Genomic DNA, 72,089 nt, shown 5'->3' on the forward strand with positions numbered 1-72,089 from the left:
TACATCAGAGAGTGATATACATCAGAGAGTGATATACATCAGAGAGTGATATACATCAGGGAGTGATATACATCACAGAGTGACATACATCAGAGAGTGATATACATCAGGGAGTGATATACATCAGAGAGTGATATAGATAAGGGAGTGATATACATCAGAGAGTGATATACATCAGGGAGTGATACACATCAGAGAGTGATATACATCAGAGAGTGACATAGATCAGGGAGTGATATACATCAGGGAGTGATATACATCAGAGAGTGATATACATCAGATAGTGATATAGATCAGAGAGTGATATACATCAGGGAGTGATATACATCAGAGAGTGATATACATCAGGGAGTGATATACATCAGAGAGTGACATACATCAGGGAGTGATATACATCAGGGAGTGACATACATCAGAGATTGATATACATCAGGGAGTGACATACATCAGGGAGTGATATACATCAGAGAGTGATATACATCAGGGAGTGATATACATCAGGGAGTGATATACATCAGGGAGTGATATACATTAGGGAGTGACATACACCAGAGAGTGACATACATCAGGGAGTGATATACATCAGAGAGTGATATACATCAGGGAGTGATATACATCAGGGAGTGATATACATCAGGGAGTGATATACATCAGAGAGTGATATACATCAGGGAGTGATATACATCAGAGAGTGATATACATCAGGCAGTGATATACATCAGGGAGTGATATACATCAGAGAGTGATATACATCAGGGAGTGATATACATCAGGGAGTGATATACATCAGGGAGTGATATACATTAGGGAGTGACATACACCAGAGAGTGACATACATCAGGGAGTGATATACATCAGAGAGTGATATACATCAGGGAGTGATATACATCAGGGAGTGATATACATCAGGGAGTGATATACATCAGAGAGTGATATACATCAGGGAGTGATATACATCAGAGAGTGATATACATCAGGGAGTGATATACATCAGAGAGTGACATACATCAGAGAGTGACATACATCAGAGAGTGACATACATCAGGGAGTGATATACATCAGGAATTGATATACATCAGAGAGCGATATACATCAGGGAGTGATATACATCAGGGAGTGATATACATCAGAGAGTGATATACATCAGGGAGTGATATACATCAGGGAGTGACATACATCAGAGAGTGATATACATCAGAGAGTGATATACATCAGAGAGTGATATACATCAGGGAGTGATATACATCAAAGAGTGATATACATCAGGGAGTGATATACATCAGGGAGTGACATACATCAGGGACTGATATACATCAGAGAGTGATATACATCAGGGAGTGATATACATCAGGGAGTGATATACATCAAAGAGTGATATACATCAGGGAGTGATATACATCAGGGAGTGACATACATCAGGGAGTGACATACATCAGGGAGTGATATACATCAGAGAGTGATATACATCAGAGTGATATACATCAGGGAGTGATATACATCAGGGAGTGACATACATCAGAGAGTGATATACATCAGAGAGTGATATACATCAGAGAGTGATATACATCAGGGAGTGATATACATCACAGAGTGACATACATCAGAGAGTGATATACATCAGGGAGTGATATACATCAGAGAGTGATATAGATAAGGGAGTGATATACATCAGAGAGTGATATACATCAGGGAGTGATACACATCAGAGAGTGATATACATCAGAGAGTGACATAGATCAGGGAGTGATATACATCAGAGAGTGATATACATCAGATAGTGATATAGATCAGAGAGTGATATACATCAGGGAGTGATATACATCAGAGAGTGATATACATCAGGGAGTGATATACATCAGAGAGTGACATACATCAGGGAGTGATATACATCAGGGAGTGACATACATCAGAGATTGATATACATCAGGGAGTGACATACATCAGGGAGTGATATACATCAGAGAGTGATATACATCAGGGAGTGATACACATCAGAGAGTGATATACATCAGGGAGTGATACACATCAGAGAGTGATATACATCAGAGAGTGACATAGATCAGGGAGTGATATACATCAGGGAGTGATATACATCAGAGAGTGATATACATCAGAGAGTGATATAGATCAGAGAGTGATATACATCAGGGAGTGATATACATCAGAGAGTGATATACATCAGGGAGTGATATACATCAGGGAGTGATATACATCAGAGAGTGATATACATCAGGGAGTGATATACATCAAGGAGTGATATACATCAAAGAGTGATATACATCAGGGAGTGATATACATCAGGGAGTGATATACATCAGGGAGTGATATACATCAAAGAGTGATATACATCAGAGAGTGATATACATGAGAGAGTGACATACATCAGAGAGTGATATACATCAGGGAGTGATATACATCAGAGAGTAACATACATCAGAGAGTGATATACATCAGGGAGTGATATACATCAGGGAGTGATATACATCAGGGAGTGATATACATCAGAGAGTGACATACATCAGAGAGTGACATACATGAGAGAGTGATATACATCAGAGAGTGATATACATCAGAGAGTGATATACATCAGAGAGTGATATACATCAGAGAGTGATATACATCAGGGAGTGATATACATCAGGGAGTGATATACATCAGGGAGTGACATACATCAGGGAGTGATATACATCAGAGTGATATACATCAGAGAGTGATATACATCAGGGAGTGACATACATCAGGGAGTGACATACATGAGAGAGTGATATACATCAGAGAGTGATATACATCAGGGAGTGATATACATCAGAGAGTGACATACATCAGAGAGTGATATACATCAGAGAGTGATATACATCAGGGAGTGATATACATCAGAGTGACATACATCAGAGAGTGATATACATCAGGGAGTGATATACATCAGGGAGTGATATACATCAGAGAGTGATATACATCAGGGAGTGACATACATCAGGGAGTGACATACATCAGGGAGTGATATACATCAGGGAGTGACATACATCAGGGAGTGATATACATCAGAGAGTGATATACATCAGAGAGTGATATACATCAGAGAGTGACATACATCAGAGAGTGATATACATCAGAGAGTGATATACATCAGGGAGTGATATACATCAGGGAGTGATATACATCAGGGAGTGATATACATCAGGGAGTGATATAGATCAGAGAGTGATATAGATCAGAGAGTGATATACATCAGAGAGTGACATACATCAGAGAGTGATATACATCAGGGAGTGATATACATCAGGGAGTGATATAGATCAGAGAGTGATATACATCAGGGAGTGATATAGATCAGGGAGTGATATACATCAGAGAGTGACATACATCAGGGAGTGATATACATCAGGGAGTGACATACATCAGGGAGTGACATACATCAGGGAGTGACATACATCAGGGAGTGATATACATCAGGGAGTGACATACATCAGGGAGTGATATTCATCAGAGAGTGATATACATCAGATAGTGATATACATCAGGGAGTGATATACATCAGGGAGTGACATACATCAGAGAGTGATATACATCAAGGAGTGATATACATCAAAGAGTGATATACATCAGGGAGTGATATACATCAGAGAGTGACATACATCAGGGAGTGATATACATCAGAGAGTGATATACATCAGGGAGTGACATACAACAGGGAGTGATATACATCAGAGAGTGACATACATCAGGGAGTGATATACATCAGAGAGTGACATACATCAGGGAGTGATATACATCAAAGAGTGATATACATCAGGGAGTGATATACATCAGAGAGTGATATACATCAGGGAGTGACATACATCAGGGAGTGATATACATCAGGGAGTGACATACATCAGAGAGTGATATACATCAGAGAGTGACATACATCAGAGAGTGATATACATCAGAGAGTGATATACATCAGGGAGTGACATACATCAGGGAGTGATATACATCAGAGAGTGATATACATCAGGGAGTGATATACATCAGAGAGTGATATACATCAGAGAGTGACATACATCAGAGAGTGATATACATCAGAGAGTGATATACATCAGGGAGTGATATACATCATCATGTGACATACATCAGGGAGTGATATACATCAGAGAGTGATATACATCAGAGAGTGATATACATCAGAGAGTGACATACATCAGAGAGTGATATACATCAGAGAGTGATATACATCAGAGAGTGATATACATCAGAGAGTGATATACATCAGAGAGTGACATACATCAGAGAGTGATATACATCAGAGAGTGATATACATCAGGGAGTGACATACATCAGAGAGTGATATACATCAGAGAGTGATATACATCAGGGAGTGATATACATCAGAGAGTGATATACATCAGGGAGTGACATACATCAGGGAGTGATATACATCAGGGAGTGACATACATCAGAGAGTGACATACATCAGAGAGTGACATACATCAGGGAGTGATATACATCAGAGCGTGATATACATCAGAGAGTGATATACATCAGATTTACCTGTGGTCTCCATCAGCTTCGCAGCATGACAGCGGGCGGTGACCTCTGCGCCAGGGGGTCACACTCCTGGCGACAGAGGAGTGCATATATGTACGGAATAACCTTCGACTGCGGGGGAAAAACCTAGAAATATCCCTGTGATACAAGATTCTAAATCGGTTCGATGCTTGGCGTCTTCCTTTATCCGCTGGGTTGTTGTTAAAAAGGACAAGAGCGCCATTCCTTGGCGGTTTATCCATCCCGAGCTTTAATGAATTAAGTTTTACTGTCGTCGTGATCCTCGCTGTTCTGTTACTTTTCCCCGCGTCGGCCGTTATTTTTAGCCCGGGGAGCAGCTGCCCGAATAAGCTGCAAACAAACAGACGGACAGACAGACCCGTCGGCGGTGATGTCACCCCTCAGCATCAAGAGCCCCGTATCAATATCACAGTTCCTCCTATAGCCACCTCGTTAAAAAAAAACACATCACGACGCTTTGATAAGATTAGATTAGATTCAAATTGATTGTCATCGTAAAGCACAAGTACAGTGCAACGGAAAGATGTTTGGCATCCAACCAGAGTGCAGATGTAACAGCAAAGTGGAATAGTAATATACAATGTACAGGTGATTAAACTGGGTATAAAATATATTAATTAGTACTACTAAGTGTAGTGCTAATCAGATGTATGTACAGAGTTGTAGTATAAAATCATATTATGTACACTACAGTGATACAGGTGTAAAGACACTATGGTCGTAACTCGTAAGTCATACTGGCCAGCAGCGTAACTATTAAGAGTAGGATACGTACAGATATATTCAAATATATATTATACACACACAGATAGTATCTACATCTTTGCTCTCCGACAGAGTGACAAAACAAACACCCCTCCACTCGACACTGATTATTACACCGAGCGCCTCGGAAGCTGTTGAAAGCGAAGCTAAATGCAGGTTCCTCAGACCAGTGGTAATTAGAGTGATATTAAAGAGGAAGGAAGGATACTAAGCTGCAGTTTGTGTCTTTGCAGGGTTACTGGGAGAATCTGCGGTGCGGTGGGGTCTTTCCCTCTGGGTTTTCTTTGGCTGGAGTCTTTCCATACGGCCCTTTTCCCCCCTCAGCGCTAGAATGAGAACCATGTCCTCCCCTAACCAACACTGGTATTAACATCAGAGTGAGCATTCCAGAGTAAGGACAGACTCGGATTGAAAGAAAAACAGAAACGATACAGATACCCAGCCCAGTGGAAGAAAAGGAATGTTCTGTATTACGGCTCTTGTTAATGTGAACGAGTGCCTTTTTCTTGGTGTTGGGGGGAGTTTTGGGCCCTTTTCCTATCCCCCCTGGAAAGAGAAAGAAAGAAAGAACATAAGTAAGAAAGAAAGTACGAAAGAAAGAATGAAAGAAAGGTAAGAAAAACGCCAACCAAATAAGGAGACGGCCTGAATATTGCCAGAATGTCTGCACCAAGCCATTCCTCCGAGAGCCTTTGAGAGCTGAGGTTTATATTAGAGGGGGGGGGGGGGGGGGGGGGCACGGTAAGTTGTATGGGGTATGGCCAGGGTAGGGAGTGGGAAAGGGCTGTCACTAGGGACTGAGGCTGTCTCCAAACCTCCAGTCAAGTTTAAATCACTTGGAGCTCTACCGAGTCCCCGTCTGCATCCTCCTCTCCTTCTGCAACCACTCTTTAGCTCTCCTTCTCTCCTCCTCTCTGGATCTGGGAGTTGCTCTCTCTCTCTCTCTCTCTCTCTCTCTCTCTCTCTCTCTCTCTCTCTCTCTCATCTCTCTCTCTCTCTCTCTGTCGATCCTGCAAGGGAAGCCTAGGGTCTTTCTCTCCAGATATCCGCCAGAGCCTTTTTTTTTTGCTTCCAAAACTTCTCTTTTCTCCTCACGTCGAGTCCTTCCAGTCGAACGCCACCGTCACCATGGAGGCCATCAAGAAGAAGATGCAGATGCTGAAGCTGGACAAGGAGAACGCCATCGACAGGGCGGAGCAGGCCGAGGGCGACAAGAAGGCGGCGGAGGACAAGTGCAAACAGGTAACACGTGGCTGGTGGTGCAGTGATGGACGAGGTCTGATGTAGTGAGAGCCTTCGGGAGGGAATGGAGATGGATGGTGGATGTCCCAGCCTGTGTGCTTTAGTGAAGTGACTGGTGTTAGACTTCACTGAAGTTCACTTTACGACTTTACTTGTGTTGTTTCTTCAGGCGTAAAGGTGGAACACAACTCAAACTCAAATATTTTTTGTTTTTATTTGTTCTTTCTATGGCCCGAAACAAGTTCAATCAATGTTTGTGGACATGCTCTCTCTCCCAAAGCCAGACACCAGAGAGTAATCAAACTGATGATGTCATCAGGTATAAAGTCTGGAGTTGCTCCATAGACGATGAATGGGAGACTGACTCATCCAAATGAGCTTTATTCTATTGTAGTGATCTCAGGACATTCCCCTGGGTGCTTCTACTATCATTTATGAAATCGTTGCCAATTCATTGTCTATGGAGCAGCTTCAGACTGTATACTTGATGATATCACAATTTTGAGTTTTAGCACTCTAGTTTTTGGGATAAAGTTGCTAATTTTCATTCATATTTAATATTATGTATGAGTTCTGAAATTGGGCGTAATTCCCCTTTAATTTGTAGCTCTACAGAATGAAATGTCTTTATATTTTTTTATTATTTAATTCTTTATGACCAGTTGCTAGAATAAGTCCGCCTGTCTGTCCCAAAGTGTAAATAAAATAAGCTTTGTTTGCCATGACACGATATATGAAAAAGACATTTGCCACAGTGGTAAATATTGGAGAGCCAATGCAACACAATAAATATCACTACTAAAAGATCAAATTGTACATCTGTGAGAAGCCATAACTTATATATCATATGTCAGATTGGCACAAGACGTTGTACACATATCCAGATATACTTACTTACTTACTTACTTACTGCTACTAGGACCACCCATGTCCGGCATATTGGATTTTCTTGTTTAATTTTTAGAAAATTCCCTATTTCTCCAAAACTGTTGATCCGATTCTCATGTAACTTGCTGTGTGGCATCTAGGGACCAACGTCTTTACATGTGCAACACAGAAGGTTGATAGGCCAAACCGTATGGCTGCCAGACCCAATAAAATCTTGGAAAAACCATAAACAGGAAGAGACGCGTTGCTTGTGAACACTTGATTTTGCACCAAACTTTACAGACATGTTTGCTCCACGATGTGACTTAGATGTACCACGTTTTGTGTCATTCGCAACAATTGGAGGGTCAAGAAAAGAGGTAGGCTTGAGATAGGTCAATTAAAGAACACATGTTTGTTTGTTTGCTTGTGTGTAAAAGCAATTTGATTCATTTTCACTATGATACATTAAACTGTCACTTCAGTCAAAAACAATACATTTTGCACATAATCTCACAAATATCCAAAAACTCTGTGTCCTCCAGTGATGTCATCAGAAGACACTGAGTGTATCAATGATGTACATGAAATAATAGCAATAGGGATAGGTATTGCCAATTTTTTCATTGATCTGTAATTAACACAACACAAATATTCAGTGTCTGACATCACTGAAGGACATATTCAAACTCATTAACTCTCAATAACTGTCTAACTAAATTCATGTGTGCAAAACTTAGTTTTGGGATATGTGTGAGATTATGTGCAGAATAAATCTACATCGTTTTTTAGTGAAGTGCCCCTTTAATACATATTAAAAGGTGTGAAGTTTACTCATTTAGGTATTTATTTATTGTTGTAATATGTGAAAGAATATAACATTAAAGGAACACACCAACATTATGCGAAATACAATTACCATCTTCTCCAAAGTCAGACAAAAAGATAGATACCAATTGCCTCTCTGTACGTTCAGTAGAAAGCTACCTGGCTGCAAGCTAGCCTAGCTTAGCACAAATGAATGGAAGCGAATACAGACCACTAGCCTAACTTAAAACTCCAGGAGAGGTGTTGTTGGCCAACAGCTAGGCTAGTGGTCCGTATCCGCTTCCATCAATTTGTGCTAAGCTAGGCTAGCCTGCAGCCGGAGATTGGTATATCCACCTTCTTGTCTGACTCTGGAGAAGACGATAATCACATTTCCCATGATGTTGGCGTGTTCCTTTAAAGGTGAACGAACTGTTGGAGGAAGCCCCAATATTCTGTTAAGTAATTCCCAGAGCAACCAAAGCTGCGGCCAGAAATACGAACAGAAAGCAGCTGACACTGGACTCCAGGGCTGGTGGTTTGGGGGCGAAGGGGAGGTGTAGGATGCTGCCCACAGGGACATGCGAACAGAACCGCAGGCCGTTGACTGATGATTTAGGCTGTATTATCCCCTGTACACCCAGGACATTACTATGTCCAATCAGTAGTAGTACTGCAGAGGGGGGGGAAGCCAACTATAGCAGCTGTCGCTCTTGTCTCTGAATTTGGTATGAGTCCAGGGGCTAGGCTACCGCATTACCAGCCTCCTCTGAATCAGCTTCTGTGACACACCAGAGAGCGGCACCCTGACAGCCTGGCGTGAACCCCCGCATGCCAGTCTTTAGGTGTCAACCGCTTCATCCACTTCAACAGGCAGTTTGATATTCCAATACCTTTCGCTTTATGCCAAACACGGTTTCTACCGGGGCACTTAAGATGAGCCGGAGATGTAATCAAGACACAGGGAGGGGGGGTCCTAGACGCGGGTAGGGGGGTCCAAACAAAGGTCATTACCGCGCGGTGGGAGATGGTGTCAGCGGGGGGGGGGCGGCGGGGCCGGAATGCCGGAGAGCTGGGAGTTGATGAGCTGAAGACAAGCCAAGGATCTACATTAAAGCAAACGCCAGGATCACACTCCGGGATCACACTCTGGGAGGGCACGGGAGTGACAGTTGTCACTTGCGCACCCCAGTGAATCTTAGACATCGTGACTTAAGTCTGCATGAAATCCTAGATGATGATGCAGACCCCTCTAGTTAGTTGGGTTGGCAGGGAATCAAGCAATGCTACTGTAAGTGATGCTGGCTGTACTATTCCTGGGCGTGAGGCGCTCAACATCAGAGTTTGATGACTGACGAGGCGGACATAATACACTAAGAATACACAACGCTAACTATGATAGGCTCAATATCAATAAACACAACGAATAAACACGGGGTCCACATTCACATAGCTTCTCAAAGTGGGAGTACTGATCTAGAATCAGCCCCCCCCCCCTGTCTGTTCATTTGAATAAGGTCAAGAGGGCAAGTATTCCTGGCGGTCACTGACCTCGGATCAGCACTCCTACCTAGGTAGCTTTATTATGAATCCGACGGAATCCGACAGTGACAGATGATAAACATGGATGATAGATTGGTACTGGACTGGTACTCACCCAGCCTCTCGGAACATGAGAGCGTGTGAGTACTTCGCCAAGTGGTCCTGAGATAAGAAGGACGGGACAAAGTACCACCGCGCCCTCCTTCACTTGATAAACACCACAGGTCATCTCACAGATAATACAAGATAAACTGTAGAGACATTACAATATTCCACGCAGAACTGGGTCAAACTGTATTCACAAATATCTCCTTTGTTTTTGTTTTTTCTTTCTTTATATTTTTTACCCGCTTGAGGTTTGAGATGGGCGTGGGTTACTGTGTCAGGGCGATTCAAAGTGTCAGGTGAGTCATTAAATTGGACGCACTCAAATGGTACAAACTCCCTAGCGCTAGTTGGTGACATCTGATACTCCAAGCAGAATGAAACAAACACACACAAGTATTTGCAGTGATCACTGTTTGACCGTCATCCATGCTCTCTATTTCATACGATCAAAACATTGAGGAATTGTGTTTGCTGTTAATACCCTCACCGCTCTGTGTTAAGAGCATACCTAGCGAACAAGCAGCTGTACCCTGTTGACACATCTTGCCCTTCTCTTAGCTGGAGGATGAGCTGCTCGCCCTGCAGAAGAAGCTGAAAGGCACAGAGGACGAGCTGGACAAGTACTCCGAGGCCCTGAAGGACGCTCAGGAGAAGCTGGAACTGTCCGAGAAGAAGGCTGCCGATGTGAGTTGTGCCACAGAGCTCCTGGGTGGTGGTCTGATAGGGAAATCACACTTAACCTCAAGCACACGTCGTGAATAACCGCCAATCGAATTACAACCATAGTAACTCAAAAGGCCGTCGCTCACATTACAGAGTCACCTCACAATGTCAGCCTTATGCTTTGTGGATATGTTTGACCCCAGGGGCGTGCACAGACAATTTGGAAGGGCTCAAGCTACAAAAAGGGCACTTAACCCACCATTTTTTTTGGATGGGCAAAAGGGCAGGGGCTCAAGCCCCCCTTCGGCCCCATCTGTGCATGCCACTAACCCTTTCTGTTGGTCCATCGTCCCATAGTCCAGCCTACACAACCTGCTGGTGAACAAACTTAGCTATCAAAGAATGTTCACCTCGTCTTCAGTAGGGAGCACTAGTCCCCTAGGCTGATCTTAAAAGCCCAGATTCCAGCCGTAACCTTTCTTGTCCGTGAAGAAACCAGTTATTTTGGTGTGATTACAGAGATCGCAAAGTCATCCAAATCCCTGAGGTCTGTTCACCACACATTTACATATCTGTCACAGGAGGAGCCTTCTGTTTACATCACAGGTCTACACGACAGTGGGCCAACCCCCCCCCCCCCCCCAGGCTGCTATTGATGTCCTATTGACACCAAACACACTTTTGCTTTCTCTCAATGGGCTTGCTCTAGAACACACCAAGAAAAACAGATCCCTGACCCTGATCTTTGACTGCCTATGAATGACTCCGTTGTTGTCGGGGTCCATTCATGTATTGTCGAATATCACTGACTCCGGGTCCACGAGGGAGCTGTTCCTCAAGCAGCCGCAGACAAAACTTGGCCCGGCCTTTAGCCGCCCAGGAATCTTAGGAATGCAGCTTAAGCAAACAGGAGAACCCCACACTCCAGTGTCCTAATGAAATCAATGCTCTGGGCTTTTCCGGTGGGGATATTGCAGACTCTCCCCCCTGTTTGGCCTTACGGTGTACACCTAGTACCAAGGGCGTAGGTTTGGTTTCAACACCGGGGGGCGGGGGGGATCTAAGCGGGGGGTCTGGAGGTCCTCCCACAGGACATTTTGAGCGTCAAACACTTATTTCCTGCATTCTAGTGTACTTTTATGCTCCAATTTGTGGTGGGAATGTCTTTATTTATGCAAAGGAAAAGACAACATTCAGGTACCCGCTGACACAAATATAACGGAATATAATGCAGTAAGGCTCTGAAATTGTTGCTTAATATATAGTTACAGGTTAAGAAGGATAATATACATGTTTTGACCCACTTATTTTCTTTACCTCTTTTGGGGTGGGGGGGGGGGGGTTGTCTTTCATATATTAGCTTTATTTTTTGAGGGGGGGAAATGTACCTCTTCTCAATGTTGAGGGGGACATGTCCCCTGCAACCCCCCATAAATCTACGCCTAAGCCTAGTAGACCTACATGTAGGCTACTCCCTGTACAGTGGTGAACTAAGCTTGGGTCTCTACCTCTCTGGTCCTAAACTAAGCTTGGGTCTCTACCTCTCTGCTCCTAAACTAAGCTTGGTTCTCTACCTCTCTGCTCCTAAACTAAGCTTGGTTCTCTACCTCTCTGCTCCTAAACTAAGCTTGGGTCTCTACCTCTCTGCTCCTAAACTAAGCTTGGTTCTCTACCTCCCTGCTCCTAAACTAAGCTTGGGTCTCTACCTCCCTGCTCCTAAACTAAGCGTGGTTCTTCTACCTCTCTGCTCCTAAACTAAGCTTGGGTCTCTAGCTCCCTGCTCCTAAACTAAGCTTGGGTCTCTACCTCTCTGCTCCTAAACTAAGCTTGGGTCTCTACCTCTCTGCTCCTAAACTAAGCTTGGGTCTCTACCTCTCTGCTCCTAAACTAAGCTTGGGTCTCTACCTCTCTGCTCCTAAACTAAGCGTGGTTCTTCTACCTCTCTGGTCCTAAACTAAGCTTGGGTCTCTACCTCTCTGCTCCTAAACTAAGCTTGGGTCTCTACCTCTCTGCTCCTAAACTAAGCTTGGGTCTCTACCTCTCTGCTCCTAAACTAAGCTTGGGTCTCTACCTCTCTGCTCCTAAACTAAGCTTGGGTCTCTACCTCTCTGCTCCTAAACTAAGCGTGGTTCTTCTACCTCCCTGCTCCTAAACTAAGCGTGGTTCTTCTACCTCCCTGCTCCTAAACTAAGCGTGGTTCTTCTACCTCCCTGCTCCTAAACTAAGCGTGGTTCTTCTACCTCCCTGCTCCTAAACTAAGCTTGGGTCTCTACCTCTCTGCTCATAAACTAAGCTTGGGTCTCTACCTCTCTGCTCCTAAACTAAGCTTGGGTCTTCTACCTCTCTGGTCCTGGACTAAGCTCTGGTCTTCTAGAAGATGATGGAGGATTTAGAGCTTTTATCCTGTGTTTGTGACAGACAACAGATATCTTTGGGCTAATCCATCCGAGTATAAAGAAAAACAAATCCTAGCGAGAGCAGTTGAGATAAGGGCCCCATAATGTCAAAGGTCTGATTGATTGGTTTACAAACTTGCTGTTACAGTTTTCAAATGGGAGGAGAGACACTGCCCTGAGCTTTTCCCAGGAGTGATAAGTACTTGAAAACCATACTTGAGTAAAAGTAAAGATATCTTACTTGAAAGTGACTCAGGTAAAAGTTAAAGTCGCCCATAAGAAAATCACTTGACTTAAAGTAGCATTAAACATACTTAAGTATCAGAAGTATCTGGTGTTAGAGTACTTTAGTGTCAAAAGTGAAAGTAAAAGTATCAAAAGTAAAAGTACAACGTGCTTTTCATTGTACAAAGAAACAAAACAGATAGAATACATTTTTATTAACAACTGGTATTTGAATTCTAACATAGAAAGAAAATCCCAAAAGCTTACACCTGAAAGGTGTAACTATAATAGAAATGCAGTGATGTGCCCCATCACCATATTAGTGTTTTATCAGCAACCATGGCACGGACATACTGTATTTTGACAGCACAGCAAGTAAAGGGACCATGAAAGCCTCTTTTACAGACCGAAAAATATATATAAAGAAAGAAGACATCTTGAAAGTTGCAAGGGGATCAATAAAGGAATATGTTATCTTATCTTATGTAACCTCTGTTTGTCGTTTTCAAAATATTATGTTTTTCACCTGCAAGTGCCAAGCCCAGAGAAAAGTGTTCAGGTGTGACAGCCAGGCTGAACCGGTCCCGGCTAAAGCCTGGAGTGACGATGTGTTTATTTGAATGGATAATTGGTGTCATGATCATACAGTGTTGTGTTTTCAGAGACTGATGGATATGTTAATGTTTCAGCTGTGTGATCTCGTTGGAGACATGTCACCGTCGACCTGTCTTGACAAGAGAGCTGGTTGACTGTACACACGATATCATGTGATACGATATCATGATAATGAGAGACGATTATATTCAGATTTCGAGTAACTAGGTGTCCAATGTCCAGTGGTGGAAAGTAACTAAGTATGTTTTACTCAAGTACTGTACTTAAATACAATTTTGAGGTACTTTGTACTTTTACCCCACTACATTTCAAAGGAAATATTGTACTTTTACTCAGCCATCAGCCACTTACATTTATCTGAAGCCATCAGTTACTAGTTCCTTTGAAGAAAAGGATTTTGCATAGAGAACATGGCAAAGATTTATGAAGATGATGTTTTTTCAAATCTGAAGCCTGTCAACTTCAAGAGGACATGATCAGAGCAGCATAACTGGACCACACACCACTTTTACACAACCTTTAATCAGAGCAGCATAACTACTGGACCATGTACCACTTTAACACAACCTTTAATTAGAGCAGCATAACTGGACCATGTACCACTTTAACATAACCTTTAGAGGTAAGGGGTTCAAGGATGGCATGCTCACAGGCACTGGAATACACAAACATCACATATAATGCATACCCCTAGACTTTAGATATGTAAGTAGTACATTCAATATTGAATACTTTTCTACTTTTACTTACACGTATTGCTGTTATTCCAGAATGTTCCCTATATCAAAGAATGTTTTAGATGTTCTAGATTGTTCCAATATGTCGTTTTTACAGTGTTAGAATGTTCCAGTATGTTCTGGAATGTTGTTAGAATTCCATACTCTTAAAATAAGGATATAAGTCGAATTTTGAACAGAGGACTTTTACTTTTACCAGAGTACTATTTTATCTGGATATTTCTACCTTTAGTTATTTTTTTATCCACTTTTTCTCCCCATTTTCAATTTTTCATATAACCAATTCTTCCCTCCCCTGTCTTGAACGTTGCTAGACTATGCCTCCCACTGGTCGGCTGTAGTGAGGACAGAAGCCTTGCATCACGTGTCCCCTCCGGTACACGAGGAGGCAGCCTGTCGCATCTTTTCACCGCAGCAGCTCGAGCTCTCAGTGGCGAGGAGTAACGCGCGGGAGGCTCACGCTGCCCCCGTCACTTCCTGCTTCCGTCGCACCGGCGTCACCAAACCGACCTGTAGGAGTCGCTGTCCACAACATCAAATCCCCACCCACCGGCTTTCCCACCCTCTAACACTTGCCAATTGTGTTAGTATGAACGACCGGCCAGCCGCTGATAGCAACGCCGAGAGCTGGGCTCGAACCCAGCGTCTCCTGCGTTAGAGGCGAGCGCCTTGCCCACTGCGCCAATCAGCCGCACCAGAGTACTATTTTTATCTGGATATTTCTACCTTTAGTGAAGTACAAGTGGAAAAACTCCCTGTAAAAAGTACATACAAATGTATGTTGCCCTTAGGGGATTATTTGGCTGTTTGTGTGTCAAAAAAATACTCGTATACTTATATGATCACAATCTAAACATAGTATTATAGTATAGTGAGTATAGTGAAAATGCCTATTCAACCCATGTACAAACAGAGTACAAATCCTTCCCAGGAAAGCGAAGGGGGGGAGCAGCACGGCTGGAATGTGTCGCCGCCCAACGGCTGCAGGTCATGTATGCACCCAAATTGATTTACATTCCAGCCCGGTTGTAAGGGAGGGACCCTTGTACCCACCACTCCATCAGGGAGCCCTCTGCAAGCAAACCTTTGGACCTCAAATGTGTACAAATCACAAGTTCACAATTGTATCACATGTTTACTGCAGGCTTGTGATAGTGTAATTGCCTCACTCTGTCTCTCACTCTCACACACACATGAATGAATTGAAAATGGGGGACCCTGATGGAAACAAGACGAAAGTCTTTCTCAGGTCTGCATCCTCTTAACAATTGTATGTATTGAGCTGTACTGTACCCATTCTGCAATCTGTTAATAAACTTTTCAATCAATCAAACTTTTCACACAAACACATACTCAGTATATAAAAATGCAGACCAAGCAACACCTTAGCTTCCCTTATAAGTCCAGGATGTGAGTCAAATCTACACACCTCTTTTGTGGGGGAGGAAATCTTTAAGAGCCTTCCCCCTGTAATTATGATGTCATCCCAGACCAGCTTCTTTCCAGGATTGGAGGATCTGGCCATAAATTTCCTGAAAACTCCCCAACCCTCGTCCCACCCACCCCACCGCTGACTGCACTTCCTTGAATTCCTCTCTAAGTGGGGAAAAAAAACTTTTCTTCAGATAAAACTGCTGACTACAACTGCAGTGCTAGCTTCTTTAGATTGTAGAATTAGAACTAGTAAGTAACAGTACTTAGCTTATTTGGAACCGGCTGCTTCGTGGCCCTTTTTATTCTCTCCACACTAGTAAAACACAAGGGCGGATATTATTATGGACGCGGTGAAAAGGAAGATCCAGGCGCTGCAGCAACAGGCGGACGATGCGGAGGATCATGCGCTGGGGATACAAAGGGAGTTGGATGCGGAGAGAGAACTCCGCGACAAAGTGAGATATTGTTGTTAAATATGACATTGGTTAGATTTACGTGGGGATTGTTGTTGTGTGGGTGTTTTGAACTGCGTGTTAGGAGTAAAAATGTGCGCTCAATCTGTTCAAGTCTGGACAGGTATCCGCAGGCGCCTCTCAGGAGTGGCCTCACCCGAATTTTTAAGAAATAACTTACAATAGAACCTATAATGATTGATGGTCAGAACTATGGGCTGTGGACAACTGATGTTTACCGATTCTATCCAGACATTATAGTACTTTTTAAATACGAAGCTTATTTAAATTCGCATGTTGGAGTAACTGATTCATGTTTTGTTTTATTTGTCACATACAATGTACATTACACTGTAATTATGTGACAAATAAAACGAATGATTACAGTGAAATGCTTGGTTCCGTATTATAACCCCCTGAGATTGTGCAAATCCTAATTAAGTAATACATGGATACATAGATTCTATTTAATCTTATTTTTTTTGTATTATCAAAAATATGTTGCTCTTTTTGATTAGGGCAGCAGAGATAACGTTTTTACATAGCCAAAAATAAATGACGTTTAAAGGGGAAACTTGACGTTTTAAATTGTAGACGTCAGTTCTTTATCGGATCATAAGGTTTCCACAATTGTTGAATGTTGGCATTCCTCACCTCCACCACGGGACGCAGGTAGCCGGGAGCCCGGGAGCGAGCAGTGCCCCATGGCTCGGATGAGGAACGCTGACATAATGACATTCCATTTGTGCAAAACTGTGCAAGTAATGAATGTTGAAACTTAAACAAAAAAAATCTCTTCGAGAGAGAAGGAAGCGTCATCCTGCCTATAGTTTGGCCTACACAGGAAGTGAGAACAGTCATGGGCTTATCTCACACAGGAAACGGACTGATACGTAGTTTGTTAACCTCCAGACAGGGGAGTGTGTTTATATTACATAGGAGGATGGTCTTCGTAGAGCTCTTGGAATTTATCAGTAGTGTTGAAACTTCCCTCTTCTTGTGGGTCATTCATGACTCCGAATCAGCACAGCCTGTGTCATTCATTCCAAAAAAAGACATTCATTTAGAAAAAAAAAAAACACTGACTGAGCTCTCCTTGTCTGGCAAGATTGATCCTGTCTGGCCAAGTTACAAGGGTAGAACTTGTTGTAAATGTCACCTAAAAAGTTTAGCTAACCTTACCGGAGGCTTTACTCCTCCTAACCCAGACAAAACATTTTAATAAAGAAATGTGATCAATTTTGAATAGACGTTGCAGCCTGCCCAGTAAGTGAACACTGTCTGATGGCAGCAAACTCCCTGGCTGACCTCTGACCTCTTCTCTGCCCCATAGGCTGAGGGTGATGTGGCAGCTCTGAACCGCAGGATCCAGCTGGTGGAGGAAGAGTTGGACCGGGCCCAGGAGAGACTGGCCACCGCGCTGCAGAAGCTCGAGGAGGCTGAGAAGGCAGCGGATGAGAGTGAAAGGTTAGCATTGAGCCTGTATGCACTGTGTGTGTGTGTGACTTCCTGTTGTCATGCACTGTGTGTGCGTGTGACTTCCTGCTGTCGCACACTGTGTGAGACTTCCTGTTGTCATGGTTCCATGTCTCTGTCTGTCACACTGTGGAACTCTTATTCATTCACTCCACTGTTGCAAAGTCAAATTATCACGCATTCATTGGATTTGGTGAATAAAGTGTTTCTGGTGTGTGGGCCTCAGCTCTTCCCATAACAAGTAGCATAGAGGTTTCATGTACCATGTTACTAGGGGTGGGAATCACCAGTTTAATCACAATACGATATCGATTCTTTGGACAACGATACGATATTATCCGATATCACACAGTCTGCCACGATACGATACGATTCGAGTGCCTGCGATCGATATGAGACGATATTATGTGCCCATTTAATACAATCAGTAACATTTAAATCAACAAAAAAAAAGGCAATGGAAATATAATATTTTTATTTTTGAGCTCTTCCAGACATTTAAATGAAAAACAATCTATTGTTTTTAATACAAATAGACCTCCTGTTCACTGTTTTTGGTTCATTTCTTTTTTTTCTCGATATTAATATCCTATTCACTGTCACAGAGCTGTATTTTGGCTGGAAAAGCATTGGGAGTCCCAAGGTGCAGTACCGGCCAGATCCTGTTAGTGGGGCTATCCCCGAGAATGCACCCTCCCAGTCCCCACTTCTCTCTGCCTATGGCTCTGGGTTAGCTTGTTAGCTCACGCTAAAGTAACGTTATCTTCGATCTTTAACGCGACGTGGGCATAATGGAGTGACGAGGATTGTAAAGCAGGTTAGATGCATTGGACCCATTGTGGAATAAAACAGCAGGGACATGTTTTGGGTCACAGAATAGGCACACTAGTCTTGCTCTAGTGACGCTCTAGACGCTACTGCTGTTGATGTTAAACGGAGTTTGAGTTTCACAACACTGGGCGCGGGGCGGATTTTCAAAATAAGAGTATCGCAATATGAATCGATCTTTTTACGTGGCATCGATCCTATTTGATTATTGATAATAGATCGATATATCGATCTGGATCGATGTATCGTCCCACCCCTACATGTTACAACTTACCAGCCATTGTATAAATCATTTACCGTGGTACTGTCGTGGTAAAAGTCCTGTATCGCCATGGTACCACTTTTGTACTTATAAGGGCAATTCCACCGAAAAGCAACATTTAGATATTCCTTTATTGATTCCCTTGGAGAGATTTGGGGTGTCATAGCAGCATGGGGGGAGGGGAGGTACAGGTATGGGCAGGGTAATGGTAGAAAGACAATATAGGCAATAAGATTCGATCTGCATATAAAAATGCAAGAAACTCTCCTAACTCAAACTAACTTCTAGCTAGCTAACTTCACAGAAGTTGTTAACTTTCATTTAAAACAGTAACATGTAAAACAACATACAGACACTGAGTTAATCAAGAAGGTAGCGAAAGAAAACTCGATAATGGGAGTAAATATAGTGGAGTGTGAGGAGCTTCTAAGACCGGCTGCCACACACCTCAGTGCCAACGACTTCCCTCATCAACACCAAGCTCACTTACCAGATTGAGGCATAAGAGGATTAATGTGGTCTGATATCTCTGCCTAGAAACGTTGGCAGCAGAGGGTGCTAATTTGTTATAGATATATGTCATAGCTCTATATGTCACAGCTCTATGTGTCACAGGCACAGCTCTATATGTCTTAGCTCTATATGTCACAGCTCTATCCTCTCAATTTCAAAGAACTACAAGGGGCGGGTCATTTTAAATTCCTCGATTTGTCTCTTGATCGGTTTCTCACCAAGTAAACACTTTCTGTGTTTGGTAGGCACGGCAACCTTTGACTGGCGTTGTCTGAGGCCCGCCCTTTTTCGACTAGGCATTTTGTAATGCAGGAAGCTGGAGCATGCTCGGTAGAAGAGGGCTCTCGCCTGATTATGCACACAGAGCTGGCTGTGGGCACATTTTACTCTAGTAATGCAACTCTTCTATAAATACGAGAGACCCAGAGTGGAATTCCCCTCTTGAATAATTATCATATTTATTCTTACCATATATATATTTATCCACGTCTGTCTGTACATACCTGCATATAATCCTTTTTACATATCTGTAGATACTATATCTATACATATCCCTTACCTACTCTTACTAGTTACGCTGCTGACTAGTATGACTTACTACTACCATAGTGTCTTTATACCTGTATCACTGTACATATTAATATTACAACTCTGTACATGCATCTGATTAGCACTACACTCAGTAGTACTGATTTATATCGTTTATACCCAGTTGAATCACCTGTACATTGTATAATATCACTATTGCACTAGTTACATTTGCACTCTGGTTGGATGCCAAACTTCTTTTGTTGTGCTGTATGATGACAATACATTTTACTCTAATCAAATGTTTTACAGTTATTGTACAGGATGAGACCAGATGTTGACACTCGAAGATGTAAAACTGTAAGGAGTGGCAGCTAGTGCACCTGGTCCACGGTCCAGTGTGACGTAACACTGCTTTGTTTGTTTAAGCCAGGGTCTTAATTCTTGTTTGCTTTTTTCGTCATCAGAGGTATGAAGGTGATCGAGAACAGGGCTATGAAAGATGAGGAGAAGATGGAGATCCAGGAGATGCAGCTCAAAGAAGCCAAACACATCGCAGAGGAGGCCGACCGCAAATACGAGGAGGTACGGACGGGGAGGTGCTCATATGGGAAAATGTGTATATGATGTCTTAAAAGATTTTCATATGGTCTGAATCCACATGTAGGATTCTTACTAGGAATGTATTAGAAAATCTGCTATATATGGCTGAACAACCGGCAATCTAACATATAATGGTATAAAAAAAAACATGTCTTCAGAGTACGGTAATATCTGAAGGCAGGAATTATGTTTCTTATGACATCTTCTGAAGGCAGAACGTTTATTAAAAAAAAGTATATAGCTTTATTCTCCACCTTTCTAAAAGCTCTGGATGTATTCATTAAACTCATTTAGATTACATAATCTATAGCACCTTTTTTAAATCGATTGTTAATTTGCACAAAAGCAGGGGGGATTTATGTTGTGTTTCCTTCTACAATTTTCTCCTTTTGTGGTCTCCATTTCAGGTTGCTCGTAAACTGGTCATCTTGGAGGGAGAGCTGGAAAGGGCAGAGGAGAGGGCAGAAATTTCAGAACTGTAAGCACAAATGAAGACGTCCGACCCAGTGTTTTATGTATTTGTGCACAAACTCCCACGTGTGTTTCATAATTTAGTAGCTCTATTGTAGTCCTACCTTGGTAGTGCTCTATACATTTCTGACCTGATACAACCTGAGGAGTTAATGACTTGGAACAAAAGGACACGCAAGCTGTGTCTCAATTCAGGGCTTGTATCCTTGAAAGGGTGCATTTGAAGACCGAAGACAGACGTGTGGCCATGGCTTTCCCATTTCCAAGGCTCCTTCAAATGAGGCCAAGAAATGCAGCCTTCTTTTAACGAATTTGAAGGATCCAACGGATGGACCCTTCGGGACAGCCAAGTATCCCAGAATGCATTTCACACCAACCAGCAGCACGGGCAGAAGGCTGAGAGCTGTTGTAGTGTACGACCTAGGGCTGTTATTATCTAGGACCATTAATATGTCACTTCATTAAGTTTGAATATCTTTTCAGGCGAAAGTAACCATTTAGATTCCCAATATGTGGTCCGTTTATACAAATAATGCCTGTTGGGGAAATTTGCTCCAATGTTTTTGGAGACAGGACTGGGGTTGGCACATGCCCAGTTGTAACGGGGAATTCAACGTGAGTTTATTGACCGTAACCAATCGTCCACTCTTATTCCTTTTCCTTTTATCTGTAATTTATCAAGTCTCCCCAGGTAGTAGCTAGATTAATAAACTGGAAGTGGCAATAAGCTGTCCGCCATTTTGAGCCTCTTGATCCATATGGGTGTAAGTGCATGCCGTGACGCCAGGCCTTCCCCGATCTGTGCCAGTTTTGGCACCAAGAGGATTCCTCCTTTTTAAAACTGGCGTCAAGCCCAGTCCCCTCCATAAAAGCTCAGTTTGGTCTCCGCGGTCTAGAAAGGACACGCCTTTGTGGACGGCGTCCTTCCAAGGATGCGACCCCTGAATTGAGACGCGGCTAGATGCGAAGCTTAAACGGAGTGCATTACCTACGAGCCGCCTTTAGGGGCAGAGCGGCTAACCCTGAAGGCTCCCACATACTTCCTTCCGCAAGCCGCATTGGTGCGCGTGACATAATTTGTGTAATGGCCCCAATCAGAGCCGGATGCGCGGTCCGTGCACACATGCGGCTTGCGGAAGGAAGTATGTGGGAGCCGTGAGTGAGACGCGTGATTTTTTTTTCGTAGCTGCAGTTTGCGGAGACGCTCTCTGATTGGCCACTGACGTTTCTGGTCATGTGACATGTGCGCCCAATCGCGTGCCGCCTGTGTCTTTGCCCATTTCCGCCTCGAACAGCATGCAAACTACCTAACGCCTAGTTTATCACTGGTTAAGGTTAGAGTTTGGAATCAGGGCTAGTGTTCTATCGCCCTGCTCTAAGACAAACTCTAACCTTAACCAACTTCGAAAGAGTGCCTAAGCTTAACCGGTGAAAGAAACGGGCGTCACACGATTGGCCGCACATGTCACATGACCAGAAACGTCAGTGGCCAATCAGAGAGCGTCTCCGCAAAAAAATCACGCGAGTGAGACAGTGAGTGAGACAGTGTGAGTGAGGTGGTGACATCGCCGGTTATAGAGGTACTTCCTGTCTAAAAAGATGTTTCTCCTTTTCATACAGCAAGTGTGGTGACATGGAGGAGGAGCTGAAGAACGTTACCAACAACCTGAAATCCCTAGAAGCTCAGTCTGACAAGGCAAGTCTCCACCTTCTCCCTCCCGCTCTGAGAAGTTAAATCGCATGTTATTATAGCATATCTGTACATGCAGTATCCCTACCCACTCTTAGTAGTTACGCTGCTGGCCAGTATGACTTACTACTACGGATGCTCGATATTGGCTTTTTTACCGATACCGATATTGTCTAACTCTTAATTTCCGATACCGATATCAACCGATACCGATATATGAAGGGTCCCCCCCCCCCCCCCCCCCCAAAAAATTGAATAATTTCAGGTAATTAACATTACATATCTCTTGTTGTGGAATTAACACAACATTATGCATACTTTTGACAATAAATAAAATCTGAATTTGTTCTTACTTGCTTGCCTGGGTAAATAAATGTTATAGAAAAGTAAAATAATAATAAGGAAAACCGATACAGATATTTTCCGATATCACATTTTAATGCCGATATCGGCCGACAATATCGGTAGGCCGATAATATCGGACATCCCTACTTACTACCATAGTGTCTTTATACCTCTATCACTGTACATATTAATACTACAACTCTGTACATACATCTGATTAGCACATATCTTATACCCAGTTTAATCTACCTGTACATTGTATATTACTGTTGCACTTTACTGTTACATTTGCACTCTGGTTGGATGGCAAACTTCTTTTCGTTGTGCTGTATGACAATACATTTTAATCTAATCTATATTGTTGTAATGCATTGGTGTCCATCCTGGGGGTGGGCCGTTAAGGAATTTGAGACAAAGAAATATTATTGCAATAAGACCAAGAACTCGGGACAAAAATGTGCATCTTAATTGTTATCCATTCAATTTGAGACGTTATGTCCAGTAGAATAACTGAAACAAATGGCAATAAATGCAATAAGTTGCACTGAATAATTTTGAAACTTGAAAACCTTGACCGTAACATGTGATCATAAGGTCAAGTGACGGCATTAAATTTTTTTTTGAAAATGGGCCAAAATGAGGCCAGATATTTGAGCTTTGTTCGAAAGCCTTGTTCAATGCTTCAGATGGAAAGACGCAACATTCAGTACAGCCCTAAAATCCATTTTTTTTTTTTACTGATAAAAGGTAACAACTTAGACAGTGGTTCATGAAATGGTTAATAATTCCTCTCTCTCTCTATAGTGCTCCCAAAAAGAAGACAAGTATGAGGAGGAGATAAAGACGCTCACTGACAAACTTAAAGAGGTGAGTCCATCTCCTTTCTGTTCTCTAAAGCAGAAGTTGTTCACGTTGCAGGTCTGGTCTCTATGTTGTTCACCAACGACCACTAACTCATGGGCTGAATTGTCTTCTTCCAAAGGCGGAGACCCGTGCTGAGTTTGCAGAGAGGACAGTGGCTAAACTGGAAAAGACCATCGATGACCTAGAAGGTACGCTCACTTCCTCTGCTTCCCAGCGCTTCATCTTTTCATGTTCATGTCCGCGGCGACCTACTGTTTCTCCACTTAAAGAAGAGATAATTGTTTACATTTCCTGAGCCTGCTACTATAATGTAATTATTTTGGAATTGGTCTAATTTTATTGTAAATTCTAAGAAATGATTTTGAAGCACTGGAAATCAAATGGAAGCCTAGCAGATGCTTCTTTGAATAGGGAATAGGGATGCTCGATAGTGGCTTTTTTACCGATACCAATATACAGATATTGTCCAACTCTTAATTTTTCCGATACCGATATCAACCAATACCGATATATGCAGGGTTTACCCCCCCAAAAAACTGAATAATTTCAGGTAATTAACATTACATATCTCTTTTCGTGTAATTAACACAACATTATGCATACTTTGAATAATTTGTTCTTACTTGTTTACCTGGTTAAATAAATGTAAAAAAAAATTATATATATATATATATATATTTTTTTTTAAACCGATACCGATAATTTCCTATATCACATTTTAATGCCAATATCGGACATCCCTAATAGGGAATATATTTGTAAACAACTTCTGGCTCTCCAGTTGTAAACAACTGTAAAATGGTAACTTTTCAGTGTCCCATGACGCAGTTTTCTGTAATGTATATTTTAATATACCATAGACATTTCCCACAACTCTTGAATTAAAAACGCATCCCTCAACTACGTACTGCTCCTTTTCAACTCTGTACCATTTTCACACGTTCAGTGCTTTAAACTATCTTACTCTCTGTCCCCCTCTCCTTCTCTCTTCTTTTCCACGCTGCTCTACGTTTTCCTCTGACCCTGCTTCTCCTACTTCCTCATCTGCCCTGCCAACCTTTGACCTGCAGATGAGTTGTACACTCAGAAGCTGAAATTCAAGGCTATCAGCGAGGAGCTCGATCATGCCCTCACTGATATGACCTCCTTGTAGATGGCATTCAGTCCTTTGAATGTTTCTCTCATGAGGAAACATTTAGTCTCTTCTTTTCTTCCTGTGCTCTTACTCCTCTCCCAGATGCCCCTTTTTTCTCTCTGTAAAGCTTCAATAAATATATTGCAATCTTACTTGGCTCCCGTCATCTGAATTCAATGTTTGTAAATCTGCTGTTCTACTTGTGAAATATTTCTTTACTGTCCCTTCTACCCTTGGCTTAAAGGTGCTGTAAATGGTATTATTTTGTTAAAACAAGTGTTAAGTAGCTCTACATTCCGACAGCCATCTGATATATTTGGTCAGTAACATGTGTCTCTCAGTCCCTCCACTCTGCAGTAAACTAAAAATACATTTCCTGGTATCCCTTCCCACTTTATCCAATCAGGAGTTTTAAGCAATCTTGCCAAGTCAAATTTGCTTACTGCCCTAGATTATTTTACTTGTTTCAAGGACACATTGGCTAGTTTTTATTTCTTATTTTTGCTGGACCATTTTTGCAGTGTGGAGTTCTCTCTCATTGGATAACTGGATACCAGAAATGTATTTTTTGTTTACTGCAGAGTGGAGGGACTGAGAGACTTGTGTTAGTGTCTAAACTCTATATCAGTGATGGCTGTCGGAATGTAAAGCTATTATTTTAACATGTAGACCACTTATTCTAACAAACAAAAACAAACACTTAATTTACTGTAAGTTGTGTTGTAATTCTACTAATTCAGGTTTTGGTAACATGGACAACATTGATATTGCTGTTAAAACAAACTAAAAGAACATCTTATCTTAAAATGAAGTGTAATGCTATACAGCGTGTGAGAAATGTTTGTCCTATAGGGCAGCACCTGCATTATTGTATTTAATATATTATTTTCTCATTACAGAAAACCTATCATCTGCCAAAGAGGAGAACATGGGAATGCAACAAGTCCTGGACCAGACACTGCAAGAGCTGGGCAGCTTGTGAAAACGTCAACGAGAAACGAAGGAGAGAGAGAGAGAGAAAAAAAGTCAACATTCCATGGTTATTTAAAGTGTTAATTGTTGTGAAAAGATATTTTATACATTCCAACCACTCTTTGTAATTGGGTTTTCACTCTTATTTTTTTGGTTGTGAGAACTCCCTTTTTTATATTTATGTTTTTAAATGTTTTCTGCCCACAAACATAAGTGAAATTGAGTTTCGGAGCTGGACATTGTGTTTAAGACTTCAGGCCTCAACAGGAATAAAACTGATGATGAAATTAATTGTGTGTTTTGTGTTCAGCGAGAGAGGGTTTGAATACATGAGATTCATTATGAATTGAAAAATGTAAACGAGACAAGTCTTTCTCAGTGGTCTGCATCCCCTTAACAATTGTGTGTATTGAGCTGTACTGTACCCATTCTGCAATCTGTTCATTAAAAATGTCAATCAATCAATGGGGTCAAGGAGGTTGTATGAAAATACAAATTGGATGTGCATTGCAGAACTTGTATTGGTGCGACTGTCTACCCGTATGTACAGTGTATATAATATATACAAAACTAGAGCCTCTTTTGATATAAAAATGGAACTCTAGGTCGAGTCTAGTTGAACTTTTCCCTTGAACACGCACATTCTCGAAATCAACTTCCTGTCTTTTTAACTCTGTCTACGTGCATGTCTATCTATGGCTTGGGGGAAACGTGCACTTCGAATCACCAGAAAGGCTTTCGAAATAGTGAAATGCCATGTTGTCCTCAATATTTTCAAAACAAATGATATGAAAAGGTTATGAAATGAACAAGAATGTGATAAAATATGTAATAAAAACGGAGCTCAACGCATACATTTGATGGTAGAAATCCGAGTATCCGTTTGTTTCCCCAATACCAAGATGGCGGCGGTCTCGTGACGTCAGCGTGTCTTCGAGAATTGGAAATAGACCAACGTCACAGCTGGGCCGCGCACATAGAGCGCGTCATCATCCCACCACGTGACGGGGCGTTCGTTTCCGTAGTGGCACGTCTAGTTCACACACCGCTTCGCCGGGCGGGATTTCCGCAATAATATCATCAAGTATGGCGAAGACATACGATTATTTGTTTAAATTACTGTTAATCGGGGACTCTGGTGTCGGGAAGACCTGTGTGCTGTTCAGGTTTTCGGAAGATGCCTTTAACTCCACGTTTATCTCGACCATAGGTAGGTATTTTCTCTTGGTCCACAACACAAGTGTACTTTTGTGTCCCGTGTTTACAAAACGTCGACGGTGTGACACCGCGGGGATCCGTCTATCTGCTGGAGAGGGGAGCTAGCCTTATGCTAAAGCATAATGTGACAGTGTTTCACTAAACTAATGGACGTTATTATTACGTTTGGCATCAAAAGACGAGTCCGTTCGTTTAACATTCATTACATGAAGTTAGTAACGTTATTAGCCAGTTGGTTGGCTTTAGCCGAAAGCACAGTTCATGCCGACTGTCTGCAAGCTAGCCGCCAGCTAGCCACCGTTAGCCGTCAGGCCCCCAGTCTATCCTCTGAACAGGAGCCGCAGAGCCCATCTGTACGGTTCAGATACTGATGGCCACAACAACGACATCCCCTACTCGACGTATAACGTTGGCTAGTTTGCAATGTCGCATCGTAATGTAGCTGTATTTGCAAATCTGGTATGTCATAAATGTATAGATGTAGCAGTACTGTCTATCTGTATGTCATGTATGTCCTGATGAGTTGAAAATAGGGGACCCTGATTTAAACAAGACGAAAGTCTTTCTCTGGTCTGCATCCCCTTAACAATTGTATGTATTGAGCTGTACTGTACTGTACCCATTCTGTGTCAAAATGTCAATCAATACTATGCCCCTGTTTCCCTCTGGTCTTGCCTGCTGTGACATGGCAGGGAGGCTAACGTTCATGATTAACATACACAGCAACGCTTTATCCCCTCAAGGCATCGATTTCAAGATTAGGACAATAGAGCTGGATGGCAAGAAGATAAAGTTGCAAATATGGTAAGTTTCTCCCGATTCTTCTGCCCTGCGCACGGCAAGGCTGTACCATGATAATAACGGTGACCCGACGTGTCATCATGACATTCTACTCTGCATATACCACAGCTTCTTCGTTGTTAAGTAGTTTTGCTAGGTGCTAACAAGTCACCTTTTAAAATTTCTCCAAGGGACACTGCTGGCCAGGAGCGCTTCCGAACAATCACAACAGCCTATTACAGAGGAGCAATGGTTGGTTCGCCATCTCTAAACACACACAAGAGAAGTGCTCTTGCAAAGATGTATGCTGTTTTAGGACCACCCTTTTGAATTGATTTAAATTAAATGCCCTCTCAATTGCAGGGCATCATGCTCGTCTACGACATCACAAACGAGAAGTCCTTTGAAAACATCAAGAACTGGATACGAAACATAGAAGAGGTGTGTTTCCCAAAGTTGTTTCACTCCCACGATCCTGACCATCCAAATAGCCACGATACTGCCTAGTCCCTAATTGAGACCACAAGATGATGTTTATTAGAATATTATGTTGTCAACAGAACTGATTTTGACAAGATAAATATTGACAATTAGGATGGACGCTTAACACGATTGTCTCTACACCGCCATCGTTGTTTTGTGGATGGCACGCTAAACCCGAATCTCATTGGCAGTCTTTCTCATGCTCTTTCCTTGCGGCAGTGGCACTCAAAAAGGCACCTTGAAGTTGTACAATCCACTTGGCATCCACTGGTAACCCAGAGCCATGGCTCTGCCAACATCCGCAGTGATGTAATTTTCGCTTCCGTCAGTTGATTGACAGAGATGAGAATGTTGTCGCTGCAGATATGCTATCATTTAGCTGACAATGGGGACAGTAAAGTACTAAGAATGTGAAATCCCGAGTGGATTGTACAACTTCAAACTTTGTGTGTCTCTGCTTAGCGCAGGAAAGACTGCAGATGAGATTAGCATGCCCCCCACGAGACAACGATGGCTGCCGCAGAGACAACTGTGTAAGCATCCATCCAAATTGTCAATAGTGGCACGGTTGTCTCGATTAGTGGCTAGGTACTTCCAAGCCAGGATGTAGCCTAATTATCTCCTACTTCTCATCTCTAAAACCAGCATGCGTCGGCTGATGTTGAGAAGATGGTCCTCGGCAACAAGTGTGACATTAATGACAAGCGGCAGGTGTCCAAAGAGAGAGGAGAAAAGGTGAGGCGCTCGCTTGAAGTTGAATTGGAAGCGTGACTTTGAGATTGTCGAGCATGAAAATGGCGACGACGCCTCGCTTTGGGGGAAACACGACCTAACTTAATTTTGCTCCTGTCGTCTCTTAGCTGGCGCTGGAGTACGGAATCAAGTTCATGGAGACCAGCGCGAAAGCCAACATCAATGTGGAAAATGTGAGCATGCGTTCTCCTTGGTGAAATTATGGAATGCAAAATATATTGAGACAAATTTAACAATGTTGTCTGTGGGCGTTCTGCTTTGTTTTTCTTTGTAGGCATTTTTGACACTTGCCAGAGACATCAAATCAAAAATGGACACAAAATTGGTGAGAATAACCTTCTCTTAGCTTATTAAAAATAATTATATGTAACTAATGTGACGTCTTATCCCACAACTTCCCTTGTGTTCTTATAGTTTGACATCTTATCCTACAATGCCTTCAGCTGTGTTCTTATAGTTTGACATGTTATCCTACAACGTCCCTTCAGCTGTGTTCTTATAGTTTGACATCTTATCCTACAACGACAACAACGTCCCTTCAGCTGTGTTCTTATAGTTTGACATGTTATCCTACAACGTCCCTTCAGCTGTGTTCTTATAGTTTGACATCTTATCCTACAATGTCTGTCTGTGTTCTTAACAGCCAACAGTTTGTTGTGATTTATTGATTTATTCTAGAATTGATTGATTGATGTTTATTTAGCTAAACATTGTATTCACCGTAGAGCACAGGCCTAGTTGGAACTCTGCTAGCTGCCAGTCATGCTCAGGGAAGTGATGATTTGGGTAAAGAAAGCAGAAGTCTCAAGCTGACGAGCAGCATTGGAACAAACGGCCGTTGTGCCTCGTCAGCTGTGCAGTGACATGTTCTGCTCTCCTGTCTTCCTGCCTTCCAGGAGGGCAATGCGCCGCAGGGCAGCAGTCACGGGGTGAAGATCTCTGAGCCGCAGAAGAAGAGCTTCTTCCGCTGTGCCCTCCTCTGAGGAACAAGGCCTTCACTCACTGGCCGTCAGCAGGCTGGACACGACTGGACTGTGCATTGCACCCTAGCTCTCCCTCACCCTCCTCTCCCTTCCTAGCCCCCACCACCCCGTCCTTCCGGTCCACACCGACTTGTCGTCCGCCGGACAGAGGGAGGACTCCTTCCCTCCTCCTCATCCTCACCTGAGGACCTCCGGTCGGGGGCGACTCTTCCAGCTCACAGAGTGCCCTGCCTCTCCCTCCCACGGGGCGGCTCGCCTCGGGACAGACATTACATATCACTCAAAAGACGTGCGCTTCCTTTCTTTTTGTCTTTAACCCTCTGTTACTAACATAACCGTTCTTTACCCCCACCCCCAGTTCGGGGATTGCGGTGTTTAGATCTATTTTCCACGTGGTAAAATGTGAACCAGAGACCGATTGGCTCGCTTTCCGATGAAGCTAGAGTTGCTACATGTGTGGAGGGGGTGTCTGTACACGTTTGACGGCCATTTCAGGACAATTATTAATCGGTTGCATAATGCTGCGAAGGAACAAAAGGTTAATTCATTCCGAGTGACTTCTACTCTTCAGTTTGCATGTAAGTCCTTGACAATCGTATCGTCTGACCCTAGATATAGAATAATTCATCATTCTACAAGAGTGTGACTGAAAAGAGAAAAAAAAATATGGATCTTTTCATGGATATTCCTTACGTACTACGTACAGTTTCCCCACCAGTCCTCGCCCCTTAAACGAGGCGAGTTGACGACACAAGACCCGGGACATCATTCCAGATTTCTTTTACAGTCTTGTTGTCTTCTAAAAACGTTTTCTGTCAAAAGACATTTCAATCCTTTCCCAAGAGTTCTCAGCAGAGCAGTACTGTCAATGTTTGACTTGAGTGGAGACACAAAACCGACATCCATCTAGTAGCTCTGGTTCCTACTCCAGCTATATGACGTCTCTGGTAACTAGCAGCTATTAAAAACCATGTTCACTCTGGTGTTCGTGTCGACACTGTTACGGTGTGAACAACCTGACCCCCTCCCGACCCCAACCCCCACACCCATCCATGCAATTCTCCTTGCACTTTACCAATAACTTGTGTTTCGTGTGTAGTCTGTGCCAAGTGATAGTTTTCGCAATACAAGCGTTTTTACTTTGAATAAAAAGATAACATTTTGATCTGTTGGATGGTGGTAATATGATAGATATATTCGGGGCAAACTTAGATAATCCTAAAATTTTACTACAACCTTATAACATTGACTTGCTGTTTCGCTGCTTGTGGTTCACCGTCCTGGCGTCTGTGAAGACGCCCCTGCTTTACTAGTGTAGCCATTCAAATGATAATTTGTGACCTTTTATATGTTATTGCCCTGCCAAAATTTTTACTTACAAATGTGATATGTGCTTGGCTTATGAAGCCAAGTTAGAATCGACAAAAGAAGAAAAGAAAAGATTTCTCACACGTCTCAAGTGTTGTCCTATATTTATGTTTTGTCGATTGTGGTCAGTCTCTTGCTTGACAACTAGGTGGCACTTGTGGCACAATTTACATTGTCGTTACCCATAATCAAATTTTAAGACAGTATTTTTGAGCTAAAGTGGATGTGCGTGATGTAGACATTTGCTCCTCGCTGGTTTTTAAACGTAGAGTCCTCGTTTGATCACGCTCCTTTCCCGTGTCGTCCCTCATGTCATTGTTGCTAGTCTCTAAGAGGACGTGTTCCCACAATATGCACAATATGGAGAGGGGGGAACCTCTTGCCAGCCTGCACCTTTTCAACACCTATCGGGAAGTCGTCTTATCTGCTCCACCACAGCCTGTTGTCTTAATGGCTAATAATAACTCTTTCATATTTGAGCTATGCATTGTGAAAATTGGACCTGTTTGCATTTTTTTATAGTGTAAATTTCAGACATCCAGTGGAGCCACAGTTGAATGTGTGGATCTTTGTTTTCACTGAGCCAAAAAAAACGAACAAAAAAAACAGGGCATAACCCGTTTGTAGAAATCTATTGGTGCATGACAGCAAGTAAATTCTTGTGTCGCTGAACAGCGATGGATACAGTCGGAAGTGGGAACGTTCAAATGTGGAGACACTGCTGTTTTCTCAATTGAATCATAGCTTTAAATCTTCTAGAAAGCATTGTTTATTATTTTGGGTGTGCATTGTTTAGTTGTGTTGTCGGTCAAAATTAATTTCCTTGTTTATTTTTTTTCGACATGTCACTGAATTTATGATTTACATTCCTTTAAAAAAAATGCATTTTTTTTTTTTTTTTTACAACCACATACTTGTGCAGGATGAGGAACACCGGGAGAGTAATAAAATACAACACAGAGAAACAAAACAGCTGTAAATATCACGTTAAAAAGAGATCTACTTTAATTGTACTGTACTTTCTAAAAAACAAAACACAAAAAACATGAAAATTGATCTACAATTTGTAGATATGTGTACTTTTGTTTTAATAAAATAAGTCTAAAGTTTAAAAATGTCCTTCGTTCTTTTTTCATTTCAACCCGATGTCCACGGAGGAGTCGAGCGGTAGGGAATGTGGCCAGAGTGATAGCGGAGCTCGTTCACTGCCAGTTGACCCCACTGTCTCACAATGGACCGTGACCGCTTTAATGACACGCATGCCTCTCACTCCATTGCCCTTCTGTGGTCCGTTGGAATATTCTGGCAGATGTTTCCTTTATAGCTGGGTGTAACCGAGCCCCCATAGATACAAACACAAATCTACTGTTGATGGTCATAGCTAATGAGCCATGTCCTGCTAGATTGGTTGTTGAAAGACACGTGGGTGTGCCAGCGGCGTTGTCATTTCAGCACTGCTAGAAAAATTAAAACAAGTAGGGGTGATAACCTGTGATGATGACGCTATCGTGGAGGTTGTTATATGCTTCTCCCAAGTGCTGAATGGGCTTTTACTTTAAAGGTGCACTCCACTATGTAGTTTTGCGAGAGTCGGATAAGTGAATAATCTCTACGTATGTTTTCATAACTGAATAAACAAACTGTCCTGGATCCCTGGAACTCTGTTTGAAGCTAGAACGCTTCCTGCAAGGTTACCCTTTCCACTGCTGTCATTTACAAAGTGGTGTTTTTTTGTTAGGATGACAGACGCTACAAGTATTAGGGCTGGGTGGTATGACCTGAAATCCATATCATGATATACAGTGCTATCACATTTACCTTGGTATGATAGATTAAAGGTGCTGTAAGTGGTATTTTATGTTAAGTGTTAAATAACTTTACATTCCGACAGCCATCATTGATGCAGAGTGTTTGGGTCAGTAACATGGGTCTCTCAGTCCCTCCACTCTGCAGTAAACAGAAAATACTTTTAGCTGGTATCCCTTCGCACTTTATCCAATCAGGAGAGAGAACCCTAGATATTTTTTAGTTATTTCAAGAAATATTGCCAAGCTAAATTAGTTTATTGCACTGGTAGATTATTTTATAATTTTTTCAGGCACATATTTGTTTTAAAACGATTTATTTATTTAATACTTTTCCAGTGTCGAGTTCTCTCTCCTGATTGGATAAAGTGGGAATAGGATACCAGAACATTTATTTTCTATTTACTGCAGAGCGGAGGGACTGGGAGACCCATGTTACTGACCAAACACTCTTATCAGTGATGGCTGTCGGAGTGTAGAGCTATTATTTTCATGTAGACCACATATTTTAACAAACAAATAAATACCACATACAACACCTTTAACAAACATATTCTAGGCTTACGTTTGGTTCACAGTGCCTCAAAATGATTTTGTTTTCATTTATGATGACATAAGATCATTCTAAGAATTACAGTAAATGTCTTTTGCAGGTTCTACAAACAAGTCCCCCACCCCTTGACATTTCATAGTGCACCTTTAAAAGAATCAACACCTTTTAGTCTGCTAGACTGTTCAGAATACAACTTTTTTTTGTTGGTATTTTCTTTTAGAAGAGAGCAAGGGTCAGCAAAACATGTTGATGTTGCCCTGAGGCGAGGTGTGTGTACGATGCCCTGGTCGGTGGGTTGCAGAGGCAACCTCAGAATTCCTCTTCACACATTCCTCAGCATGGCTTAAGATGTGCACATCTGCTCATATCCTTATGTGAAAGGTGCTGGGGGCAGAAATGTAAAGGTTCTGGTTAGATTGCCTCTGTTGTCAATGTTAGAGTAATGACTACTGGAAAACCCCAGTTTATACCTCCTCTATGAGGCCACGATGTGGAGCACATTCAGCCATAGACTTATCCCCCCCCCCCCCCCCCCGACACACCACAACCCGCCTCGGCCAGGCTTTTGTGCCGGTAGCCATCACGCTCCACAACTGTGGGCATGGACTGCTGCTGCTGGAGAACTAACGGCTGGTGAACTTGAGAACTGTTGGGCCTGTCTCTTGATAATAAACATTGCACGGACTGTATGCAGTGTGTTACTATGGTTTGTACCATATAATACCATCATCACTATTACTACTGCCTGATTGAATCCTGCCACTCACTACTGTTCACTACTACCACTGTTATCACTGCCATTATTACTTGCACTTTGTACTATGTTATCTATGTACCTACCCTACCTGTACCCCCCATGCTGCTATGACACTTGAATTTCCCCAAGGGGATTAATAACTTGACTTGAGAAAAAAGATAACTATAGTCCTCTGAAAATCATTTGATTAATGTGTTTGCCATAGTAAACACCATACAAATTTGACAATTATTTTCAGTTTTTCCTCTAAAGACAAGGATGAGGATTTGTAGTATAGAATATTTTTCTCATGTTTGAGAAAAGAAACAATTCTATTCTTACACCCCTGGTTTCTGCAGGCTTCACTCACAAACTGAAACTTGAAGCAATGATCAATATCTACCAGCTACTATCTTTATCTTAAAGGGGCACTTCACTGGAAAAACAACAGTGATTTATTTCGCACATAATCTCACGCATATCCCAAGGCTCTAAACTGTTTTGCACACATTCATTTAGTTTGACAGTTATTGAGAGTTAATGAGTTTGAATATATCCTCCCGTGATGTAATCAGAGGACACTGAATCCTTTATCCATTATGGCCGGAAATCTTAGCACAATATGTACTTTAATAGGGATTGCAGTTTTTTCATCTACATAATTTCATTGAGCTGTAGTTAACTCTATGTATCAATGCCTACCTTAGGAAGTCTGGCGCTCGGACTATCATGTGCTGGAAGTCCTCGAGGGACAGACGTCCGTCGTTGTCCAAATCGGCTTCGTCGATCACCTTCTCGCAGACCATCCTCACCTCGTCCTCCGTCAGCTCGTTGCGGGTCAGCTTGTTCAAGGTCTTCTCCAAGTCCGACTTGCAGAGAAAGTCGTCGTCGTTGAAATCTTAGAAGGATGAGAAAAGGAAGATGGCCGAGTCGTGTTTTGCAGCGCCTCTCAAGCTCTCGGGGACCTCGGGCCCACGTAAAGTCAGCCTTCATCTTGACATGTGGGGGATTGATGACCCATTAACTCTTTCATTCAGCACATTTGTATACAGTAGGCCTACACACTTACCCAGTGCATCCAGTCCACCAGGACCCACCAAAACCTGCACGGGCTACACAGTATGACGTATCATGCCAGTTAGGGTACCTTGTGTGTACTGCACCTTGTGTATACTTTTACTCATAGTGCGTATATATATATTCAGATTCAAGTTCTTTATTGCCTATATTTATTGTAACGTATAATATAACCGATAGGGCACACATAACCTCATCTGCACCTTTGTTTACACTGTTTATTTGGTCTCATCTTAAATTGTATTGCCTATATACAAATAAAGTTATTATTATTATTATATTTATGTCTTTCTACTATTACCCTGCCCATACCTGTACCTCCCCTCCCCCCCATGCTGCTATGACGCCCACATTTCCCCAAGGGAAGCAATAGAGGAATATCATCCTACCTGAGAGGTCAGTCCGGGGGGTCTTGGCACCTCATCGTTGGTTTTCCATGGCTTACATGATTGACGCCTTCCTTACGTTTTCCTCTTACATGGGTCTGAATAATGGATGACAACTTTCCTTGACCCATGACCATGGCTGTGTGTTGGCTTATGCAACATCTGTCAGCTTTGCTTAATTAGGGAACACCGGTGCTGAGTGTGGTACTGGTCTTTCACAGCCCCCCCCCCTGCCACCATAATGGGCTAGTGAATCATTTATAGCTTTTCCCTGTGCCTTCCATGGTGCTTAATGCTGTGGAGCCCCTCGCCATGACACCCTGTATAGAAAGAGCCGCCCCCTGCATGGCAGGGATTGACGGCTATATTGTTTGTCGGTTCGTACGGGGGACCGGCGGGCAATGCATACCAGATAAAGTTTGTGAGATTCATGCGTTAGTGGCTAAATGTATATAAGGAGGTCATCACACACTCCTGCTCCGTATGCGATGAACTTTATTTGAACGTTTTGGCAAAGAGGTTCTTGATCAAATAATTTTTTTTTAACATGTGGTCCAGGAGCATGTGATTTCATTCACCTCATAATGTCGTCTGGACAGCTGGACGTCAAGCTTGAAATGACCTGCCTCAACATTGACCATATTCGCACGGTGGACATTTTGCCCTTATGTCACGCTCAGGTTGGGTTCCTTTTCCACCCTGTTTCCTCGCAGGCCGGCAACCTTTCCATTTATTATATTTGTGTGACATTTCCAAAACCATATCTAATTTGAACCCTCTGAAGACGAGCGTAACACTGTCTTTCCAAGGCTCCAGTGGGTTAGATTCTCAAGCTATAGAGCGAAGATAGAGAATTACAACCTTGACCTTTCTCACCTAAAGAGATCTGAGGGAAATTGGGCTCATCAGCTTTTACAACCATGACAGGTTCATCCCTAGTTCCATGCAGTTTGGGGTCAAAGATATGATTTTAAATATTTATTTTATTTGACCATAAATATAAGACAAGATATAGATAAGATATTCCTTTATTGATCCCCTTTGGGAAATTCGGGCATCATTGCAGCATGGGGGAGGGGGGAGGGGAGGTACAGGTATGGGCAGGGTAATAGTAGAAAGACATAAATATAGGCAATACAATTAGAGGAAGGGGAACTATGTGAGAATGCTATTCATCGACTACAGCTCGGCATTCAATACCATAGTCCCCTCCAAACTCATAGCCAAGCTCAGGGACCTGGGCTTGAACTATGACCTCTGCCAGTGGGTCTTGGACTTCCTGACGGGCAGACCCCAGGTGGTGAGAGCAGGCAACTGCACCTCCTCATCCATAACCCTCAACATAGGGGCCCCCCAGGGCTGTGTTCTGAGTCCCCTCCTCTACTCCCTGTCCACACACGACTGTGTGGCTCAGCGGAGTAGCAACACAATCATCAAATTTGCTGACGACACAGTGGTGGTGGGCCTGATCTCTGCAAACGACGAGAGGGCCTACCTGGATGAGGTCAAGGTCCTGGCGGGATGGTGCCAGGAAAACAGCCTCTCCCTGAACGTCAGCAAAACAAAGGAGATGATTGTGGACTTCAGGAGGTCGGGGGTCAAGGACTACAGCCCCCTCAGCATCGACGGGGCACCGGTTGAGAGAGTGAACAGCTTTATGTACCTCGGAGCCTACATATCCGAGGACTTGACATGGACCACACACATTGACAGTGTTGTGAAGAAGGCACGACAACGCCTCTACTTCCTCAGGCGCCTAAGGAAGTTCCAAGTCAGTCAGAAGATCCTTAAGAACTTCTACTCATGTACAATAGAGAGCATCCTGACTGGCAACATCACCTCCTGGTTTGGGAATAGCACTGCACAAGACCGAAGCAGACTACAAAGAGTGACGCGTTCAGCCGAACGCACAATTGGAGGGGGGCTCCCCACCCACCAGAACATTTACAACAAGCGGTGCAGGGGCAAGGCTAAGAGAATCATTAAGGACTCCAGTCACCCGAACAACTGCCTCTTTGAACTGCTGCGGTCAGGCAAGCGATACCGGAGTCTCAAGGCGAGCACAGAAAGACTCAGAAGAAGCTTCTATCCCCAGGCCATCAGGCTGCTCAACGAACAATGAACACTACACAACAACCATCAAACGCACATAGCACACACATCCACACGCACACACTCACTTTAAACAAACACACTGTAGCACCCACTCCCCACACTTTATAGCACACACTCACTTTAAACAAACACACTGTAGCACCCACTCCCCACACTTTATATTTATTGATAAAGGATTGCACTACAACTCGTACACCTTACTGTAAATTGTACCTAAATTGTACCTCATCCCATTTCTGCTTTGCACTATATAGTATTGTATATTAGTACACTGCATAGTATTGTATATTATATGGTAACTCAGTTACGTCTATTCTGCATCGAACATTGTACATATGTCTATACTGAACACTGTGACCTCATTTTCTACTTCTAATTTACATGCTATACTATGTTATTTGATACGTATCTTGTCTAGCACAGTCTCTGGAGCGTAACAGTAAGAAGCATTTTGTATAAAAGTATTCTGTACTTCTGTATGACAACTATTAAAGAAACTTGAGAAACTTGAGCTGAATATAAGAATATGAGAAAAGAATAAACAGTGTAAACAATATAATTAACTCTGAATATAAAAATGAGAAAAATATATTTCTATAATGTATTTCTACTTAGGCCAACAGTGTTGGAGTTTCATTAATTGGGTAAAGCTGAGGCTGCAATTCCAGTAGCCTGGTTTATAACTTATGATATGTACAGATATAGATATAGTCACAGATATGCAAAAAAGGATTATATGCAGGTATGTACAGACAGATGTGGATATATACGGTAAGTACATTCTATCATGCAGAGTTGTATGGGTTATATGCAGGTGTATAAGTAGGTATATAGAAGGATTATATACAGGTATATTCAGGCAGATATTATATGCTGTAAATATAAATATATAAATGTGTATATATATGGTATATACAGCACTATAGTACATGCTATCACACAGAGTTATATGGGTAGACTATAGTATGAGGTAGGTAGTTATGATAGACTATGAACACATCACTCCTGTCCTCCACTCTCTCCACTGGCTCCCAATCAAAGAACGCATCAACTTCAAAACACTACTCCTCACCTTCAAAGCCCTCCATAGCCTGCCCCCCCCCCCCTACCTGACTGATCTCCTTCTTCCCTACCGCCCCACCCGTTCCCTCCGGTCCTCCTCCACTGCCTCCCTCACTGTCCCGTCATCCAAACTTAAAAACTTTGGTGATCTCACCAAACTCCCTCCCTCAGTCCATCAGAGACTCCCCCCCTCCAACCTGTTTGATGTTTGTTACTGTGGCTCTATGTTTCTGTGTATCTCATGCTGCTTTCCCCTGTTTCCCTTGTGGTCTTATGTTCCTTTTTTTTGTTTCTTTGTTTTACTATGTTTCTCTGCCTATTGTCAGCGACTTCGGGTCCTTGAGAAGCGCTATATATAAATAAAATGAATTATTGATATGATAGACTATAGTACATGGTAGGTAGTTATGATAGACTATAGTATGAGGTAGGTAGTTATGATAGACTACAGTATGAGGTAGGTAGTTATGATAGACTACAGTATGAGGTAGGTAGTTATGATGATATTTAGTATCTTTTCCCATTGTTTGGGTCCCTGGGTGAAGTGGAGATGTTTTACCGTAGATTTTAAAAGCATAGTAGGCCTTCAGGTCCCGTGGAGCCATCTCACTCAGCACTGAGAACATGTCCAGGAAGTCGTCCAGGGTCATGTTTCCCTCTCCGTCTTCAGAGAAAACCTCAGCGATCCTCTGACGGAACGGGTTGTCCTGGAGAGAGAGAGAGAGAGAGAGAGAGAGAGATAGAAACCTACTAATAAGTAATCTACTGTGCCTTTATTTATTATTACCTACTATGCTAGTATGTCTATACTACTATGCACTCAACACTGTTTGACGAACAAAGTTACTTATACCCTTAGCTGCCAATGTTGTACCCTTCCTGCTGACTTGTTGTACAACAAAAGTTGCTTTGTATAAAAACGACAGCTAAATGACAAATGCAGGGGTGGAATAGTAATGAAGTACTTTTACTTTACTACATTTCAAGTATCCTGCTTTTTTATTTCACTACATTTATCTGGTACTTTTAATAAAAACAAGTCTTACATACAAAGCATTTGACAAGTTTATGAAAACGATGTGAACTCTCAAAGATCAAAGTGTCAAAGAGAGAGCAATCAGAGCGAGCATAAGGACACCCCAAGTAATTTAACATAACTTCAAAGTTTACACATTGAAAATTGAATTATACTAAGCACTGGAATGCTTTTACTTTCACTTTTACTTGAAAAGCTTTTGAATGCAGGACTTCTTTCTTTTTTACCAGAGTCATATTCAACAAGGATATTCCTACTGTTACTTGAAAGTAAGTGGTATTTTGTTGTTAAAATAAGTGGTCTACATGTTAATAAAATAGCTCTACATTCCTACAGCCATCACTGATATAAAGTGTCTGGTCAGTAACATGGGTCTCTCAGTTCCTCCGCTCTGCAGTACACAAAATACATTTCCTGTTATCCTGTTCACACTTTATTCAATCAGGAGAGAAAACTCCACATTGCAAAAATGGTCAGACAAAAATAAGAACAGTATAAACAGTATACAATTATCTACCAGTGCAGTAAGCTAATTTGGCTTGGCAAGATTTCTTAAAATAAGTAAAAATATCTAGGGTTCTCTCTCCTGATTTGGGGAATGGGATACCAGAAAATTAATTTTGTGTTTACTGCAGAGAAGGAGGGATTGGGAGACCCATTTTACTGACCAAAACACAATATCAGTGATGGCTGTCATAATGTAGAGCTACTTAACACTTATTTTAACAAAAATAAATACCACTTACAGCACCTTTACTGAAGGTGTTATGTACCTAACTTAATCAGGTATAACTGAGCAGCTGTACGCAGTAGCAGGTTAGATACCAAGTGCTGTTATGTAAGAGGTTGATAGCAGTTCAGCTCACAGCATTGAAGATAAATCCGGTGAATTTGGTAATTTGTAACGGGCAATTAAAAAAAGCATAAACTTCATAGCCCCCCTTCCCCCCAAAGGCACACGGTATACAGTGTCAACGCGTGTTTACCGTGCTGTCATTGTGAGGACGTGTGTGTAAAGGGGCGCATCATTGACCCAAGTGTGCCCAGTGGGACCTGCAGGCTTTCCTCAAGTTTAAAAGACTCAGGTAACATATAACCGTCCAAGGACTGCTGTCGATTAGCTGGGCATTAATTATGCATCGGCGACACAGAGAGAGAGAGTCTGCAGGGTGAGTGTGTGTGTGTGTGTGGGCTTGCGGGTCTGCAGAGTGAGTGTGTGTGGGCTTGCGGGTCTGCAGAGTGAGTGTGTGTGAGCTTGCGGGTCTGCAGGGTGAGTGTGTGTGGACTCGCGGGTCTGCAGAGTGAGTGTGTGTGAGCTTGCGGGTCTGCAGAGTGAGTGTGTGTGAGCTCGCGGGTCTGCAGAGTGAGTGTGTGTGGACTCGCGGGTCTGCAGAGTGAGTGTGTGTGAGCTTGCGGGTCTGCAGGGTGAGTGTGTGTGGGCTCGCGGGTCTGCAGGGTGAGTGTGTGTGGGCTGAGCTCGCGGGTCTGCAGGGTGAGTGTGTGTGGGCTGAGCTCGCGGGTCTGCAGGGTGAGTGTGTGTGGGCTGAGCTCGCGGGTCTGCAGGGTGAGTGTGTGTGGGCTGAACTCGCGGGTCTGCAGGGTGAGTGTGTGTGGGCTGAGCTCGCGGGTCTGCAGGGTGAGTGTGTGTGTGGGCTCGCGGGTCTACCTTCAGCTCTGGCATGCTGCCGATCAGCTCGTATGGAAGCTTCACATCTGGCTGCTCGGTGTAGTCGAGAGGAACGAGTTGCGGTGCCAAGTCCCGATAGCGGTCGAACAGCCTATTAAGAGTTGCAAGGTTACGGACAATTTACTTTCAGTATAGGATGACAGTATCTATCGTTGTACATTACATTACATTAGATTAAAATGTTGTCTAGTTACCGTGTACAACGAAAAGAGGTTTGGCATCCAACCAGAGTGCAAATGTAACAGTAAAGTGCAATAGTAATGTACAATGTACAGGTGATTAGACTGGGTATAAAATATATACATTAGTACTACTGAGTAATAGTGCTAATCAGATGCATATACTACAGAGTTGTAGTTTGAATAGGTACAGTATAATGTGTACATCCTTGGGAATATTAGGGAAATAATCAGACAAAAAGAACACGACAAAAAAAAAAAAAAAGTATCTGACAGTACTGTATTTCTCAAGTATTTCTAAAATGTATTATTATTATTATTATTTATTCATTTGTAATAATAATAATTTAAAAGGCCATTGGTATCTACCCTTGCATATCCAAAGGTAGACAAGGCAGGTGTGTTTTTTGTAAGAGATGGTTGAACAACGAGACGTCATACCTTCCTATTATTGAGCAAAAATAAAAGATGAACTCACCTGAGAATCTCTTTTCTTGTAAAATATGTACAATCCTGCAATATAACCACAGATCAGGGTGAGGATGTGGAACATGGAATACAATATAGAATAGAAACGCCCCTTCAGAGTATACTGAATCAGTTTAATCTGTCAACAAATTCAGATAAAACAACAAAACTCATATTCAGATTCTTATATTCTTTTGCAGATTCACAAAGAAATGAATGTGTAATTTTCATCCTTCACTCGACTGTTTTATCCACACGCTTCATTTTGATCAATCAATTCACGCACATTTTTCACTTTGGACCGGGCCTTTGAGATGCTGATAGGACAACTTCAAAAAAGGTAGAGAGCAGTGCAGAAGGACCCGGTTGGATCTTCAAAGGCGGCTGTGAAAAGCAAACCTTTTGAACCTCTTAAATCAACAAATGCCACCAGACATAGTTTTTTAACTGTTTGATTAGAATACGGCCACACTGCTGTGATCTCTGACGTCGGCACCTGGTCCTCTCTTAACGACCGCTCACTCCCCTCCATCTATTTTCTCAGCAAACAAATGAGTCGACAAAAGAAGTGTGACAAGTGTGTGGAAAGACTCTAGGTCGTGTGAGAGAGGAACACCGTACACGACACCGCCCTGCAGAAGCTAACCGCACTAACTACAATCTTTGCATTTTTTGGTTATAAGTTCAATTGAACCACTCAATATCTGTTTTATATAGTGACAACGTTTCAGAGTTCAATCTTGCTCTGTTTTAGAGAAAAAGGGGTATAAAGAATTGCAGTAACTGGGTAATTCCTGACTATTGGTGACTTTTCAATGTGCTAACCTTTGGGGGGGGGGGGGAAATCATGTTTTTGTGTGTGCGTTTTTAGAATTATATCAGGTAAATAACATGTTTAACCTTCAGGTACTTGTATTGGTGGAGCTCAAGCACTTAAATAATAATAATTATGGGTGGATTGTTCAGCCATTGACCGTGAGAGAGTTCCACCCTGTTAGGGACATAGCTATTGCAAAGTGTTAATAATGTAAATATTCAACAATACTTAGCTTTTCTTACACCTTATGTGTCCCTTATTCCATCATATATATGGTTTTATTTGAATAAACATTTATTAATTTATTTGTAAAACATTTAACATAGTTAATAATGTCTATGACCTTCGGACATCCACAGCCAACTTTCAACATATTTACATATAAGTCTCTGTCTCTATGTCTGTCTTCTATCTCTGTCGGTCTCTGTCCGCCTTTCTATCTGTCTCTGTCTGTCTTTCTACCTATCTCTGTCAGCTTTTCTATCTGTCTCTATCTGTCTATGCCTCTGTCTCTTTGTGTCTGTCATGTGTCTCTCTCTCTGTTTGTTTGTTTGTTTGTTTGTTTGTCTGTCTGCCTGTGTCTTTCTTAATTTGTCTCTGTCCGTCTGTCTTTCTCTGTTTGTCTCCGTCTGTCTTTCTACCTATCTCTGTATGTCTCTGTCTGTCTCTGTCAGCCTTTCTATCTGTCTCTGTATGCCTGTCTCTCTCTGTTTGTCTCTGTCTATCTCTGTCTGTCTGTCTCACATTTAAATCTTTGTTTCAGGTAAGTATGTCAAGATTTCAGGTCATTGGTAGGATACTTTGTATTATGTTTCAGGCATTGTATTGTCTTAATAACCCAAAATTGCGTTCCACCCTGTTAGTTTGTGGTTTTTAGCCTTCTGAACAAAAGAGAACTACAATTCCCATGAACCAACATTCAGGAAGTGGAATCATTGGCGGAAAATTCAAAGAAGCAAAGTCAGGTGAGCACCAACGATCTGTTGCTTTTTTTGCAAGTTTTATGGTGTTAGTCTGTATGTCCTACTCTTACATTTCCCCCCTGTTAGGCAAAATTATGAGGAAAGTAAACCACATAAAGCAAAACAAATTATATATATTGTCAAGTTGAAAAGGTCTAAGATTTGCATTATAATAATTCTCTGTCTCTGTCTCTCTGTCTGTCTGTCTGTCTCACATTCTTCAATTTTGTTTCAGGTAAGTATGACAAGATTTCAGGTAATTGGGTAAGTATAGGATACTTTGTATTATGTTTCAGGCATTCTATTGTCTTAATAACTGTAATTCATTGCAATACTTGTCTACATATTAGGTAAGTATACACTTCAATCCATTTAAGGTTTTCGTTACATTCATCTCTCTGTCTCTTTCTCTGTCTGTCTCACACTGTCCAGATAGATTCCTCAACATATCTCCATGTTGCTATATCTAATTGCATCTACCTTTTGTTTAGTGCTCGAGGCTCTTCAATCAGGCGCAGTACCTGACTGTCAACATACTGCAGTATCTTATCTTATAGCTTTTGCCTTCTGGAGATGAATGTCCCTCCCTCTCAAAGAGTGTTGTCAATGGTCCTCATTCTCGAACGGACATACATAAAAGTTACCAAGGAATTCCTTCGTAACTCGATTTACATACTTATTCGGTTTTCTCGAAAGGCTTCGTATTGTAAATTCTTTGTAGGATTTATGTGATTGATTGATTGATTGATTGAAAACTTTATTAACAGATTGCAGAATGGGTACAATACAGTACAGCTCAATACACACAATTGTTAAGGGGATGCAGACCAGAGAAATACTTTCGTCTTGTTTACATCAGGGTCCCCCATTTTCAATTCATCAGGACATATATGACATACATGACATACAGATAGTCAGTACTGCTACATCTATACATTTATGACATACCAGATTTGCAAATACAGTACTGTTTGTGATACAGAAGGAGTCAAGAAAAGGGAGTATATACATTTGATGTAGAAACTGTACATTGGAGGAGGTTGGGTGGGGGGGGTTGGGTACATTGGGATATTGACAACCATACTGGGTCATTTACATTGGAGGTGGTTGGGGGGGGGGGGGAGGGCACACTGTATAAACAAGTAAAACTGTACATTGAGGGGGGGGGGAGGAGACACTGTACAAACAAACAAAATTGTACATTGGACTATTGACAAAACCATACTAGGTAAATGTCTGTACATTGGAGGGGGTTGGGTTAGGATATTTACAGGGGCCAGTGTTGAATTGCAGTCTCCCGTAGGTGTCCCTTGAGAGAGGTTTTGAAAGTGGGTAGTGATCCACATTCCTTTACAGCTTTGGGTAGGGCGTTCCACATTGATGTGGCATAATTGCGAAACGTGTTTAGTCCCTTATTTGAGCCGAATCTGGGTTTAACATGATTTGTGGAGCTCCCTCTGGTGTTGTGATCGTGGTATTCACTGACCTTTGGGAAGTATTTTGACATGTACATGGGTACCTTGGTCGTGTAGTGTATCTTGTAGACCAGGCCCATTGCAAGTTGCTGTACTCTGTCGTCTACTCTAAGCCATCCTAGGTTGTCAAAGTGGGCAGGGGTGAGGTGGGTTCTAGGAGTAAGGTCAAGCAGTAGTCTGACCAGTTTGTTTTGAGATGTTTGTAATTTTGTTTTTAGCGCCTTTGAGGTGCTTTGGTACCATGAGGTGCAAGCATAGTCATAGTACCCCTGAATGAGTGCTCCTGCCAGAGTCTTCAGGGTATTCTTGTTTACCAGAGAGGAGATCCGGTACAAGAATCGAGTTTGTTGGTTGACTTTTTTTATTACATTGGATGCCATTTTGTCACAGGAGAGATTAGCCTCTAGGATGGAACCCAGGTAGGTAATTTCATCTTTCCTTGTGACAATATTGTCACCCACTGTAACTGAGAAGCCGTCGGTCTTGCTGAGTTTGTTATTTGAACCGAAGAGAATGGACTCTGTTTTGCCCATGTGTAATGATAGTTTGTTATCAGCGAGCCATATGCAGATTCTGCCTAGTTCCGAGCTGAGGGTTTTTTCAACCTGTAACTTGTTCTTGTCAGAGACCAGCAGGGCTGAGTCGTCCGCAAACAGGAACAAGTTGCAGTCACAAGCTGACGACATGTCATTTGCATAAATTAGGAACAGTAGCGGTCCTAGTATGCTTCCTTGTGGAACACCACAGCTCACTGTGAGGGGGGGGGATAGGGTACCGTTTACCTCCACCATCTGTTCCCTCCCCTCAAGGTAGGATTGCATCCAGCTCACTGATAGACTATCAAAACCAATTGCTTTTAGCTTGTCAATCAGAATGGAGTGATTGACCGTGTCAAAGGCCTTTTGTAGGTCCAGCATGACCATGCCGCAGTATTTGCCTGCGTCCACCTCTTGTTTGATGTGGTCATTCAAATAGAGAAGGCATGTGTCAGTGGAGTGGGATGTTCTGAAGCCAGATTGGAATTCGTAGATTAGATTTTTTTCCGCTAGGTACTTTTCGACCTGTTCGTAGACTATTTTTTCCATGACTTTCGAGATGGAGGTGAGAATAGAAACAGGGCGGTAGTTGCCTGGGTCTAATTTGCTGCCCTTTTTGTGCAGAGGGGTCACCCTCGCAATTTTGAAGTCCTTGGGGACGTGTCCCTGTTTTATGGAGAGGTTTATTATGTGTGTGATGATTGGGGTGATGGCGGCTGCTGAGTCTCTGAGGAATTTGGAGGGGATGTTGTCATGGCCAGTGGCCTTGTTAGGTTGGAGGGCGCTCAGTTTATTGAGTACCTCATCTGTTGTTACCATTTCCAGCTTGAAGTCGTCCTTGCGGACCCCTAGGTTTTTGTAGTAAGCTACTATGTGTTCTACCCCATAAAGCCCTGAGTGGGAGGGTAGTTTGTTTACCAGTGTTGTGGCTATGTTTGTGAAGAAAATGTTTAAGTAATTGGCTACATCCAGCTTGTCTGTGATGAGCGTGTTGTCCGTTTTTATGTTTATGTTTGAGAATCTGGTTTTAAGTTTTTTACTGCATCTTAGTTGATTATTGAGTAATTTCCAAAGTTCACGTGGTTTGTTTTTGTTTTCCTCAGTTTTGTCATTGATGAAATTCTTTTTTGCAGTTTTGATCATGGAGTTTACGTCGTTTCTTAGTCTGTTTCTTTCTAGTTTGAGTTCAGTCACGTGGGCTTGGAGTTCACTGCTCGTGCTTTTAGTAAGCTTTGTGTAGGATGTAGGATTTACGAACTCGAAAAGGCAGTCGTAAGTCGGACAAACCGGTGTGCGCCCATGGTTTCAACATATTTCTCTGGGACAAGTCATTGGGGATTGCCGATAATACAGACATCCGTGGAATTAAATAATTCTAATGATAATTAATACGACAATATTTGTATCATTAATAATTACGTTTTGCATTTATAGTCCTGACTCAATGAGGCATTGTGAGCATTACACACACACTGCAAACTAAATAAATAAGAACTAAACAGATCGCCGTGGATATAACTACTGTAGATGATAGACTTAGAAGCACAGTCTTGAACATGGGCCCATTTGAATTTGTAGGAGAGACGTGAGCATCTTTTAACTCATTCAGTGCCAGCTATTAGATGGGTCCCGTTGTAGCAATGCCACACTTTAAAAGATAGGAGTGCGTCACCTTGTTTGTAGAGCTATAACTATATTCTATATTATAGCTATGGATACAATACTATGGCCCATTTGACATCAAATATCTATTGTTCAATATGTGAAAAAGAATACATTTTTTCATACGGTGTTATACCGTGGTGAATATAAGTATAGTTTTAGAGTGGTCTGGGGTAATTCCCGAATGGCTGAGTTACTGTGTATAGCCTACTATTCCCAAATCAAATCTATATAATAGGTATTATGTTTCATCATGAATGCATGAAAGGGGGGGGGGGGTCGTTTCTGATTATTTGATTGCCAGTAACAGCATTCGTATTGAACACTAAAAACGTTGATCAGCTTGATCGGTATAAAAGCATTGCACGATCAAGCCAGAATTGATGTCAGATAGTGATCTGGAATATTCCAAAAATAATATTCCAATTGTTTGATCAACCCCAACACAATTTACCACCAAGAGCGGAGAGTTTAGTCTCACAAAAAGATTGCGGCTTTTGTTAGCTTACGTGCTAATGTGATTGGGATTTGCCATTATAATAGTTAGCATTGCGGCTAGCGTACATTAGCGTAGTAACGTTACACATGGGAGACTATCTTGCTGGACACAAACATTGTTGATATAGCAGTCTGGTTAATGTTGTTAAATCGCTCGCTATTGATTGTACTAGTAACGTTAACGCTAGTAGAATGAATGGATGAAAACTTTATTTAACAGATTGCAGAATGGGTACAATACAATACGGCTCAATACAAAAAATTGTTAAGGGGATGCAGACCAGAGAAAGACTTTCGTCTTGTTTACATCAGGGACCCCCGATATCGTTTGTTACAATCATTTTCATATAACGCTACTTGCAACAGCTCTGCCATAAACACTGGAAATAATTTCGGTTACTATGTCCACACGCAACCACTGAAACCGGGATGCGCCAAAAACGTCACCCTGGACTTTGGACCACGGTTGCAGTGTTCCAAAAACCCGGTTGCGTGTGGACGAACAGTGCAACTGCGCACATTAAATCACGGTTACATAAAACCCCGCGTTCGTGTGGACAGGGCCTCAGTGTGTCTGCACAGTGGACAGAAGGTGACATCTTGCCATCCAATCTTGGAACTGGGCTACTGCTTTATCCTCTGTCACAACAGAAATGTTTTCATCTTTAACAAGTCATTAGAATAATAGAAGCCTATACTTTGGTGGAACGATTAATTTAGCACGTATACAGTATGTGTGTGTGTGTGTGTGTGTGTGTGTGTGTGTGTGTGTGTGTGTGTGTGTGTGTGTGTGTGTGTGTGTGTGTGTGTGTGTGTGTGTGTGTGTGTGTGTGTGTGTGTGTGTGTGTGTGTGTGTGTGTGTGTGTGTGTGTGTGTGTGTGCGTGCGTGCGTGCGTGCGTGCATGCGTGTGTGTGTGTGCTGTGGGCTGAGGCTGCCTCCCTAAGCTGTTACTTCGTTTAGCAATAGAAATACATCAAACAAACAATAAATAATATCATAGAGAAGAAGACAGTATATGGCATATTAAAACAGTATATTCCACTATACAGTAGTTATATCTGCAGCAATCTGTTTAGTTATTATTTATTTAGTTTGCATTGTGTGTGTGTAATGCTAACAATGCCTCATTGAGTCAGGACTATAAATGCAAAACGTAATTATTAATGATACAAATATTGTCATGTTAATTATCATTATAATTATTTAATTCTACGGATGTCTGTAGTATCGCAATCCCCAATGACTTGTCCCAGAGAAAGATGTTGAAACCATGGGCGCACACCGGTTTGTCCGACTTACAATACGAAGCCGTTCCGGAATGCAGAATAAGTACGTAAATCGAGTTACGAAGGAATTTCTTGGTAACTTTTATGTATGTCCGTTCGAGAATGAGGACCATTGACAACACTCTTTGAGAGGGAGGGACATTCATCTCCAGAAGGCAAAAGCTATAAGATAAGATAAGATACTGCAGTATGTTGACAGTCAGGTACTGCGCCTGATTGAGCCTCAAGCACTAAACAAAAGGTCGGTGCAATTAGATATAGCAACATGGAGATACGTTGAGGAATCTGCAGTGTAGACAGATACAGACAGAGACAGAGACAGAGAGATGAATGTAACGAAAACCTTAAATGGATTGAAGTGTATACTTACCTAATATGTAGACAAGTATTGCAATGAATTACAGTTATTAAGACAATAGAATGCCTGAAACATAATACAAAGTATCCTATACTTAGCCAATTACCTGAAATCTTGTGATACTTACCTGAAACAAAATTGAAGAATGTGAGACAGACAGACAGAGAGACAGAGACAGAGAATTATTATAATGCAAATCTGTAAATGTCCTAACAACCCCCTCCAATGTACAGTAAAAATTACCAAGTATAGTCTTGTCAATATTCCAATGTACAGTTTTGCTTGTACAGTTGTACAGTGTCCCCCACCCACCCCTCCTACCCAACCTCCCCCCCACTCCTACACAACCTCCCCCCCCACCCACCCAACCACCTCTGCATCCCCTTAACAATTGTATGTATTGAGCTGTACTGTACTGTACCCATTCTGCAATCTGTTAATAAAGTTTTCAATCAATCAATCAATTAGACCTTTTCAACTTGACAATATATATGTGGTTTAGTTTCCTCATAATTTTGCCTAACAGGGGGGAAATGTAAGAGTAGGACATACAGACTAACACCATAAAACTTGCAAAAAAGCAACAGATCGTTGGTGCTCACCTCACTTTGCTTTTTTGAATTTTCTGCCAAATGAGTGATTCCACTTCCTGAATGTTGTTTCATGGGAATTGTAGTTCTCTTTTGTTCAGAAGGCTAAAAACCACAAACTAACAGGGTGGAATGCAATTTTGGGGACACACAGTAAATTCAATACAAATACTAAATAACGTTAATTTATCCATTTATAATTAGAGAGATTTTAACCTGAACTATATGATAATAAAGGCATATTTCAACTTATTTATAATTATATTGCAAATGTTTCTAATTGAAACTGAACATTTGCTTTTGGGGACATTGTAAAAAGGGGTGTATGTGCCTAAAATGTTTATTTAAAAAAAAATATATATATATATATATATATATATAATTATACTACATGCATTTTTGTGTGTTAATGTTATAATAAAGAGGACCTCAATCTATAATAAAAGCCTTTCATTATAAACATGTGATTTATTTTAAGTAAGATATAACGAGTTATATCCTGAGGACGGAAAAGTCACCAATAGCCAGGGGAATGACCCAACTACAAAATCACTGGATAGTCAAAGAACTTTAAAGACTGCGGTTAGCTCCTGCAGGGCAGTTACAGTGAAGCAACATGTCACATTCAGCAGTATCAGTGGCTTGATAAATGTCTTCTTGTAGAGACTGACCTGGTAGGCATCTAGCTGCTGTGACGTGAAGATGGTCTGTTTATTCCCCATGTCTGAGCGCTGCTCATGCCGGGACTCCGCTCCATCGTTGTACCAGCATCAAGTGCTTCTGAAGGTGCATGGGTATGTCAGATATGAAATAGCGGGACAAAAGGAGGCCAGGGCCAAGTGGGGGATCGGGTGTCGTGCCGCCACTGGGCCCTTTGGTTCCCCATTATAATGGGAGCATTTCATCGTTTTCTCCAATGTGAATAGCAGCCCCTTTGACGGTGAACAAGGGCTGTCGCCCGGCATCATGCCGAGTGCTATCAACCCCCTGAGTGCAACTCCGTGGCCAACGCCTCGCTCTGCTCTCGGGTTACACCTGCTTTAGAACGGGGGTTTTGTAATGGCAAATAGACTTTTTGATGGGAGACAGGCTTTGTTTTAGTTGAGAACTTGATTGTTTGATATTCCCCGGCGGGTATATAGGTCAGGGACACAGTGTTGGTTATGTGCAAAGGGTGTCACTAGCAACACATGCGTGACTTTGAGTATTAATAATTAGTATTAATAATCGTCATGTGAAACACTTGACACTAACACGACAATTCGGTAACGTTTTCCTTTTCAGGCTTTTTTCTTGTTCCATCCCCCTTTTTTAATTGTTATGCCAATTCCCTCCTGGTCGTTGCGCTGCCCTACTGTTGGTCTGGGGAGGGTGTAGACTACCACATGCTGCCCTACTGTGGGTCTGGTCAGGGTGTAGACTACCACATGCTGCCCTACTGTTGGTCTGGGGAGGGTGTAGACTACCACATGCTGCCCTACTGTTGGTCTGGGGAGGGTGTAGACTACCACATGCTCCCCTACTGTGGGTCTGGTCAGGGTGTAGACTACCACATGCTGCCCTACTGTGGGTCTGGGGAGGGTGTAGACTACCACATGCTGCCCTACTGTGGGTCTGGGGAGGGTGTAGACTGCCACATGCTGCCCTACTGTGGGTCTGGTCAGGGTGTAGACTACCACATGCTGCCCTACTGTGGGTCTGGGGAGGGTGTAGACTACCACATGCTACCCTACTGTGGGTCTGGGGAGGGTGTAGACTACCACATGCTGCCCTACTGTGGGTCTGGGGAGGGTGTAGACTGCCACATGCTGCCCTACTGTGGGTCTGGGGAGGGTGTAGACTGCCACATGCTGCCCTACTGTTGGTCTGGGGAGGGTGTAGACTACCACATGCTGCCATACTGTGGGTCTGGGGAGGGTGTAGACTATACCACATGCTGCCCTACTGTGGGTCTGGTCAGGGTGTAGACTACCTTAGTACCACATGCTGCCCTACTGTGGGTCTGGGGAGGGTGTAGACTACCACATGCTCCCCTACTGTTGGTCTGGGGAGGGTGTAGACTACCACATGCTGCCCTACTGTGGGTCTGGTCAGGGTGTAGACTACCACATGCTCCCCTACTGTTGGTCTGGGGAGGGTGTAGACTACCACATGCTGCCCTACTGTGGGTCTGGGGAGGGTGTAGACTACCACATGCTGCCCTACTGTGGGTCTGGGGAGGGTGTAGACTGCCACATGCTGCCCTACTGTTGGTCTGGGGAGGGTGTAGACTACCACATGCTCCCCTACTGTTGGTCTGGTCAGGGTGTAGACTACCACATGCTCTCCTACTGTTGGTCTGGGGAGGGTGTAGACTACCACATGCTGCCATACTGTGGGTCTGGGGAGGGTGTAGACTACCACATGCTGCCCTACTGTTGGTCTGGGGAGGGTGTAGACTACCACATGCTCCCCTACTGTTGGTCTGGTCAGGGTGTAGACTACCACATGCTGCCATACTGTGGGTCTGGGGAGGGTGTAGACTACCACATGCTGCCCTACTGTTGGTCTGGGGAGGGTGTAGACTACCGTAGTACCACATGCTTCCCTACTGTTGGTCTGGGGAGGGTGTAGACTACCACATGCTGCCCTACTGTGGGTCTGGGGAGGGTGTAGACTGCCACATGCTCCCCTACTGTTGGTCTGGGGAGGGTGTAGACTACCACATGCTCCCCTACTGTGGGTCTGGGGAGGGTGTAGACTACCACATGCTGCCCTACTGTTGGTCTAGGGAGGGTGTAGACTACCACATGCTGCCCTACTGTGGGTTTGGGGAGGGTGTAGACTGCCACATGCTGCCCTACTGTTCAAGTTTCTTTAATAGTTGTCATACAGAAGTACAGTGCTAGTGCAGTGCTAGGCGAGTGCTTAGACCTCTACACTACCCAGCCACCCCCTACTTTTTCTCTTTATCGTTTTCAGCATTGAAATTACTACAATGCCATTTTTTCTCACTAGCATAAATTGCCATATGCACAGGGGCGTAGCGAAGAATTCTGGAATTCTCATACACACCACCGTTTAGTAAAAAACATTACAAATCTTTTAGCCCAGACTCTCTGTGGGCCCTCCCCCAGCTCGGGGGCCCCGGGTAGTCAGTTCCCCCTTTCCCCACTCTACTACAGCCCAGCATCTGCATGTGTTTCAGCACCTTTCCCAAGGCCAAAGCACACTATCAGCCCAGACATGGGTAACCACAATGGCCTAGGAGGAGCCAATAATAAGGCAGAACAACCAACCGCCATGCTCTCATTCAAAACACGTAAGGTCATGAACAAACACTGCAAAAGAAACACAGCTCCTGGAGTCTAACCACATTGTGCGGACATTTGAACACATCACACCCATACTCCATTCCCTACACTCGCTCCCCGTCTCCTTCAGGATAGAATACAATATTACAAGGTCTCCCTCCTCACCCATCAGTGCATCCACAGCAACCCCCCCTCCTATCTAAAATAACTCATCGCGGGCGGCCGGGTAGCACAGCGGACTAAGCGTCTGGCTACCACTGCAGAGACACTGGTATCGAATCCGGCTGTCAGCGGTGCCTCCGGCTTGGCCGGTCGTCATACTGGCTCAATTGGCAGAGTCAGCGGGAGGGAAGCTGGTGGGTGGTAATCTGGTTTGATTGATTGATTGAAAACTTTATTAACAGATTGCAGAATGGGTACAGTACAGTACAGCTCAATACATACAATTGTTAAGGGGATGCAGACCAGAGAAAGACTTTCGTCTTGTTTACATCAGGGTCCCCCATTTTCAATTACTCATAACATATATGACATACACGACATACAGATAGACAGTACTGCTACATCTATACATTTATGACATACCAGATTTGCAAATACAGTACTGTTTGTGATACAAAAAGAGTCCAGAAAAGAGAGTATACATTTGACGTAGAAACTGTACATTGGAGGAGGTTGGGTAGGTGGGGTGGGGGTGGGGGGGGGACTGTACATTGGAGGTGGTTGGGTGGGTGGGGTGGGGGGGAGGGGGGGGGGGGTTGGGTAGGAGGGGGGGGGGGGGACACTGTACAACTGTACAAGCAAAACTGTACATTGGAATATTGACAAAACCATACTTGGTCATTTACTGTACATTGGAGGGGGTTGGGTTAGGACATTTACAGGGAGAGTGGTTTTGAAAGTGGGTAGTGATTCACATTCCTTTACAGCTTTGGGTAGGGTGTTCCACATTGATGTGGCATAATTGCGAAACGTGTTTAGTCCCTTGTTTGAGCAGAATCTGGGTTTAACATGATTTGTGGAGCTCCCTCTGGTGTTGTGATCGTGGTATTCACTGACCTTTGGGAAGTATTTTGACATGTACATGGGTACCTTGGTTGTGTAGTGTATCTTGTAGACCAGGCCCATTGCAAGTTGCTGTACTCTGTCGTCTACTCTAAGCCATCCTAGGTTGTCAGTGGTCGTTGTAAACAGCTACTCCTACAGGTCGGTCAAGGTGCCTGCACAGCGAGGGAGGGAAATGGTGAAGGTAGTGTGACCTCCCACGCGTTACACTTCACCAATGAGAGTCCTCGCTGCCAGGTGAAAAGAGGCTGCTGGCTGTCTCCTATGTATCGGAGGAAGCATGTGATAGACTTCAGGGTTCCCTAGATCGACCAGTGGGGGGCACATGCGCGCAAAGACCAGGAAGGGGAGGGGGGAATTGGCATAACGACTAAATTGGGATGGGAGGAAAATACAGAAAATAGGAGGAGAAAAGGTGGATCAAAAAAAAATAACTCATCGCTCCCCCGACCTCCACCCGCTCCCTCTGCTCTGGATACTCAAACACACTCAAACCCATACACAAAACGCACCGGGCCTTCTTCTGCTCAGCTGCTCCTCGGCTGTGGCATGCCCTCCCCGACCATCTACGCACCACAGTCCGTTGAGGCTTTTAAAAGGGGACAAAAAACATTTATTTTTAACAAGGCATTTGCCTAAATGGACTGAACCGATGCCTTGTGTTTCTTTTTTATTATAATTTTTTTTTATCTGAATGTTTCTTCCATTTTCATTGGTTGTTTTATAAAAAAAAGTATTTATCTTTATCTCCTTTCATGTAGCACTTTGAGATTGTTACAATATAAAGTGTGTTACAAATAGATTTTTTTTTTTTTTTTTTTTTATCCACTTTTTCTCCTCTTTTTCTATTTTTCTCCCATCCCAATTCCACTGTGCCAATTCTCCCCTCCCCTGTCTTGAACATTGCTCGCATATGCCCCCCACTGGCCAGTTGTAGGGAGGATAGAAGCCTTGCATCACATGTCCCCTTCGATACATGTGGAGGCAGCCTGTCACATCTTTTCACCTGTCAGCGCGGACTCTTATTGGAGAGGTGTAACGTGTGGGAGGCTCACACTACCGCCGCCATTTCCTGTCTCTGCTGTGCAGGCGTCCCCCAACCGATGTGTAGGAGTCGCTGTCCACAACGTCCAGATTACCACCCATCGACTTCCACCCGCTAACTCTGCCAATTGAGTTAGTATGACGACTGGCCCAAGCCGGAGGCAACGCCGACAGCCGGAGTTGAACCCGGTGTATCATGCGTTGGTGATGAGAGCAATGTCCGCTGCGCCACCCAGCCGCCCTTATTATTATTATTATTATTATTATTATTATTATTATTATTATTATTATTATTATTATTATTATTATTATTATTATTATTATTATTATTATTATTATTAACTACAAAACTGAAATGGTGTGCGTATCCTTCATAAAATCAGAAATTCATTGGCCATAGTCAAATACCCAGCGGTACAATTAGATACCCAATTCAAACAGAGCGCTGTTGCCATCTTTAACCCTTTCACTACCACAATACAGAAGGTTAACCGTCTGTAGTGTGGTAGTGAAAGGGTTAACCTTCTGTAGTGTGGCAGTGAAAGGGTTAACCTCCCGTATTGTCGCCACGAAAGGGTTAACCCTTTGGTAGTGTGGTAGTGAAAGGGTTAATCTGCAGGAGGCATCTGCAGTACAAGGCCTACGCCCTGAGAGAAAGGCGCCACACCTAATGTATTACCATACTCATCATGTCAAAGTGTTGTTTTGTGGGACTGACGCAATACAAAAAGACTTTCTGAGAAAGAAACAAAAAACAAGTGGAATATTTTGAAAAAGGTTCGTCAATAAAAAAAAATCTTCACAAGAATCTTCATGCAAATTGATCAAACTTAGTTAGTCTCACAGAATTAAGTGACGCTGCCAGATGATTTGTGTCATTGCGTTTTCTTTTGCCAACCTTTTGGAAATTCACTTAGAGTTTGCGCAAAACATCAGGATGTAAAGGTTGCAGCAGATGAAAGCAGATTCAATTATGATGCATCATTTAAACTCTTTCTCTGGCACACTTTCTTTTGAGAACGAGCTTGTTGAATCGAGTTTCATGAATTCCAATTCGATTTCAACATCACTGCTCTGTGTCATTGCATATTTTCCAGTAATACCAACATGAGAGCAAAACCCCTTTTGTTCCTCAAGCCAGCTGCGTGTGCCAGGGCTCATGGGACACCACCCGGCTCCTGCCTCTGATGGACGACCCAGAGAGACAGACAACACCACTGTCTACCTATGTACCTGGCCATCTCCATCACAGAACTCCACTGGCATTGGTGCCTTTCTCCAGAGAAATGCTTTTGTTGTTTTCACGGTGGCAGCTGTTTTAATAGGCAAGTGATTCTAGGAAACATGCTGACCTTGCGTCCTACATTATTTTGTCTTTAGAAAGGAACACGCCAACATTATGGGAAATGTGCTAACCGTCTTCTCCAGAGTCAGACAAGAAGGTAGATACCGATTTCCCCTGTGCGTTCAGTGGAAAGCATCCGGCTGCAGGCTATAGCCTATAGCGCAGTGGACTAAGCACTTGCCGGCCTAAGCACTCGCCTACCACAGCAGAGACTCTGGGATCAAATCCAGCTGTCAGCGGTACCTCCGGCTTGGTCAGTTGTCCCTACTAACACAAATTGGTAGTGTTAGCGGGTGGGAAGCCAGTGGGGTATGTATGTGTCCTGGTCGTTGTAAACTGTGACTCCTACTGGTCGGTCGGGGCGCCTGTTCAGCAGGGAGGGGATCTGGGGGAAATAGCATGGACCTCTGCACGCGTTACGTTCCCCCAGTGAAACTCCTCGAAAGGTGAGAAGAAGCGGCTGGAGGAGGAGGCATGTGGTACTTCTACACCCTCCCTAGGCCGACAGTGGGGCAATGCACGCAACAACGACCAGGAAGGGAATTGGCATAACGACTAAATTGGGATGGGTGAAAAATACAGAGAGCCCCAAAAAAAACAATGAAAACATAAAATACTAAAATTATTTAATGTGAAAAGAAATGGCAATAAAAAAAAGTCTCTTGTCCGAACAGGAAAGAAATAGGAAGAAGCAGGATGCTCATCAGGTCCTACGGTACTTATTACAACAAACCCTTAAGGCTTAACCAAAGATTTTTCACTCATTCAACCACTTTCGACCATGCTTTTAGTCCTGAGATACACAACTGAGTACACCTTCAAACTAAATATTAAAATGTCTTCAAACTAAATCATGATCTACACACAAAATCACTTGACGATCAATCAATCGATTAAGTTAATATGCAATCATTACTGTTAATGAATAATAAGTTAATGTACAATAATTAGGCTACTGTCCATCCAGTATATTTAGAAAGCAAAATGTACTGTATGCTGGCTTTCTCTTTCAGGTGTATCTCCAATGGACACTATTAACCCTTTCACTGCCACACGACAGCCGGTTAACCCTTTACTATCACACAACCGACGGCGATGCTCCATCATTAGCATCATTAGCTCCGCATTTGCGGAGCTAATGATGCTAATGATGGAGCATCGCCGTCGGTTGTGTGATAGTAAAGGGCTAACCTTCTGTATTGTCACAGTGAAAGGGTTAACCGGCTGTCATGTGGCAGTGAAAGGGTTAAGGGGGTTGTATATTCATGTGTTACAGTCCATTGTTTTCTCTGCCAGGCATATCTTCTCTGGACGGTAAGGAAGGCTTCGGGGAGAATAGGGGCTCAGCAGGCCGTCGCTCACTACGTGGTGACTGACCACTGACCACCATCACCGCCGTCCTCACCGCTAGTGGTCCTTCTCAAACACTCTCAAAGAACACCTACGGGAGACTGCAATTCGAAACTGGCCCCTACAAATGTCCTAACCCAGTTGTACAGTAAATTACCAAGTATGGCTTTGTCAGTATTCCAATGTACAGTGTACAGTGTGTGTCCCCCCCCCCCTACCCAACCCCCCCCCCCCCCCCCCCCCACCTCCAATGTACAGCCCCCACCCACCCACCCAACCACACCCCACCCACCCAACCTCCCCCAATGTACAGTTTCTACGTCAAATGTATATACACTCTTTTTCTGGACACTTTTTGTATCACAAACAGTACTGTATTTGCAAATCTGATATGTCATAAATGTATAGATGTAGCAGTACTGTCTATCTGTATGTCATGTATGTCATATATGTTATGATGAATTGAAAATGGGGGACCCTGATGTAAACAAGACCAAAGTCTTTCTCTGGTCTGCATCCCCTTAACAATTGTATGTATTGAGCTGTACTGTACTGTACCCATTCTGCAATCTGTTAATAAACTTTTCAATCAATCAATCAATCAATCAATCAATCAATCAATCAATCAATCAATCAATCAATCAATCAATCAATCAATCAATCTCAAGCCTGGGAAAGAAACCACGCATACTTCAGCGCCCTCCGGTGGTCATATTGAGGCAGTGCAGACCGTGGATGCCTTCATGGATCTGATCAGGCGCTCAACAAACGCTGTCGAATAACCCACACTATTGCATTTTACATGGCTGTCAAGTACCAGTATCAAATCCATGAAACTAGAAGTAAAACATGACTGTCTTTTTGCTCTCTAGAAACATGGTCCTCTCAAATTTGGTGGAGGCCTGTTTCAAACAGGTGAGATCAAAGTTCAAGTTTCAAGTTTCAAGTTTTGTTTTACATATATAATGTGCATTACAGTAAAATGCTTGGTTCTATATGAGCCCCCTGAGAATGTGCTTCGTACAGTAAAAAATAATAAAGTCCAAACACTATAAAAAATATACAATATACAATATACAATAGTCTGGTATGGAAACTGCACTGCTAAGGACAGGAAAGCACTCCAGCGAGTGATTAAAACTGCTCAGTACATCTCTCGAGCAGCCTTCTCCTCACTACAGGACATTTACTCTACCAGGGCCACCAGGAGAGCACACAACATCATTAAGGACAGTACATCCCCCCAACACAGACTCTTCAACCTCCTGCCATCAGGCAGGCGATATAAAAAGCCAGAACCACGAGACTGACAAACAGTTTCTACTCACAGATTGATTGATTGGTTGATTGATTGAAAACTTTATTAACAGATTGCAGAATGGGTACAGTACAGTACAGCTCAATACATACAATTGTTAAGGGGATGCAGACCAGAGAAAGACTTTCGTCTTGTTTACATCAGGGTCCCCCATTTTCAATTAATCGTAACATATATGACATACATGACATACAGATAGACAGTACTGCTACATCTATACATTTATGACATACCAGATTTGCAAATACAGTACTGTTTGTGATACAAAAAGAGTCCAGAAAAAAAAGTATATACATTTGGCGTAGAAACTGTACATTGGATTGGGTAGGTGGGGGGGACTGTACATTGGAGGTGGGTGGGGGGGGGGGGGGGTTGGGTAGGAGTGGGGGGGGGTTGTGTTAGGACATTTACAGGGGCCAGTTTCGAATTGCAGTCTCCCGTAGGTGTTTTTTGAGAGTGTTTTTGAAAGTGGGTAGTGATTCACATTCCTTTACAGCTTTGGGCAGGGCGTTCCACATTGATTATTTGCGAAACGAAACGTGTTTAGTCCCTTGTTTGAGCCAAATCTGGGTTTAACATGATTTGTGGAGCTCCCTCTGGTGTTGTGATCGTGGTATTCACTGACCTTTGGGAAGTATTTTGACATGTACATGGGTACCTTGGTCGTGTAGTGTATCTTGTAGACCAGGCCCATTGCAAGTTGCTGTACTCTGTCGTCAGACTCTTGAATGCCTAGCCCCCCCCCCCCCAAAAACCTTCTACTATGAAATATGAACTATGAATCACTAAAGACACTTTTAACTGCTGCTATGACCCACTGTCACCTCCATGGAACGATTGGAACGTGCAATGTAACTCACTGTGCCTTGTTGTATTGTATATATTTTTATCTATTTTATCTTATTTTCTAGCACTCGCTTGTATTTAAATATGTTTAAGTTAAGTACTGTGTGATTTTTTGTGAAGGGTGGACTAGCAAAGTAAGATTTTCATTGTATGGCAAACTGTCGTTTTAACTGTGCATATGACAATAAACAATCTTGAATCTTGAATATATACAACCTAAAGTACAAAATTAAGTACAAAATGCAAACAATGAGGTACAAAATCATAATGCAAACTTTTTTTAAATGCAAAAATGCTAAAATGAGGTATGGATGTAGTGCAAATCTTTTTGTAATAAATAGATAAGTTGTGGTGGCTGAGTGGCGCAGCGGGCAAGGTGCTCGCCACTAACGCAGGAGATGCTGGTATCGAGCCCAGCTCTCGGCGTTGCTACCGTCTTGGCCGGCCGTCATACTAACACAATTGGGCAGTGTTAGAGGGTGGGAAAGCCGGTGGGTGGGGATTGGACGTTGTGGACAGCGACTCCTACAGGTCGGTTGGGTGACGCCGGTACGGCGGAAACAGGAAGTATCGGGGGCAGCGTGAGCCTCCCACGCGTTACTCCTCGCCACTGAGAGTTCGAGCTGCTGCGGTGAAAAGATGCGACAGGCTGCCTCCTCGTGTACCGGAGGGGACACGTGATGCAAGGCTTCTATCCTCACTACAGCCAACCAGTGGGAGGCATAGTCTAGCAACGTTCAAGACAGGGGAGGGGAGAATTGGAAAAACACGAAATTGGGATGGGAGAAAAATTGAAAATAAGGAGAAAAAGTGGATAAAAAAAATAGATAAGTTGTTTTTCTATATCATCTCTGTGCAATGTTTCACTGAAAAGTTTATTGAATTTAATTGAATTAGGGCGGCTACGTGGCGTAGTGGGCAAGGCACTCGCCACGAATGACGGAAACGCTGCGCTTGCCTGTTCGAGCCCAGCGCTCCACATTGCTTTCAGTTTAGCTGGCCGTCCATACTAATACACATTGGCCGTATTAGGGGGTGGGAAACTGATGGGTGGGGATCGGGCGTTGTGGACAGCGACTCCTACAGGTCGGTTGGTGCGCCTGCGCAGTAGAATCAGGAAGTGTCGGGGGCAGCGTGAGCCTCCCATGCGTTACTCCTCGCCACTGAGAGATCGAGCTGCGCAGGTGAAAAGATGCGACTGCTGTTACCTCAAGTACCGGAGGGGACTTGTGCTATGTATGACTTAGTCCACATTGCAGCCGGCTTGTGGGAGGCAAGAAACAGCATTCGTGACAGGGGAGGGTTGAATTGGACGATACGAAATTGGGATGGGAGAAAAAAAATATAGAAAAATGGGAGAAAAAGTGGATAAAAAAAAAAGAATTTAATTAGATTTAATTTAATTAACTTTCCATCTTCATCTAGAATAAGACAGTTCATACCAGGATTGTCTCAGAGAGGAGGCCTCAAGAGACGTCAACCTGACTGAGACCGACGGGACTGTTACCTCACGTACTCCCGGCAGCAGTGATGGGGGGGCGACAGTGGCTCAGGAGGTAGAGCAGTCGTCTGGCAATCCGGAGGTTCCCGGTTCGATTCCCACTCCTCCCGGGCAGCGTGTCGATGTGTCCTTGAGCAAGACACTTAACCCCTAATTGCTCCCGATGAGCAGGTTGGCACCTTGCATGGCTGCCTCCGCCGTCAGTGTGTGAATGTGTGAATGAATAGGTAAAATGGAGTAACAAATTGTAAAACGCTTTGGATAAAAGCGCTATATAAAAAAACAGCCATTTACCATTTACCATATGGTGACATCGCGGGGGAAACGGTTCCCATGCCCGGCTCCTCAAGCGGCGTCAATGCCTTGGGTCTGGTGGTCTTGACTTCTCCGTCAGCCTGGGCCTGGTGCTGGGCAGCATGAGGACCCGGGGGAAGCCTCTGCCTGGGCCTGGTGCTGGGCAGCATGAGGACCCGGGGGAAGCCTCTGCCTGGGCCTGGTGCTGGGCAGCATGAGGACCCGGGGGAAGCCTCTGCCTGGGCCTGGTGCTGGGCAGCATGAGGACCCGGGGGAAGCCTCTGCCTGGGCCTGGTGCTGGGCAGCATGAGGACCCGGGGGAAGCCTCTGCCTGGGCCTGGTGCTGGGCAGCATGAGGACCCGGGGGAAGCCTCTGCCTGGGCCTGGTGCGGGGCAGCATGAGGACCCGGGGGAAGCCTCTGCCTGGGCCTGGTGCTGGGCAGCATGAGGACCCGGGGGAAGCCTCTGCCTGGGCCGGATGCTGGGCAGCATGAGGACCCGGGGGAAGCCTCTGCCTGGGCCTGGTGCTGGGCAGCATGAGGACCCGGGGGAAGCCTCTGCCTGGGCCGGATGCTGGGCAGCATGAGGACCCGGGGGAAGCCTCTGCCTGGGCCTGGTGCTGGGCAGCATGAGGACCCGGGGGAAGCCTCTGCCTGGGCCTGGTGCTGGGCAGCATGAGGACCCGGGGGAAGCTTCTGTCTGGGCCTGGTGCGGGGCAGCATGAGGACCCGGGGGAAGCCTCTGCCTGGGCCTGGTGCTGGGCAGCATGAGGACCCGGGGGAAGCCTCTGCCTGGGAGACGTCTTCCACTGCCTGAATGAAGCCATCATGCGCCTGGTCAGCAGCAGCATCAGCAGGGGAACCGTAACGGCGGGGCCTCCGGGCTCAGTCCACATGTTTCACGGTCAGTTCCGCCGCGGGTCAGATGATATCGCACGGCTATTTTCACACGTTTCATGCTCGCTGTGAGATCACAAGTTTCGGTAATGCACTTCAAGGTTAGAAACATATACAGGACATAGGTAATGTTTCCTCCCAAATCAACATATCTTGCAACTATCATAGTGAATCATGAATTCATTGGCCATAATAGTGAACCAGTGAATGTGATATAATAGCGTAATAATAGCCATTAGAAACTTGTAACAGACTTGTAACATATTGTGTCTCCTGAAGAAGCACATTGGCAACTGACTATCCTATCATCATGACTGTATTTCAGTCTGGTTATTGATATGGGGAATTGTATTATGTGTGAATTACCACAGTTCAATTGCATTATACAACAGGTAGTTACGACCACACATTGTGATTGGTCGAGAGGCCACAGCCGTGGCAATATTCATGACATAACACGGCTTCTCGTGTATTATTGCTTAATTATGGTCAACTTGGAATATCCTTATAATATCCTTTGGAGATGTGTTAAGTCAAAGTGTTACGTTAAAGGGGCACACCATCCAAACCAAAGTGTTATTTCCATGGCCTAGGACAGTTCAGTCAGTATTTGTGAACATGAGCTATTCTCTCCCAAAGCCAGAAACCAGAGAAGTCCCACTCTTTTATCCCCAAACGAGCGTCATTCTATAGTAGTGCTGTCCGTTCTGAAACACAAGATGTACCCCCATACACTCCAAAAATTCCCCTGGGTGCTCTCAGCATCACTGATAACATCTCTCCCACTTCGCTGGTGTGTCTCTCAATTCTGGATTTGGGTGAGAGTTGTTTCACGTTCGCTAAAGTTTTTTTGGAGTCGGACTGGGTTTAGACCACAGGAATAACATGTATGAGTTCTGAAAATGGGCATAGTTCCCCTATAAAGTCTCTCTTTTGACATATCTTCTCCTTGTCCTGTATAAGATAAGATAAGATAAGATAAGATAAGATAAGATAAGATAAGATAAGATAAGATAAGATATTCCTTTATTGATCCCCTTGTCATAGCAGCATGGGGGGAGGGGCGGTACAGGTATGGGCAGGGTATTCGTAGAAAGACATTGATATGAATATAAAAATGTGAGAAAAGAATAAACAGTGTAAACAATATAATGAACTCTGAATACATGTCTCTGCTACAGGTGAGGGGATTCTGTTCCTGATAGCAGGCAAGGTGGTGGAGATGAGGGAGAGATGCTTCCAGCTGCAGCACGTCAGACCGCAGCGCTTACAAGCCCCGCGCTTACAAGCCCCGCACATAGCGACCCCTCGCTTCCATTGGCTGATTTTGGTCACGTGATTTGGGTCCCACCCAATGGCTGAGGTCCCCCGCGCTTAGATACCCCTCGCTTCCATTGGCTGATTTGGGTCACGTGATTTGGGGACCCAATGGCTGAGGTCCTCCGGCCGCTCGCTTCCATTGGCTGATTTGGGTCACGTGATTTGTGCAACCAAAACATTACGTGAAACTAAGTGAAGAAGAACACTAACAGATATAAAGTTTATAAACAAAATGGGCGCATCTTTCAACACAGTCTTTGGGTAAAGGAGTAACCTTAGCCTCCTTCCATCTCTTTGGACATAGTCCCACTTGTATACATCTATTAATAATATGACACTGGACTTGCTATGATCGTAGCAGTAATTCTCAATAATTTACTATCCAAGTTGTCTGTGCCAGCTAACTTGCTGTCAGGTAGAGCCTGGAGTAACCTTTCAATATCACTAACCTCAACCTGTTGAAAATCAAATGTACACCCTTTATCTTTCATTATGATATTCTTAATTATGTCATTTGATTTTGTATTGTTTGAGATGTGCATTCCCTGCCTGAGCTGAGATATCTTACTTGCATAAAAATCATTAAAATGGTTGGCAATATCACATGGTTTGGTTAGGACAATTCCATATGACTCAACAAAAGGTGTACAGACATTGGATTTTCTACCCATAATTTGATTTAAAACATTCCATAGATTTTTACCATCATTTCTCACATCATATAACCATGGTTTAAAATATTCCCTTTTTCTCACCTTATTTAACTTTGTGACTTGATTACGTAAGGAACGGTACTTTTGTCTGTCATCTGCAGAACTGGAACACACTGATGCTTTTTTGGCTACAGTATGTCTCTCTCATTAATTAAAATTCATTAAAAGCTACTATCTATCCATGGGGCTGATTTGTTTCTGACATAAATAAGTCCAGTGCAACCTCTGGGTCATCCTCACAACATACCTCCTCCCAGTTTATACCCAACATTTCATTAATAAAACCTTCTACATTAAAACTCTTATATGACCGTGAGTGAAATTTCAGGGGAGCTCCCACAGACCGTAGTACAATATATACATACATGAAACACATAACACATATAACACTGTACATAACAGAATATTTTAAATAAAGTGCATGATGAGTGGTAACAGTGATTATCAAGTCCAGGTAAGTGCATGGTGCACGTGAGGGGACAGTCAATGAGCGTTTAACAGTCTGACTGCTTGGGGGAAAAAGCTGTTCTTAAATCTTGAACTCTTGGCATGTATGGACCGGTATCTCCTCCCTGGGGGAAGGAGCTGAAAAAGGTGATGTGCTGGGTGAGACTGGTCCTTGATGATACACTTGGAGCGGTGGAGGCAGCGGGAGGTGAAGACGGAGGTGATGTTTGATAGAGGAGTCCCGACAATCCTGCCTGCCGCCTTCACCACCCTCTGTAGAGCCTCTTGCTCTGCCTTTGTGCAGCTGGATAACCACACAGACTTCACACAGACTGTCTGTACAATACTGCTGTAGGCCTATAATACTTATGTAAATAAGTAAGGCAATTGAAATATATCTGCAGTACAGCTCAATACACACAATTGTTAAGGGGATGCAGACCAGAGAAAGACTTCCGTCTTGTTTACATCAGGGTCCCCCATTTTCAATTCATCATAAATGTACAGTTCCCTCCCCCTTGTATATATTTACTGTATGTCACAAATGTAACAGTACTGCATGGTCTGCATCCCCTTAACAATTGTGTGTATTGAGCTGTACTGCATTCTGCAATCTGTTAATAAAGTTTTCAAACAATCAATCAATCAATCAATCAATCAATCAATCAATCAATCAATCGGTCACTGTACCCATTATACAATCTGTTAATAAAGTTTTCAATCAATCAATCAATCAATCAATCGGTCACTGTACCCATTCTGCAATCTGTTAATAAAGTTTTCAATCAATCAATCAATCAATCAATCAATCAATCAATCGGTCAGGTCACGTGTACCCATTCTACAATCTGTTAATAAAGTTTTCAATCAATCAATCAGGGCCTGTGGTGGTCACGTGTACCCATTCGGCAATCTGTTAATAAAGTTTTCAATCAATCAATCAATGAATCAATGAATCTATCAATCAATCAATCAATCAATCAATCCCGCAGTGCAACGTGACCCAAATCATACGGCAATCTGTTAATAAAGTTTTCAATCAATCAATCAATCAATCCCGCAGTGCAACGTGACCCAAATCAGCCAATGGAAGCAAGGGGTATCTAAGCGCGGGGGACCTCAGCCATTGGGTGGGACCCAAATCACGTGACCAAAATCAGCCAATGGAAGCGAGGGGTTGCTATGTGCGGGGCTTGTAAGCGCGGGGCTTGTAAGCGCTGCGGTCTGACGTTCTGCAGCTGCATACGCTGAGCGTCCTCACAAGCCTGCACGCCTCGACTACTGCAACGCACTGCTTGCTGGCCTTCCGGCCACTGCCACCAAGCCTCTTCAACTCATTCAGAACGCAGCGGCCCGCCTGATCTCAAACCTACCGAAGTCAGCCCATGTCACCCCACTTCTCAGGGACCTGCACTGGCTCCCCATTGCCGCACAAATCCGCTTCAAGGTCCTCGACTACCTCCGGGTCAATGGTCTCTAACTACACACCCTCAAGACCCCTACGCTCTGCATCTTCTGGACGCCTCAGACCTACTCCTATCCGAGCTCCGGGAAGGTCATCAAAGAGAAGTCGCCTATTCTCTGCGACCTCGGCCCTTGCCCCACAATGGTGGAACGAACTTCCCACCACAGTTAGGACAGCCAAAACCTGTCTAATCTTTCACCGTCGACTAAAGACGCACTTCTTCAATCATCATCTGAAATGAAGGGAAAGAATGAAGAAAAAAAAACTCTAACCCTAACTAACATGCACTTGTCCTAATATACTAACCTACACTGTAGCACTCAACACTTTATTTATTTTTTTGATTTATTTTAGCGTTTTTCCAGCTTTTTCTGGTCAGACATGACCGACAGAGGAGAGGGTGAACGGGAGAAGAGTGGGGAAGACATGCGACAAATTATCCCCCGGGAGCGGGAGGCGAACCCGAGACGGTCGCGTAGGTGTGCGAGGCACTATGCGGTGCGCCACGAGGGCGCCCAGCACTTAACACTTTGATGAACATTGTTACTCAGCTGATAGAGTTGTGCCGTTCCTGCTGTCTTGTTGTACAAAACTTGTAAGTCGCTTTGGATAAAAGCATCAGCTAAATGACCAAATGTAAATGGTCCACAGCCCATGTACACTGAGCGAGTGAGCGTCCTCACAGGCCTGCTGGTCCACCATGTACACGCTGAGCGTCCTCACAGGCCTGCTGGTCCACCATGTACACGCTGAGCGTCCTCACAGGCCTGCTGGTCCACCATGTACACACTGAGCGTCCTAACAGGCCAGCTGGTCCACCATGTACACGCTGAGCGTCCTCACAGGCCAGCTGGTCCACCATGTACACGCTGAGTGTCCTCACAGGCCAGCTGGTCCACCATGTACACGCTGAGCGTCCTCACAGGCCAGCTGGTCCACCATGTACACGCTGAGTGTCCTCACAGGCCAGCTGGTCCACCATGTACACGCTGAGCGTCCTCACAGGCCTGCTGGTCCACCATGTACACGCTGAGCGTCCTCACAGGCCTGCTGGTCCACCATGTACACGCTGAGCGTCCTCACCGGCCTGCTGCTTCACAGGCTGCTCGTCCTTTAAATCAGTTACAAAACGAGTGGTACTCACAGAGCGAACGTCCATTTCCGCCGTTGGTGCCACAGCGCATGCGCACCAGGCAGCCAAATAGCGGCAGAAGAAGAAGACGCCATCTTGCCAACGTTCGCTCTGTGAGTACCACTCGTTTTGTAACAATGATTTAAACTGTTTATTAGCAACTCCGAGCTTCCAGACCCCACTGTAAAGCTGTGTTAAACCTATATTGTACGCTGGGTATCTTTGAAATTCATATCTGATATATTTTTGACCCACCCCCAGCCCCCGATCACCGCTTGGTACTTTCTTTTTAGCCTGGTCGCGGCACAGCTGAGAGTGACTGCGGTCACTAAAGCCCCAGGCTTGCACATCGCAGTCACGTAAGGGGCTAGTCCTGCCGCTGCTTTGCAGAAGAACCCCTAGGTGTTCATAGGAGGTCTGCTGCAGGCTCTGCACACCGCCCTGGGAACCTCCTCCAGGTGAGTCACTTCATCTGGAGTCACTGAACCTGGTTGCCTATTGCTTAATAACAGCGGAGCAGTGCTGCCGTTGCTTCCGCGTTTTCCCTGATTGGCTGCGACACGCCCCGCGGCAGGCGCGGCAACCGCAGAGCGGAGCGGCAGAGCTTGCGGCATTATGTAACCGCCCTAATCCGCCATGATTTTCATTCGAAGCTCAGCTCACCTGGCAGCGCAGCGATCCTGCGGTCCTGCGGTCCGTTGTTGACAAGTTCGAATCCCATCAAATTTTTTTTTTAACGTGTATTCTTTCGCCGGTTAAGGTTAGGCATGGTTAAGGTTAAGGTTAAGGTTAGGCATTGTTTCAGAGTTGGTTAAGGTTAGAACGGTTAAGTTTAGGCGCTGTTAAGGAGCTGGTTAAGGTTAGAGTTTGTCTTAGAGAATGGCAATATTCTTTCTATGGTTAAGGTTAAGGTTAGGCATGGTTAAGGTTAAGGTTAAGGTTAGGCATTGTTTCGGAGTTGGTTAAGGTTAGAACGGTTAAGTTTAGGCGCTGTTAAGGAGTTGGTTAAGGTTAGCGTTTGTCTTAGAGAATGGCAATAGACAGCCTATTTCCGCACTGCCGCTCTCCCGCCTTGCCGCGGTCACATGGTCAAATTGTCACATTCTTGCACTCCTCCGCTGTTAGAAAGCAACACGCAACCTGGTTGGCTTCATGAAGAAACTGGAGTTAATCGTTGCTGGATCAGTCCTAGTGTATATTTGACTGTGTAAGGATCAGTCCTAGTGTATATTTGACTGTGTAAGGATCAGTCCTAGTGTATATTTGACTGTGTAAGGATCAGTCCTAGTGTATATTTGACTGTGTAAGGATCAGTATAGTGTATATTTGACTGTGTAAGGATCAGTCCTAGTGTATATTTGACTGTGTAAGGATCAGTCCTAGTGTATATTTGACTGTGTAAGGATCAGTCCTAGTGTTTATTTGACTGTGTAAGGATCAATCCTCGTGTTTATTTGACTGTGTAAGGATCAATCCTGGTGTATATTTGACTGTGTAAGAATCAGGCCTAGTGTATATTTGACTGTGTAAGGATAGATTATAGTGTATATTTGACTGTGTAAGGATCAATCCTCGTGTTTATTTGACTGTGTAAGGATAGATTATAGTGTATATTTGACTGTGTAAGGATAGATTATAGTGTATATTTGACTGTGTAAGGATAGATTATAGTGTATATTTGACTGTGTAAGGATAGATTATAGTGTATATTTGACTGTGTAAGGATAGATTATAGTGTATATTTGACTGTGTAAGGATAAATTATAGTGCATATTTGACTGTGTAAGGATAGATTATAGTGTATATTTGACTCTGTAAGGATTAATTCTAGTGCATATTTGACTCTGTAAGGATCAGCAACCAACAGTGTATATTTGACTCAGTACGGATCATTACATTCACATTTACATTTAGTCATTTATTTAGCTGACGCTTTTATCCAAAGTTCTGTACGACAAGTCAGCAGGAAGGGTACAACTCTTTCAGCTGAGTAACAGTGTTCATCAAAGTGTTGAGTGCATAGTAGTAGAGACATGATGTTAGTATAGTAGGAAGAGTGCACAGGGGCAGTTCTGCAACTCTCCCCGTCACCTTCAGCTGCCTGGCGGACAACAACAGGATGGACAAGCGAGTGACTCGCTTCATGCTCCCCGTACGTCAACATGGACATCTTCACAGCCCAGGTCAACAACATGGACCTCAGCTTCGGAGGCATCCTCACCATTAGGTATTATATCACACAGACAGGGCCCTCAGTCGATTATATTAGATTCGATTCGATTCGATTTGACTCAAATGTATTGTCATCATGCAGCACAAGTAAAGAAGCGAAAAGGAGCTTGGCATCCAACCAGAGTGCAAATGTAGCAGTATAAAGTGCAATAGTAATATACAATGTACAGGTGATTAAACTGGGTATAGACTCTATAGAGTACTACTGAGTATAGTGCTAAATAATCAGATGTATGTACAGAGTTGTAGTATTAAGTCCAGTGATACAGGTATAAAGACACTGTGGTAGTAAGTCGTACTGACCAGCAGCAGCGTAACTAGTAAGAGTAGGTAAGGGATATGTACAGGTATAGATATAGTATTTACAGAAGTGTAAAAATATTATATGTAGGTGTAGCACTTGTGTTAATAACAGTAACAGCTATTTGCCACGGGCACAGTTCTAGGTTCGAATGCGACAAGGAGTAATATGCACAATTAAAAGAATAGTAGACCAGAGGCAGAGTTATAACAATAACCGGTGTTTTAATTAAAAGCGCGCTAGATAAACAGTAATAATACATACGTACGTAAAGTACAAATTATGCTTTGAAGTATCCCTTTTAGATTAGGTCAGTAACCTCTCCTTGCGGGAGGGTTAGGTCGATATCAAGGCCTAGGTCGATTGGATCAACACATTGGGGTTCGTTCAGACGTCTCTGAGGTTATCATCGGTAACTCTATATTAGTTTATCAGGGAATGCAAATACCTTATTAGGTGAATTGGCCCTTTAAACTCGTTTTCTTTACAGGAAGTGATTCGGCTATTACCGAGATGTCATCTAGAAGGTTCTATTATGACGTCACCACAAACAGTCTAGAAGGTT

The 72,089-nt window shown here is 43.3% G+C and overlaps 3 protein-coding genes across 6 annotated transcripts; 2 read left to right on the plus strand and 1 right to left on the minus strand.

Moving 5' to 3' along the window:
- The first annotated feature begins 6,140 nt into the window (after positions 1–6,140).
- LOC311238959 (tropomyosin alpha-4 chain-like) lies at positions 6,141–26,379 on the plus strand. Of its 3 annotated transcripts, none has more exons than XM_084327168.1 (9): positions 6,141–6,555; positions 10,438–10,563; positions 17,735–17,868; positions 20,476–20,593; positions 21,019–21,089; positions 22,703–22,778; positions 23,922–23,984; positions 24,100–24,169; positions 25,052–25,268. In XM_084327168.1, the coding sequence occupies exons 1-9, from the start codon at positions 6,442–6,444 to the stop codon at positions 25,132–25,134; spliced, it is 855 nt and encodes a 284-aa protein (XP_084183294.1). In that variant the 5' UTR covers positions 6,141–6,441; the 3' UTR covers positions 25,135–25,268. The 3 variants fall into 3 exon arrangements, with proteins under 3 accessions (XP_084183294.1, XP_084183292.1, XP_084183293.1); XM_084327166.1 differs by lacking the exon at positions 25,052–25,268 and adding an exon at positions 26,016–26,379 and having other exon boundaries at positions 6,144–6,555; XM_084327167.1 differs by lacking the exons at positions 6,141–6,555; positions 10,438–10,563; positions 25,052–25,268 and adding exons at positions 16,055–16,404; positions 26,016–26,379.
- A 737-nt stretch (positions 26,380–27,116) lies between these two features.
- LOC311239513 (ras-related protein Rab-8A-like) lies at positions 27,117–32,487 on the plus strand. Its single transcript, XM_084327823.1, has 8 exons — positions 27,117–27,298; positions 28,050–28,110; positions 28,278–28,338; positions 28,450–28,527; positions 29,215–29,304; positions 29,430–29,495; positions 29,597–29,647; positions 30,219–32,487. The coding sequence occupies exons 1-8, from the start codon at positions 27,175–27,177 to the stop codon at positions 30,303–30,305; spliced, it is 618 nt and encodes a 205-aa protein (XP_084183949.1). The 5' UTR covers positions 27,117–27,174; the 3' UTR covers positions 30,306–32,487.
- Positions 32,488–34,393: 1,906 nt separating this feature from the next.
- LOC311239143 (calcium and integrin-binding family member 3-like) lies at positions 34,394–51,684 on the minus strand (the record flags this gene model as incomplete). Of its 2 annotated transcripts, XM_084327399.1 has the most annotated exons (6): positions 34,394–34,415; positions 35,470–35,665; positions 39,967–40,114; positions 42,110–42,221; positions 42,788–42,822; positions 51,634–51,684. In XM_084327399.1, the coding sequence occupies 6 exons, from the start codon at positions 51,682–51,684 to the stop codon at positions 34,394–34,396; spliced, it is 564 nt and encodes a 187-aa protein (XP_084183525.1). The 2 variants fall into 2 exon arrangements, with proteins under 2 accessions (XP_084183525.1, XP_084183526.1); XM_084327400.1 differs by lacking the exons at positions 42,110–42,221; positions 42,788–42,822.
- Between the last annotated feature and the right edge of the window lie 20,405 nt (positions 51,685–72,089).

The sequence above is a fragment of the Notolepis coatsorum genome (assembly GCF_963971535.1).
Source record: "Notolepis coatsorum genome assembly, chromosome: 13".
Taxonomy (NCBI): Eukaryota; Metazoa; Chordata; class Actinopteri; order Aulopiformes; family Paralepididae; genus Notolepis; species Notolepis coatsorum.

What these genes read in the sequence shown, in the direction of transcription:
- LOC311238959 (XM_084327168.1), top strand. Translation starts at nt 6,442, where the DNA reads ATGGAGGCCATCAAGAAGAAGATGCAGATGCTGAAGCTGGACAAGGAG. An exon ending in CGGAGGACAAGTGCAAACAG is followed by an intron (nt 6,556 to 10,437) that starts GTAACACGTGGC and finishes CCCTTCTCTTAG; the next exon opens with CTGGAGGATGAGCTGCTCGC. An exon ending in AGGGCAGAAATTTCAGAACT is followed by an intron (nt 21,090 to 22,702) that starts GTAAGCACAAAT and finishes CTTTTCATACAG; the next exon opens with CAAGTGTGGTGACATGGAGG.
- LOC311239513 (XM_084327823.1), top strand. Translation starts at nt 27,175, where the DNA reads ATGGCGAAGACATACGATTATTTGTTTAAATTACTGTTAATCGGGGAC. An exon ending in CCTATTACAGAGGAGCAATG is followed by an intron (nt 28,339 to 28,449) that starts GTTGGTTCGCCA and finishes TCTCAATTGCAG; the next exon opens with GGCATCATGCTCGTCTACGA. An exon ending in CAAAAATGGACACAAAATTG is followed by an intron (nt 29,648 to 30,218) that starts GTGAGAATAACC and finishes CCTGCCTTCCAG; the next exon opens with GAGGGCAATGCGCCGCAGGG.